Source organism: Seriola aureovittata, chromosome 22 (genome assembly GCF_021018895.1).
Source record: "Seriola aureovittata isolate HTS-2021-v1 ecotype China chromosome 22, ASM2101889v1, whole genome shotgun sequence".
Taxonomy (NCBI): domain Eukaryota; kingdom Metazoa; phylum Chordata; class Actinopteri; order Carangiformes; family Carangidae; genus Seriola; species Seriola aureovittata.
In genome coordinates, this window is record NC_079385.1 from 3,330,132 (window position 1) to 3,401,390 (window position 71,259).

General features: G+C 41.6%; 5 protein-coding genes across 5 annotated transcripts in view; 2 read left to right on the plus strand and 3 right to left on the minus strand.

The window, feature by feature from the left end:
* Window positions 1-3,391: 3,391 nt before the first annotated feature.
* ccdc107 (coiled-coil domain containing 107) lies at window positions 3,392-16,976 on the minus strand. The gene is made up of 6 exons (XM_056367172.1): window positions 16,459-16,976; window positions 12,736-12,950; window positions 10,865-10,934; window positions 10,655-10,745; window positions 9,145-9,254; window positions 3,392-7,736 (listed from the first exon to the last, which is right to left on the minus strand). Exons 1-6 carry the CDS (start codon window positions 16,598-16,600, stop codon window positions 7,351-7,353), a joined length of 1,014 nt encoding a protein of 337 aa, XP_056223147.1. The 5' UTR covers window positions 16,601-16,976; the 3' UTR covers window positions 3,392-7,350.
* A 2,093-nt stretch (window positions 16,977-19,069) lies between these two features.
* glipr1a (GLI pathogenesis-related 1a) lies at window positions 19,070-22,448 on the plus strand. Its single transcript, XM_056368025.1, has 6 exons — window positions 19,070-19,341; window positions 20,261-20,509; window positions 20,660-20,772; window positions 21,524-21,609; window positions 21,915-21,941; window positions 22,053-22,448. The coding sequence occupies exons 1-6, from the start codon at window positions 19,171-19,173 to the stop codon at window positions 22,229-22,231; spliced, it is 825 nt and encodes a 274-aa protein (XP_056224000.1). The 5' UTR covers window positions 19,070-19,170; the 3' UTR covers window positions 22,232-22,448.
* Window positions 22,449-23,149: 701 nt separating this feature from the next.
* On the minus strand, window positions 23,150-31,381 carry krr1 (KRR1 small subunit processome component homolog). The gene is made up of 10 exons (XM_056368024.1): window positions 31,306-31,381; window positions 30,623-30,798; window positions 29,950-30,084; window positions 29,590-29,715; window positions 29,059-29,142; window positions 27,822-27,878; window positions 25,904-26,074; window positions 25,538-25,615; window positions 23,740-23,836; window positions 23,150-23,645 (listed from the first exon to the last, which is right to left on the minus strand). Exons 1-10 carry the CDS (start codon window positions 31,379-31,381, stop codon window positions 23,497-23,499), a joined length of 1,149 nt encoding a protein of 382 aa, XP_056223999.1. The 3' UTR covers window positions 23,150-23,496.
* An 843-nt stretch (window positions 31,382-32,224) lies between these two features.
* On the minus strand, window positions 32,225-44,342 carry LOC130163618 (uromodulin-like 1). Its single transcript, XM_056367934.1, has 19 exons — window positions 44,080-44,342; window positions 43,927-43,985; window positions 43,775-43,835; window positions 42,767-42,921; window positions 42,618-42,682; window positions 42,405-42,498; window positions 41,438-41,701; window positions 40,380-40,673; window positions 39,518-39,769; window positions 38,184-38,495; window positions 37,933-38,054; window positions 36,722-36,941; window positions 36,442-36,597; window positions 35,333-35,523; window positions 34,361-34,512; window positions 33,972-34,229; window positions 33,624-33,777; window positions 32,757-32,889; window positions 32,225-32,359 (listed from the first exon to the last, which is right to left on the minus strand). Exons 1-19 carry the CDS (start codon window positions 44,109-44,111, stop codon window positions 32,241-32,243), a joined length of 3,093 nt encoding a protein of 1,030 aa, XP_056223909.1. The 5' UTR covers window positions 44,112-44,342; the 3' UTR covers window positions 32,225-32,240.
* An 18,567-nt stretch (window positions 44,343-62,909) lies between these two features.
* Window positions 62,910-71,259, plus strand: part of LOC130163597 (cAMP-regulated D2 protein) — an 18,016-nt gene continuing 9,666 nt past the window's right edge. The window contains exons 1-7 of the mRNA XM_056367888.1: window positions 62,910-63,664; window positions 65,490-65,691; window positions 66,122-66,255; window positions 67,406-67,533; window positions 67,768-67,886; window positions 68,368-68,508; window positions 71,132-71,259. The exon at window positions 71,132-71,259 is cut by the window's right edge and continues 45 nt beyond it. Coding sequence (XP_056223863.1) covers window positions 63,179-63,664; window positions 65,490-65,691; window positions 66,122-66,255; window positions 67,406-67,533; window positions 67,768-67,886; window positions 68,368-68,508; window positions 71,132-71,259 — 1,338 coding nt within the window. The 5' untranslated portion in view covers window positions 62,910-63,178. The remainder of the gene's footprint in view (window positions 63,665-65,489; window positions 65,692-66,121; window positions 66,256-67,405; window positions 67,534-67,767; window positions 67,887-68,367; window positions 68,509-71,131) is intronic.

The window sequence follows — 71,259 nt, forward strand, 5'->3', positions numbered from 1 at the left end:
GGACATCTGCCTTTATACTATATGGGAGCTTCAAGAAAAATGGACAATAAAGTTCATTTCCTGTAAGAGCGAGCTATCATAGATTTTACATTTTGAGAACACAAAGCACAGCAGGGTGCAGACCAGTTTCAATACAAGTCTGTTCTAATTGAGCACAACATTTCTCATTTTGTTCTCCACATATTTAGATTTATGTTGCTCAGGTGAAGACAGCTGACAATATTTGGGGACTAAAGTATGATAGTAGCCCATCACTGAAGCACTTACTGCAGCCAACAATTACTGCCATCTCGTCAGACTGATCAAAAAGCATGTAAACTGCCTCAAAAAATACATTACGCTCTGCTAAATGTGCTTTTAAACATTTGAGTCGTTACACATAAAACATTTTAAATACCCTTGAGGATGTTTTTGGTGAGATTGGAAGTCCACTGTAGCCCTGAAGGGAGTAGTGGAAGGAATTAAGTTTTTTTTTGTAGCGCAGGCAGGCTATGCTACCAACACTTTCAACTCCATTCATAACCATGCAGTACAATAAAAAACAAATTATCCTGCTAACCACAGGCCCATGGATGGAATTAGGCAGAAATCCCAGTGGAAGAAAATTGAGCTGATTAAATGTTGAGAGAGCCGAGCTAATTTGTGATGAATCCCAGATCTTTTTCCTGCGCTGCATGAGAGGAAGTCATTTATAAAGTCTGTATGTCTAATTATAAGTTTTGATTAGAGGAGGGTGGTTTATTTCACCAGGACACATTTTGAAAATACTTAAGGTTTGTTGGAATTAATGCAGAAGGGAGCATGTATTACAGTTTGATATTTATTGCTCACTCACGTTCAGTGCTCAATGATTTTCTGAGTTTGCCTGCCTTTAAATGAATCTATTTTCAATCTATTTTCCACATGAAATAAATTAAGTGTGAGTATTTCTCATGCTGACGTATGCTACAGAAACAGTAAGCCTTAGCCACCCAGCAAACAGAGATACCCAGAGATAAGATTTGATCTTACTGTGTTCCTGTGGCGCCATCTGCAGGTAACAGGGGGGAGCTTCAGCTCTGCCTGTAGCTTGAATCCACATCAGGGACCACATGCTGACTCTGGCTCTGTTGATGCAAACAAGAGGACTGAGAGCTTCCAGATGGAGTAGGATGACTGAACTGATGACTGAGTTATCTGAGCCTTAATAATAGACCCATTTATTGACTTTTATTAAATCTTCTGATGCTTGCCTTTGTGGATGGCCCTTGCTTATCACAGCTACAGAAAGCAGCATGAGTGTAAACTGTACTCAAGAGCTGTGATCAAATTCAAAAGCTCTCATTTCCTGACCACTTTTCCTCGATGTCAGGGAAAATTCATAATGACTTTGGAATGGACGACTGCGCTGCAGAGAGAATCCAACTACACTTTCAGGAATTTTTTTTAAAGCAACTTTATTCATAACACAAGGATCATATACAGCCTACCTACTCCTTTCTTTACAACAATCATAAAACAAACAGGATTGAAATGTTGAAGCAAGATAATATGAAAGAACTATACAATTAGAAAGAGTTGAGCCCAGTAGAGGCCAGAATTAATTAATCTAGACAAACAGGCTTTAGAGAGTTTTGACTTTTTTATACATTTGTTAAGTAAAGAAAATTTATTTTTAGTGCAGTGAGCGGTTTTGAAATGGCATTATGTGTCGATTGTTATGACTATGATAAAGATGATATACCTGCTTTTCATGATGACTCCTAACTGGATCATACAAGGATTTCCATTAGGTTCATGTCAAACATAAAACTGTTTCTCGGTTGTTTCTACATTTACATAACTCTGCCGTGATGAAAACTACAATTGTTCAAACAATGGTTTTAAATGCTGGCACAGCAAGGCATTGAGGGGCAGCATTTTCTCCAATCCTTTCGTAAAGGAAGCTCCATTGTTTCCTATGCTAAAAGGAGATAAGGAAGGGAGCGCTCACTTAGAGAACTGGACCAGCTCTTATCATGGCTGCCGCTGAGATACTTTTGGATCATTTGAAAAAGGAGCTTCGATACTTCCCATCTTCCTACGAAAGGAAAGGAGATAATGCTGTCCCTCTTTGCTGCAGCAACATTAAGACGATGCACCATTGTACTTCCACCACAGCAGACCCATGTTTCATGTATGTGACACTTTTGGATATCCTTGCATGATTGTCTGAGCTCCAAATCCATAAATATAGATTTCTTCTCCTTCAAATACAGGAGTCATTTTGAAGAACAAGCATATTGAATTTATAAATGACAATATCATCATCACAACAATATACTATATAAATAAACGTTTATTTTAATGGTTCAACTCTTTCTACTTAGACAGTCATATTATTTCAACATTTCAATTCTGTTTGTTTTGCGTTTGTGGTTAGGAATGGAGTATTTATCATATGTTATAAATAAATTGGTCAAAAAAAATAGTCCAGTGCAAGTGCAGTCAGATTATCTAAGCAGCGCGGTTGTCTTGTCTGTTTCCTAAGTACTTATGAAGTCTCCTCCACATCTTTCCTTGACCTCATGGCGTTGCCCATCTAAGTCAAGGAGAAGTGGTTAGGATAGGAGGTTATATTGACTTTTCGACCACAGCCCAGCACTGCACCGACTAGCTAGTCAACATATTAAAATATTTACTACGTCAGAGTTAGTAGAGAGCGAAGCAGAGCTAATTGCTAACAGAATATTTAACTTACATTCATCAGGTGGCTGGAAACACGACCTCACATTGAATGCTAATGTTGCTCTCTGTCTGCAGGACGTGTACGTCTAAGCTAAGTGTGTGCTAACACGCCGTACCTATTAAGAAGGCGGTCAGGTGCAGCTAATTTAACGTTTATTGGTATGAGTTTACTGACCTCACGCGATTTCCATTGTCTCTCTGCTTAATGCTGCTTAATGTTAGCGATTAGAAAAGATTACATTTAGGTTTACGGGCCTTAAAAAGCGTATGAGCTTCTGTATTATTAGGCACCAACTTGGATATATGTCAGAAAATCACCCAACTAGGCTTCTTGGACACTGACATGTTGGAAATACTTAATTATGAAGACTCCTTAATGTCTTGAACGCAGCATTAATTTATAGTAATCAGAATAACTAAAAACACCTGTGTGGATTTCCTCAACCTTGAAATTTCTAAATTGCATTAAGTCTCCAACATATTTATGAAATTTAAATCTTAATTTTAATTAATATGACCTTTCTGACCACTCAATACAAATTATTAGGAAACACTGGAGGAAGGTGGTCATATTTAAAACTAGTGGCAAACAACATCTCTAGTATTAGTAAACTCAGTTTTATAAATCTATTGTGGTTAAAGCTTAATAACCTCCTGCTTTTAAATGTCATCCAGACCAACAGCATCACTTTTTTTTTAAACTTTATTTTCTACTAAGGCAAGCTGAGTTTTTTTTCCCACTCAACTCGCACATGAAACATACAACATTGAACACAGAAAGCTAACTACGCTTAAAGGGAAAGAAATCTAACAAAAACATTTCCAAAATAATTTAAGGCAAAGGTTTGTGGTGTGGATACATTGGCTATAATTTCAATGTGTAAAACTTAGTGTGAGGTGAAGACAGTGAAAATATGAGGCAGAGGGAAACATCCTCTGCAGTGTACCAGATCAAATATTTCATCCCAAATAAGGCAATGATTTGTGGGCTGCACAATGATAAGACTGGGTAGTATATTATCATACGATAAAGTCTACAATACAGGGAAATCTAATTTTGTCAAAAATGATAACTACAACTATTTAATTGTGATTTTTACCACATTTTACTACATAAGCATTTGGGCTACTATCATATACTGCAAAGTTAAATGAAATTATGAATTCGCAATTGTGCTTTGCTAATCTGTAACAGACAGGGACGTATGATTAATGAATAATGTTACTCTGGTGCTACTGTATTAACAGTCATGAATGTACTGTTAGGTGTTAACTGATCTTAGCACATATTAAAATGACCTAAATTTGTTAATTACATTTGGAAATTTTGAGACGTACCCTGATAGTAGTGAACAACCTTAAAGCCTCACCACAGTAACTTCCCACATGGATTTTAAATCACATTTTCAAAAGAAAGATAGAAATATAAGGCAAAAGTGACGACTGATTCGGTTCTATGGTAGTGGTATCCAATAAATATCTAACAAACAAAACAAACACATCCAAAAGAATTCTTATCAACAAAACTAATGTAACATTGAAGCTGTAGTAATGCTGACTGTGAATTCACGTTTCTGGCTGATCAGATGATTGTCATTCTCCGTGTGAATGAATAAATGAAAACATCATGCAGTCACACATTGTGCAGGCAAAACAGTTACAGAAAATAAAACGCACAAATATGATTTGATGTATCAACAACATGCCACACTTCTAAAATGTATGTTATGATATCCTACAGTCTGAGTAGGTTCATCACATCCAGCAGCATTAATGTCAATCCCTTTATGATAAAAAAAAAGAAAAAAAAGAATTTAGTATATATTAAAAATAAAAAAGATAATTAACATTTTTATGGTAAAAACCTTTATGCATTTTGTCATGAATTTGATTGACACTAGTTGGATTGCTGTCATTCCCATAGCAACCTGAGGGTGAGAGCACAGGACGGTGCAGCGTGAAGATGCAACACTGACAGCAACTTTCCTGTAGACTAACAGACAGGGAAGTGTATGTGGTATTTATCATGGTGAAATCATGATGTCAACAGACCTTTCTCATAGCAGACATTTCACTTGTTATAGCAGGAAACAAACATTAATAATGTTTTGTTTCAGTAAGACATGTCAGTGAGCATGCATTCACATCAACATCTGGACCTGAATGGAATGCAGCCATGTTAGGAATTGCATCTGTGTCTGACCATGAGAAAGGAACCGTAAAGGCAAACTAGTAGTAACAGATTCCATTGGATTATATATGCATTAAATGTTTGGCATTTTCTAACAAGGTGCAAACCTAAACTCATGACAGTGACAGTGTTTGTAACCAAAACTGTACATAAAGTAGTTTCATTCCAAAATCAGGGAAGTTTAAAAAGGTGATAACTAGTGTTACAAAATGACTGACAACATGAAAGTACAGGACATCAGGGCTCTATTCTCCTGTCAGCACAAAGACTGAAGATACCCTGTGGTTTGCACGTCTCATCTGTATTTTGGTGCCCAGTGCTAAAGTGAGAGGAGCAGCAGGAGTCCCATGCAGATAAGGCAAAAAGAAAAGATCATATGTCTGAGGACCTGGGGACAGATGTGTAAACCGCGTTTGCACAAAAATAGTTTCCCTCAAATGAACTGGGATTTCGAAAAATCAGCCTGTGTGGTAAGAATGCGTGCACATCAAACATGCGCACGTTTCAAAGAGTGATCTTTTACAGAAGTCTCTGTAGGCAACTGGGACAGACTGAGACAGCTGCACCCCCAAAAAAACACACCACCCCATCTGACCAACATGAGAAACATTCATTCTAACAAATTTTATTTCTCCTATTATTATTCTCCATCTTACTTCAATATGGGGGATAATCATGCTCTCGTGTAGTTTTGGAACTACAGTTCCCATATTTCGGGGGAATGTCAACAGGAAGTATGTTGCAGTGGAGTCAGTTTTCAGTCTGTATTTTCTGTTTACAGTGTACTCATGGATGTACAGATAATTATCACTGGATTAATCTGACACTGAGGAAACTTTAACATGATCATACTCGGGCCAGTGCTGTAGTTCCAAGGAGAGTGTTCACTCTGATTTCTCTCTATTTATGGATGTTTATTAGTGATGAATGATGGACATTGCAAACGATATTCTCAGGAAGCTTACCTCACACTATATCTAAAAATGTGCATCGTCTGTGTGTTTAGATTTCCAGTTTCAAATTGCAGTAAACAGCTGCTCAGGCACTGTTTTTTAATCCCCTCCATGAGTGTGTAGCAGCCATTGCTGACTGTGATGATAAGCAGGCCCAATCAGAAGTCAGCTAACAACTAACTTCCTGTTGTTTTCAGAAGTCCAGAATGCACCAGTCCCTTTCATTTCACACAGTATCTTTGCCTCTGTGTCTGTCACCTCCCCTTCCACTCCTCTGCTCACCCCTGTGGACCCGAGCTGCACAGTTTGTAAACCTGAGATACAGCATTTAAAAATACAACCTTAATGCAACTGCAGCAGGAATGTGATGGACACAGTGTGTACTGAGCATGGCTAGATTATTGACATCAATGGTTGTAGATTAATGGGTGATTTTTACTAATATCCGTCATCCATCAGTGCTACAAATCAAGTTACTTTGTGGACTGCACCACATTATTTTCCTGTAAGTCACTACAAATGAAAATTCAACTTTAAACTGTGATTAGCAAAACTGTTAAATAGGAACGAGTAAGATGACCAACCACCCAATCTATTTCAACCAGCCCTTCTGCTCTCTGCTCATAGATGACCTTGTGTACATGATCTACAGTTTGTGCTGATCTTTGTGACTGGAACAGGAAAATACAGCCCTGTGTGTTTAATCAGACGCATTTCCTTATGAAATTATTGTTGCTTATTAATGCATCAGGGCGAGTGTCCATATAGTGTTTTTTTTCTTTTCTTTTCAGTTGTTCCCAGTGAGGAGCGAGTGCATCCTTTGCATGCTGCCGGCTTCTCAGAGTGCTCGTCCTTCTTCGTGCGGCTACTCCGAGCGCTTCAAGTTGAAGATCTCCGAACTGGTGTCATCACTGTAGCTCCTTTTCAGGCAACCAACGAGATGGGGCGGGACTCATCGCCATGGTGACCAAGAAAATGTTGGAGAAGCTTGTTCTGACTGTATCATATGTCAGACAGAAACTATCAGAACAAAATGTTTTGCCTAAAACAGGCGTGGGCGAGGCAATGATAATCACCGTGTTGTTGTCTCCACCGGGTCGTGTCATGCACCAACATCCTCCTCGCACTGAGCGGCGACGAGCTCATCCATACAAGCTGCGAGCGCAACGATCCTCCGGTTGGTGCTCATGGTGAAAAAAACAATGTCAAACTAATAGTACCGAAAAGCAAAGTGGCGATGCTCGTCTGTCATACAACAGCAGTGGTGATATGTTGTCAAGATATTGTTGTCATAGAAACAAAACACACATACAGTGTTTCTGCGATGAGGTGCTCCCCAGCTCGCTGCCAGCACGTCTCTGCCAGAGGAAAACACTATATGGACACACACTCTTATTCTCTGGTGAATAAGTACACAGCATGGAGGGAAAGCCTTTCAGATAATAAATATTCAGAATAATCTATCACTTTTCTATACAGTGCAGAAGTCCTGCAGTACGGTCATTCAGGCCTGTTGCGTCGCCTGAGGCCGGACACAGGCAACACCTCCTCACTGTTTGGCTCATGAGAGTCCTCTAGTGAAGGCATGAGCTCACAGTCCTCCACTTGTTCTTCCTCCTCTTCTGCTCTATCCTCCTCCTCTTCCTCCTCCAGCACATCTCCTTCTTTCTCCACCTCCCCGTCAGACTCCTCTGGTATGAGTTCCTTCATCTCTTCACCTTCTGTCGCAGCCTCATCTTTAGCTTCTGAATGCTTCTCATAGACTTTATCAGAGGCCTCTGCTGCTCCGCGGCTCTGCCCTTCCACCGGAGAAGCTTCAGCTGCCGAAGAGTCGCTGACCCCGAGGGACTCGATGAGGTGGTCCAGATTACGTTCGCAGGACGCCTCTGAAAGAGTCCAACAAGTAAGTAAATGATTATATTCTACTGATAATCAATACGTCATAAATTCTCTACTACAAGCCATTAATGTCCCATAAGGCCAGTTGCTAAAAAGTCACCTTTTTTCTCACAGCTCACACAATAAATTCTGTTTAATGCACATTTCCACATCACTAATCAGTGAAACAACAGTGAAACATACAGGTCATACTCTGCTGCTCTGAGTCTCTGTTTAATCAGAAACACTGTTTTCATTCACTGATTCAATCCAGTCGCTCCTTCGCTGCCATTTTTCAAGCTCCTTTAAGTGACGATCAATGAAACTGATCTGCAGAGTAATACAGTGTGCGCTGTATGTGTGTATGTGTGTAGGAATACCGTCGCTCCAAAGGAAAGGGCTGGTTGACAGCAAGATAAAGAGGTGAAAATATTCAAAATAAATCATACACAAACTGTTTCTGTGGGTATTTTTTTAAGTGGCTCAAACACATGTTTTTGCTGAGCCCGTCCACAGCACCACGTCACTCGGCTTCTGTGCCCGTGCTCCTGCTGCGTCTCCAAACCGGGAGAGTGCTGATCCGACTCTACTGTCGCTTTAACATGAAACACTGCAGGAAGTGTTGAGTTTAAAAAAAAAAAAAAAAAAGCAGCAGGAAACAATCCCTCAGTAAACTGTAAAGCACCAGAGTGGCGAGTGTGACATGACTACAGCGGAATATTGTGTGCATAAACGGAAATGATCAAAACAGTTAAATGGACTTTACATTAAACAGCATCAACAGCCAATTAAAACAGACGGAGATCAGGCTTCTTACTAAACTATGGTAACACAAACTTCAACAAACTAAAGCTTGTTTGCAATAAAAAGGAAGGTTAATGGGAAAGTGCATGCACTACACAGTGTGCAAATGTTTATACACTTAGTGACAGAGGTCTGGTTTCCTCCCTCTGCACACACATCAGGTGAGACTCGTCCTGCTGGTTTCTCTGATCAACCAACATGATTTTAATACACAACCTCAGGTCACCAAACCACAGGCTTCATGCAAAACACGTCAGTCCAGCTGCTCTGAAGACAAGTGAGACTTCACAGACTCATGATCGGCCCGTTTTTTTTTGCAGATTTGACTTAAACCACATTCATGAGTGTAAACTTGGATGCAAAACACTTTTCTAGAGATGCGAATCAGTGTGGCAGCTCAAAGTTGAATTTCAAATTGTGGTTCATCATAACAAGACATGCAACAGTGATGACACACTGACAGCAAGCTGTGACTGCAGCATGAAGCACGGCTGCGTTATCAATATCTTTTTATACAGGCTGCAGTGAAGTTAGCATATTGCATGTGCCTGATCACTGAGCACCGGATGAGTCTGCAGTGTGAACACAGTCAGAAACAGTAGATCAGCCCACCGTTGATGTTCAGGGGGGGGCAGTCCATCCCTCTCTTCTTCATCAGGTACCGGATGGTTTGTAGCTGAGACATAATCTCATTCTTCTGGTCCTGGGCCACTGACTTCACACTGCAGAGGGATGACAAGTGAAAAGAGGAGCCACTCTGAGCATGTACGAAGAACTGTGCCCTTTAAGTGGTGCAGACAGATAATGTTACAGGAATCAATCAAGTATAACATTATTAACAACAGGGTGAATGTGGGAAAATATAATGACATGTTATAAACAGTGGAAAACAGTGATATTAGTGGAATGTAAATAACAAGTCACATATGTAATCAAACCAGGTTCACACGCACATCCTAAAAGATAAAACACACTGTTGGTCTCGCCGCCCGACAACCAACGTCATATAGGTACAGTGCTAGAAATGTTTTCAATAAGAAATTGTAGGTTCATTCTTCAAACAACAGTGACTTGGAGCGAACCCAACCATCTAATGAGCAGGTCTCTCACACTCACACACTCACACTCTCACACACAATATGGTTTATCCTTGTAGGAAGGGTTGGTTGTTTGCTCTTTGAGCCCAGCACCTGTGTGTGTACACCTGCAGTGCGTTCATGCAGTTAGCCTGAATTAGAAATCACATGTGTACTCACTTCCTTGTTGCATTGCGGTTGTACTTTAGGGTGCTAATGTTCAATGTAGTCTATCTAACCTCTTTGTTTTTCATTATACGTATGCACAGTTGTGAACTGGGTTCTGTTGTATATACTGTAAGAGGTGCGTGGTGGGAGGTTAAGGGCAACTTTTTGACAGACAATACATTTATTTGCTGGTGCCCCCTTTGGCCAGGTTTTGTTTTGTTGTTACTAAATAAGCCGTGTATTCCTCTGTTCACCACTTCCTGGTCTCAGTTTCTATTTGTCATGTTACTGACTCCACCGTCACTAGCCCACCTCAGGGACATGAGAGAAAATAATCTGCAGATTCATTGAAAATCAAGACGAGGTGCAGCCGTGGTTTAGTGCAGAATTACTGACTAGTGTTCAGGAGACAAATCACACTTCTGCTCTGCGTACCTAAGTGGCTGCCACCTCCATAAATACACACCAAACCCACCTGCCTCTCTGTCATTTACCTGCTCCTCACTCTCTCCCTTTTCTTTATTTCTGCTCTCTTTTTCCCCCTCAAGGAATTAGACTGAACCATTTCTTGCTGATAGTTAGATGAGAAGCATGTTTTGCGTATTGCCACTTGAACTATTCCTTTAAGGTTAATGAACTGCTTTAACTAACTACTCCTCATGAAATCCAAACTTTTATAGAACTGGAAATAATTCATTTTTTCCTACACTCTCTGCTCCATTTCCAGTTAAAATGACAATATTTATATTACATGTGTAAATTAGAAACGATGCAGACAGTAAAGTGGGGGCATCATGTTTCAGATATGTACACAAAGTATGACGACGAGGCGTTGCGTGCACACCTGGAGACCGAAGCATGTGAAAGCTGACACTCACCAGTTAGTGAGCGGGTCCAGCTGGGTGAGGATGGAGTTGAGCATCCTTTCTGTCTGTGCGAGTCTTTGTTCCAGCTCATTCAACTGGTTTTCTGCACAAAAACAAACAACTCTATATTTAAATTTCTCATGGTAACCAAATATGTGTGACCACAAAACACACACACACACATAGATATGCAGATATGCAAACAGTAATCGCAGTACACACCTGCCTCCACTGATTTTTTGGCCCCTTTTGCAAATTTGTCCCTTTGTGCCTGGTCATCTGCAGACTTGATCTGCGAGTTGAAAACAATGTGATTATACAATTACTGATGATTGTCATTCAAAAGGTGTAAATTCTCTTCATGTAATCAGATACTACAGGTACCATATACTGTTTGGCGGGTTGTAATTGTATTTAATATTTTACATTTAATTTTTAAGTTTGTTACATCTCTGCTGTCTGTGAGTTCACATTGAAGTGTTTCTCTATCTTACCTTCAGAAACTTGTAGGCCGCGAACACTCCCACCCCGATGGCGTAGAGTGGCATCAGTGTGAACACGTAGCCCTTGTTGCTGTTGGATTTGTACTTGTCATTCTTCAGTTCTTGCTCCATCAGCTTCTTCATCTGTTGCATGTTCTCAGGGGTCTGAGAGGAGCCGGGGGCGTTCACGCTGATGGGCTGGCCTCTGACTGCGCCCGGGCCTGGACCTGCTGCCACAGTTAAAACGACAGAGTTTCTCATTCATTTTTCAGCCTGAGTGCGAGTGTCTAAGGAAAGTCAGAATTAGCCTCTGTAACTTCTACAGAAGTTGAACCAGGACTTGTTTGTCAGCGTTCAAAAGACACAAAGCTCCCGTGGCATTTTAGCAGTGTGACAGTGTGACATGGTGAAACCCATCAACCAGTTTCACATGATCAACTTACCAGCCGTCTATAAAACGCATACGATGTTCGAGCGATGTCACTCTCATATCTTACCACTCCACTGACCTCAGTCCGTCAAGTTGGTGACATTTAACCAACTTGGGCTTATGGGACATGGTGTTCATTAAAAAGAACTTAAAACTGTCAAATAAATAACAATATGGTTGCAGACTACAATTTTTTATTTTTGAGGGAGCAAGTCATCACTCGCTTGCAGAGTGATTACATCATACATCAGTAGATATACCACAAAGAATGTATTTCTTGTTATGTCTTATTTTTCACTTTTCTGATGAAATTGGATCATTTTTTATTCTGCAGACTAGGGATCGACCGATTATCGGCCGGGCCGATTATCGCCGCCGATATTCAGCATTTTGACGCATATCGGCATCGGCCTTTTTTAAAATTCGACAGCCGATAAGAGATCAATTTAAAACTGGGTTATTTTGGCTCTGATGCAGCCGCGCCTCTCTGTCTGCTGTCACTACTCTGTCGCCAGCATTGTCCCACCCACAGCACCATCTGATTGGTTACAAGCAGAGCCACGGTAACAGCCAATCAGCAGTGTAAGCGGTGCATGAACAGTCCTTACACACACGGTGGAGAAGGTCCGGAGAGCAAATACTTGTTTTGAAGGTAAGTTAAGGCAGCAGAGTTTCCCGAAATTGTAATAAAAATCCCAGTCCTCTACAACTGACAACTACTAGTAAGATTACTGTGAGCCCATTAACGTTATATAAACATAAGCGGCAGCTCTGCTGCTCGCAGTCCCTCCAGACGTGCCTGTTAATCACTTGAAACAAGGTTGCTGATAATATCGATATGTCCGGTTTTATTGCAGGGAAGCCCGTCGAGGTGAAGGCTGGTTAGCTTTTAGCGTAACGTTAACCCATCGGTCCGCGGCTCTAGATGCTCAGCAGACTGTAGCAATGGGGAGAAAGTCTGTTATGGTAGAGAATAGTGTGTGTTTGTGTGGAAGTCACATGAGAAACTCTACAACTCACGACTACTAACGTTACTGTGAGGCCCAAGACGTTGGCGGCAGCTGTCTGTTCCTACGATAAACACTGATTATTAAAGTGAAGATGCTTTAGGCTATTTAGTGTTTAAGTTTGTTACATCTCTGCTGTCTGTGAGTTCACATTGAAGTGTTTCTCTATCTTACCTTCAGAAACTTGTAGGCCGCGAACACTCCCACCCCGATGGCGTAGAGTGGCATCAGTGTGAACACGTAGCCCTTGTTGCTGTTGGATTTGTACTTGTCATTCTTCAGTTCTTGCTCCATCAGCTTCTTCATCTGTTGCATGTTCTCAGGGGTCTGAGAGGAGCCGGGGGCGTTCACGCTGATGGGCTGGCCTCTGACTGCGCCCGGGCCTGGACCTGCTGCCACAGTTAAAACGACAGAGTTTCTCATTCATTTTTCAGCCTGAGTGCGAGTGTCTAAGGAAAGTCAGAATTAGCCTCTGTAACTTCTACAGAAGTTGAACCAGGACTTGTTTGTCAGCGTTCAAAAGACACAAAGCTCCCGTGGCATTTTAGCAGTGTGACAGTGTGACATGGTGAAACCCATCAACCAGTTTCACATGATCAACTTACCAGCCGTCTATAAAACGCATACGATGTTCGAGCGATGTCACTCTCATATCTTACCACTCCACTGACCTCAGTCCGTCAAGTTGGTGACATTTAACCAACTTGGGCTTATGGGACATGGTGTTCATTAAAAAGAACTTAAAACTGTCAAATAAATAACAATATGGTTGCAGACTACAATTTTTTATTTTTGAGGGAGCAAGTCATCACTCGCTTGCAGAGTGATTACATCATACATCAGTAGATATACCACAAAGAATGTATTTCTTGTTATGTCTTATTTTTCACTTTTCTGATGAAATTGGATCATTTTTTATTCTGCAGACTAGGGATCGACCGATTATCGGCCGGGCCGATTATCGCCGCCGATATTCAGCATTTTGACGCATATCGGCATCGGCCTTTTTTAAAATTCGACAGCCGATAAGAGATCAATTTAAAACTGGGTTATTTTGGCTCTGATGCAGCCGCGCCTCTCTGTCTGCTGTCACTACTCTGTCGCCAGCATTGTCCCACCCACAGCACCATCTGATTGGTTACAAGCAGAGCCACGGTAACAGCCAATCAGCAGTGTAAGCGGTGCATGAACAGTCCTTACACACACGGTGGAGAAGGTCCGGAGAGCAAATACTTGTTTTGAAGGTAAGTTAAGGCAGCAGAGTTTCCCGAAATTGTAATAAAAATCCCAGTCCTCTACAACTGACAACTACTAGTAAGATTACTGTGAGCCCATTAACGTTATATAAACATAAGCGGCAGCTCTGCTGCTCGCAGTCCCTCCAGACGTGCCTGTTAATCACTTGAAACAAGGTTGCTGATAATATCGATATGTCCGGTTTTATTGCAGGGAAGCCCGTCGAGGTGAAGGCTGGTTAGCTTTTAGCGTAACGTTAACCCATCGGTCCGCGGCTCTAGATGCTCAGCAGACTGTAGCAATGGGGAGAAAGTCTGTTATGGTAGAGAATAGTGTGTGTTTGTGTGGAAGTCACATGAGAAACTCTACAACTCACGACTACTAACGTTACTGTGAGGCCCAAGACGTTGGCGGCAGCTGTCTGTTCCTACGATAAACACTGATTATTAAAGTGAAGATGCTTTAGGCTATTTAGTGTTTAATCCCTTGAAACAAGGTTACTGATAACATTGATACTGAAATAGTTATAAAAGTAAGAAGTGTGTGTGAGAAAGAGAGACACAGAGAGAGAGAGAGATTGCAGGGAAGCACGTTGAGGGGATGGCTAGTGAATAGTGTGTGTGTGTTTGTGTGTGTGTGTGTGTGTGTGTGTGTGTGTTTGTGTAAGCCACATGAGAAGCTGCAGAAACTGACAGCAAGTACCGTCTGTCTGAGAGAAAACTGTAGGGCAATAATGGCTGTTTAACTACCAAGTACTTTACCTTTTTCTGTGTTGATTGAGAGATCCCAAGCAGCAGAAAATGACATATTGTTAGATGAAGTGTGTCCTGAAGCTGTCTTTGATAGTTTCTTGTAGAGAGGAGCAGGATATTGCTGTTCAAGACTTAAGACATAATGTAACTGCATCATAAAGCCTACATGAACTGCATTCTTCAAACTGCAAACTTCAGGGAACTATTTATTTATTTATTTAAATTTTCAGTTAACTTTATAAGAGATACTGCTGACCCTGGGAACTCCTTGCACTTTTTGTTTTTGTTTGAACTTAAAACAAAGATAAGTGAAAGATTAACATTTCAGTTATATTGAAATTTTGGAAAACTTTATTTACTGTAGAAAACTTTAGTGAGCTATTTATTTGTTTAAGTTTTCATTTAACTTTATAAGACATGCTGCTGAGCCTGGGAGTTCCCTGCATTTTTTGTTAGAATTTTAAAACAAAGATATCTATTGTCTAAGAAAAAAAAAACTTTAACATGTTGCAAATCTGAAAAGCTGTTAAATAAACATATGATTAAAGGCATTTGAACAAAGTTAAGTGGAATTTTTCCATTATTCAAAATTTTCACGCCAATATTTTCCCTTTTATTGCAAATAAATATCGGCTCCAAATATCGGTTATCGGCCTCCTTGACTACTAATAATCGGTATCGGTATCGGCCCTGAAAAAACCATATCGGTCGATCTCTACTGCAGACTATTCTCTATAACCTGCATTCATGTGATGTTGGAGTAATCAGAAAAATAGAGTTTCCGACTGGGAAACTTCACATAAACTTAACATTAAATTTTGGTACTTGACTTGCCAAATGTTGACGTCCATACGCAGAAACAAGGCGGACAAAAGTAAATGTTTGACTGATGGGAAGAAACTTTTGATTAATAGTGCAAATTCACATATTGCAAATCCATTTTTTTTTAATCAACATTTAATTTTTAATATGGTTTTGGGTTTTAATTGTTAGCTGCTGTCTACACAGTGACCAAGAGTAGGTACAAAACTTATGTATTAGCAGCAACCCTAATAAGTAACACACATACTGGAAAAAGCTATCAATGTGTTTTACTGCACGTCTTCTTTGTAGCGCCCATGTTGTTTCCACATTCTGACTTAAAAGCACATGAACACACTGAAGTCAGAAGAATGACTTCCCAACTCTGAGGAGGGGGGGAAACTGGGAACAATCTAAGGAGCACATGAATGCACCATTACTTCTGGAACAGAACCAGGGAGTTCAAGTTTCACTTCTATAGGGCAGCTGGTATGTCCACTTCCATGCCAGGAGGTCCCTGATAGTCTGACATCAGGCAACAGATGCCCCACAGCTGTTGGAGCGCACCTGGCAAAGGCCACCAAAGCCACGCCAGAGAAGATCACTCCTCTACCCTGAGAATGGCTCCTCTGTGCCTGCACTCCGGCTGTGAGACTGAAATGTACAAATCCTGAAGAAACTAACTCTACATATGCATGCTTCCTTTCTGAAAAGAGGAAGTTAGATTACATCACAGTGAAAGGTCAAAATAAGGATAATGCCACCATCTAATGTTGATGCTGTTGTACACTTTAAGGAGACAGATGTGAGTGTTGGTGGATTCTGACTTTACTGTCCTACATCACTTGAACTGTGCGATTTAGCTCGTGTTTTACAATAAATTGTGTCTTTAACAGACTTCAGTGTTGGTGCACCATCGCACACTGAAATCCTTCTTCCGTGACAATAAAGTGAACATACAGTCTTTTGTCATGACTTTTATTTTGGGAAAACTTGTTGGTGCACACGGTGGCTAATGCAAACTGAAGAGACGAGTGCGCTCGAGGCAAAACGACACATATGAGAGGAGGCTCGTAGGAACCATGTTGTCTGTGGGAACATTTCCTACCTTTTCTGGTGTACCGAGGGTCAAATCTGGTTTCCTTCGCTCCGGTCCCGCCGCCTACGCCAAACAACCTCGGCAGGACGACAAACGTGAAGAGCACGGCCGTGAAAGCCAGGGCGACTTGTTGTGATGTTGACAAAACCATCCTACCGCGAAACACACTAACGGTACGAGACACCGGCCGGAAAACGCTGAAAGACGAGGCTGGAGGGGCTGGAGACGAGGAGGAAGCGTCAAGCTGTTAGCTGCCAATATACAATGAAAAATAACGTGACATTTGAGGTCTGACACCAGGCTGTTCGGCCCAAAACAGCTGTGCTCCACTCTGCTGCCACACAAGAACAACACTTCCGGGACAGGCGTTTCACAATAAAAGCGTTGACTGAAAAGGCTTTATTGACGTAAAAATAAAACTGGTCTGTGACAGAAAATGTTGTATTAACAGGGTTATTAATTAATATCGTATTTTATATTTATTGTGTATTATACATTTCATATTTGCAAACATTTCATACAATAAGAAACAAGCTGTGGTAGAAGTATTTTGAAATAACAATAAATAAATAAATAAATAAATAAATAAATAAATAAATAAATAACAATTTGGAGGAAAGCATTGGGAAAAGAATCATATAGACAGTGGTAGAAAACGTATCTCTTAAGTCATTGGTTCTTCATATGGTCTCCCCCTGAACACCCAGGGGTCGTTGAGGAGGTTCCTGGAGGTTCCCAGCAAAAAGATGAATAATTTAGTTTAACTATAATTCCATTCATAAGTAACACAATGACAGAATGTATTACTCTTTGTCATGGGTTTCAAACAGTTTCTGTAAAACATCTATAAGTAAAAATATTGTCCGATGGGAGACCCTGGGACAAAATCTTATCAAACTTGGGTCCGTGGTCTAAATTGAATCAGTTTAGGAGTTCTTGATATAAAAGGTTTGAGAACCACTGTCTTAACCAATACATTAATGTAAAAACAGTCAAGTAAATTACTTACAGGTAAAAATTCTCCATGCAATCCTACTTATGTACATAAATTTTATCAGTAAAATGTATTTGTCAAGAGTAAAAATATTAATTCTGCATAAAAGTGGCTCCTGTGACTGATTTATTATTATATATGACATTATTAGGTTGTTAACATTGATGCATCAATGTATAAGCAGCATTTTGCTATTGTAGATGCTTTAGGTGGAGCTAGCTTTATACACAGTTAGGTATCTTAGCCTGGTAGTTGCCCACTTAGTGATCAAAACGAAGTGTGTATCCTGCATTGCTTTGGGGCAGAGGAACAATCATTGCATTTGCTGAAGTGAGTTGGACCCTCGAGGGTTTTCCGGAAGCAGTGGGTTCTGTTAATGGCCTCTTATGCTGGAAGTTGTGGTTGTTGGTTGAGTGATCACAACCTTCACTCAATACTCCCATTCCATGTGAGCTGTAGTCTTTCCTGTGGTCACAAAGTAAACGTTGTTTGTTATGAAGGTCATGAAGGTTTCAGTTTTATATAGCAACTGCTATAATGGATGTCAGTTTTGTCTTAAAATATGGAAAGAAAAACCCAGGAACACGCTTCAGTGTTTTCAATGAGCGATTGCACTGAGTTACAGGAGCTAGTGGAACAGAGGCTAACCTGGAAGTGGACATGATGTCAGCTCTGCGTTGCTCGGCCTCGTCTCCAACACGACGAGTCCAGACAACCAGTGGAGACTCCAGAAGATCGCTGCACTAGGCCAAGAAATTAATGAACAAAAGAATTGTTTTTATGTAAATACAAAACTGTGCAAAGGTTTTAGGCTCAAAAAGTATCGTGGAGATGCTTTCAAAAATAATGGCATGAATATTTCTTACATTTTAAATATGGGCACAATTTGGCCAATAAGTTGTTCCAAACATGTTGGAGAACGTCTTATTGCTCCTCTGTGGATTTACACTGCCTCCGTTCTTTCACTTCAGGAATTCCCAGACTCTCTCACTGATGTTGACATCTGGGCTCTGTGGGAGACAGACCATCTGCTCCAGGACTCCTTGTTCGAGCTCGTTGCTGAAGATAGTGCTTTGTGACTCTGTTCTGCTGCAGAATGAATTTAGAATCCATCAGATGGAACTGAGTGATGGATAAGAATCTAAACATCTGAAGAGCCTAAAGTTTCATGGCAATACAAGGAATAACTGGCGTTGCCATCCCTCGAGCCATGTGGTTAGAACAGAAAAACAAACAAGTAAAATGATGTACACTGAAAACAAAACAAAAAAAACAAAAAAAAAATTTTTAATTAATTAATAATAATTAATCTGAGCACAAAAAGTTAGGTCTGCATGCTTTTCTGGCATGCTAAATTAAAAAAAAAAAAAATCAATCAATCAACTGGTAAACAGCCTAACAGAATCATTTTGCATGCAATGGATATTTGACCCTGTTCATCACATTATTTTCCATTTCCTCTTCACCACATCACACTGCTCTCAATTTAAGAACTTCATTTTGCACAGATGCCACTGCCCACATTGTTATCAACGGGTTACACTGGGTTAATTATAAGAAATAGCATGTGTTTCTTTATCAGAATATCTCTTTAAATTGCCAAATACAGCTCATACATCCTGTTCCTCTTGGGTGTGTTATTTCCTGTGTCAGTTTGGCAGATGTAAGTGTATTTCACGGAGTCATAAACTCTGCGTCTTCGCTTGTGGAGTTTTATCCTTTGAAGCATGGGGAGCAGGGTGGACCTGTTACTGTGGGCCTGGATCGTCCTGGACTCGGGGGTGTGCTCAGTCGTACTGCCAGAAATCACAGATGGGAAGTTCATTGATGAATGTGTGAGGGAACACAACAGGGCGCGGTCATCTGTCAATCCACCTGCAAGTGACATGCTGTACATGGTAGGCAGAACAACCCCTTTGATTTTTCAATACTTATTCTTCTTACTATCTTAAACGAGAATTACCACCTACGTGTATCCTTCTGCCAACAACCCTACTTCATAATAACATCACAATCTCCCCTTCTTCAGCTACAGCATTGAATAATGGACAGAAGTGTTTTTGCAGAACATATTTGACATCGTCACAGTAAAGTTGACCTTTGACCTTTTGGATAAAAAAATCAAAGTCATCACTTCATTGTATCCTCATAGACATTTGAGTTTAATTGTGTCATAATTAGTGAATGAATTTGTAAGTTATTGTTTTGTGAGGTCACAGTGTGACAGAATGAAATGTCCTCTTAGGGTTCCTGCTATATTGCATTCACAAGAACATGAGGTCACAGTGACCTTGCCCTTTGACCTTTGACCACCAATATCTAATTAGTTCGTCCTTGAGTCCAAGTGAGTGTTTGTGCCAAATTTAAAGAAGTTCTGTCAAGGACTACTGAAATATCGCATCCATGAGAATAGGACAGACAACCTGAAAACAATACACCTTTGGTCCTGGCTGTCACCGGCACAGAGGCACAAAAATCAACACTAACCTGTTCACAGAGAGGAAATACACTCTGCTGTTCAACTTTCCTTTGTTATTTACACTTTTGTGAGCATCCCAAAGTAAATCCCATTCGCTTCCATCATATTGGAATGGCAGAGAGTGGACGAAATTTCAAAACCTGGACAAACAAAACCAAAACTCTTTGCACGGCTGGATGCCAAAAGGAGTAAGTGAGATAATATATTTGTCCTGTGAATGAAAACCAGTTCTTTTTTTAATGTGGGTGAAGCAATCATTTTAAAAACCTCTATTAAAAAAAAAGATGGGCTCGTTATAAAGGGCTGTTGCTTCATATTTTCTGTCTCTGCTGCTCCAGACGTGGGACGAGGCTTTGGCCATTACTGCAAGAGCGTGGGCAAAGCACTGTGTGTTTGACCACAACCCTCGCCTCAAAGATGTCAGCAGTGTGCACCCCACTTTCTCGTCGGTAGGAGAGAACATATGGACAGGCTACCCACCGTCATCATTTGACGCGACAAAAGCCATAAAAAAATGGGTGGATGAAAAAGCAGACTACAACTATGAAAGGAACACTTGCAGTAAAGTCTGTGGCCACTACACGCAGGTATGTGCACTTTTTTTACTGTTAATGAAAATGTACTTATTCTCCGCTTTTCCCTCTTTGTTTTGAAATCACAAAAGCTTTAAGAGCGGAGGGTCAGTAAAAAAGAGGAACCTTTTAACTTGCACAATTGAACCCTTTTGTTGTTTCCAGGTTGTTTGGGGAAGCAGCTACAAGGTTGGTTGTGCCGCTGAGCTGTGCCCCAATGGTGTCAAATACTTCAATAACAGAGAGGGTGTCGTTTTTGTCTGCAACTATGCTACAGCGTAAGTTGAACACATCAACAAATAAGACCTACGGCTCTGAGTTTATGACTTGAGTTTATGAACTGATGATAAAACTGATGTTACACAAAGGTGTCACAAGGGGGGGGGGCAAAGATATCCAGCAGTGATGCTTCAATATTTCAGGTCACTTTAAGTCAAGATTCATGTGAAAAACAGGAAGTGGTATAAAACCATATGTATCTACCACATCCCCCAACAAGGCACAGTCAACCACTCAGTGAGTCTGGCTCAACCAATCACATACACATACTAACCCCAACAATGACTGTGTCCTACTCACAATTACTTACCTAATTAAAAATCTGATATATCTTAATCAGCAGTATCACAGAGCTCCACTGCTGTCCTTTATTGTGACTCAGTCCCACACACACCATCCTGCTGCTGTAAATAGTACAGCACTAAATGTGTAATAATCCACTGTTGAAAATAGTCCTCAACAAACATAGGATTTACACCCTTGGGTGCCCCAAACATTGTTAGTTTTGGTCTTTTCACGGACTTTATTGACACTAAGAAACATAGAATGATGCAAATCTTTTCCTTTAAGCTACATTTTTTAGATCACTACATCTCAAAGCAAACACACCACAGGTACCTGAATTTTTTCTATATTTGAAAAATAATGTAACACCAGCAGTAAGGAGATAAGAAGCTGAAAGGTTCAGGGCAAAGATGAGCTGCTACCTGCCACATGGGAGAGTGATTCAGCTGGTGGTTTCTTGTGCAGGGGCAACACCAACAGAAGGAGACCATATGAAACTAAAGGGGCAGCCTGCTCTGGATGTGAAGGCACCTGTAGTGACAGTCTCTGCCGTGAGTATTCAGTCCCATTTTTGCTGATGCGAACAATCCTTCCTTTCCTTTAGATTCAGTCTTTAAAAAAAGAAAACACTAAAACTACTTTTGTCATTTTTCACCTATAAAAAAAAAAGGTTGTGGTTGCATTGCATTCGCATTGTTACCTACACTGGTTTTTAACAAGTCACTTTACAAAAGCCGGAGAAAAGACTGAGACATTTTTCCCTAAAGATCATGAGTTATCTGCTCAAGCCGAGGGCAAAACAAGAAAAGCACAACTTGTGGCATTTCATTCATTTCTCCTGTTAATGTTCTTGCAGGTGACCAAAAACGAGATTCACAGCAAAGTAAGTGTGACGCATTTAAAGCAGAAAACACAGTTTGAAGCAGAGATATAATCCAGCACAGTTTGAAAATAAATGGAAATAAAATTGTTCCAACTTCTATTGTGTTTCCAGGATACAGCTGGACCCCAGACTGGGACCCGACCCCAGACCGGGACCCATCCCTGGATGCCACACATACTGGTTCCAGCTATGTGACCATTCTGGTTGTGCGGCCCGTCGGCCTCATCTTCACCTTCATCACGGCATATGCAGTCCACCACTATTACCCTGATGTCTTCTGCTATGAGTAGATCCTCTGTTTGGACCTGAACAACATGGACCTGTTCAGCCAGCGTTAAGATGAAGATGAGATCAGATCATCTTCGATTATTCAACTCCATCAACATTTTTTTAAAAACAAATGACTGAATGATTTTTTTATTTTACTGCATGGCAGTAAGATTTAGGCTTCATTAAAAACAATAACTAACCCAAACTAAAATAAACTAAATTTATATAGAAAATGTCTTTAGTTTTTGTCTTTGTCACTTTATTTCACACATCAGCCTGATATTTTGGGTAGATATGAAATCTATCTTCCAGTTTTATAGCTGCGTCACTCCTCTCACTGCACGACCAGTACATGTGCACTTTAAAGGTCCAAAACCTTCACTGTATTAATGATGTCTAGTAAATTATTGTTAATTAACTGCAACGTTGTGCCAGAGCTGCAGCTGTTTTTTCACGTTTTTCCTCACAGTCTCGCCCTGGATCTCACACAGACGCAGAGTTACACACATTTTGCATTTAAAGCTGCACCTTGTGTTGACTTTTTGCATGTTTGTGCCCATATTTACACTCATTTTATGTTCTGTTGTAGTTGCATTCTTCTGGTTAATGACACTAACACACTGACTGACACAAATCTTTTATCACCGTCTTTTGTGTATGGTTTGTCCTCAGTGAATACTTTTTTCTGACCTTTCTGAATCTCGCCATATTACAAAAAAAACTAACTGAAGCTAATAAAGCTAAACTAAAACTGAGCATTTTCAAACAATAAAAACTAAACAAACCTGCTTTAAAACAAATTAAAACGAATGAAAATCCAAAACTATCGTAACCGTGGTACCAACACAAAGGTACAGCACTGCAATGAAATTACTGTGTACCTCTGCAATGAAGGTGCTGGGCAAAATGTTGCAACTACATGTAATGTGGGCCAACGGTACAAGTATAAGGTTGTATTCTGAATCTGATTCAGTCACACATCAGTGTTTATGAGGGAGAAAAATATATTTTTCAATATATAAATACTGATCATACAAAATCCGGACGATCTGAATCCATAAAAAGCGACAGACGAGAGGGAAATCTACTGCTGCTCAACACGCTTGGTCTCCAGATAGAGCAGAATATACAGCAGAAAACAAACAGGAACAAAAGTAGTTCAATAAAAACATCCGGGGCAGCTTGTATTGGAATTGGTTTTGTTCCACAGTCTGACGTCCCATCTTCCCACGTGCTTACAGAGTCTTTACTGTCACATTACAACAGCGGAGGCGTCAGTCTGTGGTTAGCCTTTGGTTTTGTTCTTCTTCTTCTTCTTGTCTGTGGTGCTGGTGGGAGGAGCTGGGATGACTGGTGGAGCCCCCAGTTTCTTGGTTTTGGCTTTTCTCACTTTGTCCTTGATGGCGTCGATGTCCAGCTTTCCATCTGCAGGAGCTGTGACAAAGGCAACACGGGTGGGATGTGGGTTAGTTGTATTATTACAGAGCACAGTTTCAGACGCATTTACTTTGTTTTGTCACTTCATTACCTTTAGCGGTCTTCTTCATCAAAGGCTTCTCTTTAGGAGGAATGAAAGCTTTGTTCCGCTCTTCCTGCTTCTTGGTCAGAGCCTCTCCTTGTTTGACCTGAGAAAGAGGAAGAGTCACATTCATCACTGCTCAGAAAATGACGCAACTCTTTTAGTATTTATTCTGCAGATTTTGGAAATGTCAGACTTTTATAATGCTCCCTGGAATTAGATCATCAACTATCTGCTAGCTTCAAAGAGAAAAGAAGGCAAAGATGTGCTCCGCTGGGGTCAAAACAAGAAAGTGCATTTAGTGAAAATTTGAAGTTTGTTAACTTTGAGTTGAGGGAAATTGAGTTTCTTGCTCCAGAAACAGAGATCACTTTAAAGTGATAGTTTGGTTCAGTTTTTTTAGTAGATTCAGATCAGTGCGGATTAGAAGCTGAGTGATGAGCTGCTGTGCACGGGGCCAACCTCAAAAACGTATTTTAGCCACTTTAAAAAATGGCCACAGAAAAAAAAAAAACTAATATAAAGTTGAAGTTTATCCTTTATTTTGAATATCTTCACCAGCCCTTTCCTTTGGAACTATCTTCTCTCAACCATTAAACTACTGTATTCCTACACACATGTGCACCTCCAGTACACACCGTATTACTCCGCAGATCAGCTGTTTGAGCCGGACAGAGCTAAGCGTAGTTGTGCTTGTACGTAGGAATATGGTAGTTCAGCAGTCCAGAAAATGTAGTTCCAAAGGAAAGGGCTGTTTGACGGCAGATAAAGTGGTGAAAACATTCAAGATATATCATAGACTTCAACTGACATTAGCTTTTCTCTGTGTACATCTTACTGAAGTGTCTAAAACACGGTTTTGCAGATGTTCCTGTCCACAGCAGCTCATCACTCAGCTTCAGGACCGCTGCTCCTGCTGCTTCTCTAAACTGAGAGCGAGCTGATCTGAATCTACTGCAGGTAACACACTGACCAGAGATAACTACATCACACACCCCCACATCAAATAACTCCAACTATCAGAAGTGTTTGTAGAAGTTTATGTCAGGAGAAGATCAGAGAGTAAAATCTCTACACTGTGTTTTTATAACAGACTCCGTGTCTGTCAGTTCGTCTGCACTGAAAATTAATCACTGCAAAGTAAAAAGCTTTAGAAACATTTCTCATGTTGTGATTGGTCGCACTGATGATATGTTCCTGTCATAGTTAAAACAGACTAACATTTACAAACTGGACTAAATGTAGTTTAAAAGCGAGTTTGTGAATGAAGGCTGCATATAGTCCTGATGTTGGTGGTGCTTTTCAACCACCAAGATCATGAGGCTGTTACTGAGTCAGACAATGATCTATCATAGATCTACAGACTTGTGTCTCATCTGTAGTGTCATCTTCTGCTGCAGAACTTTGTTCTCGTCAGGTCACAGCTGAATAACTGGATTTTAGCATTTAATGGATCAAACAGTTGGATTCCAGCAGTCAATCATCCATTAACAATAATCAAGTCAGCTGAATAATGAATAAAATGTAATCATGTTCACTTATTGACTCTTTCCTCCAACTGTCACCGTTTCTGTTTTTTACTAATAAATGAGAATCTCCCACACTGATGTTTCTGGCTCCACTGGAGGCTCTGCTCTTTATTTACTCACTGCCATGGGGAACTGTAGCATAATAACTCTGATCACCTGATTAGGATCAAAGTCTGTCTAAGCCATTTTCTGGACCAGGCCCCTGGTCTGAAGACAGCTGGACTTGGCTGCTGTAGTATCGGTCATGTGACCAGTCGCTGTGACTGAATCAGACTCACCTTAATCTCCTCCATCTTCTTCCTCTTTTTCACACTTTCACGCAGGAAGAATTCTCCTGTGGCCAGCTCTTTGTCAACCTACAAACATCAGTTACAATCAGTGTTAAAATAAGTTTGTTTTAAATGTCTCGATATACAGATTCGTCCTCAGCCTCAATAACAAGGAACTTTCCTTTAGGTTGTGTTATTAGTTAGTTACATTAAATTCCATCTTTTAATCATAATAACCTTTAAAATACCTGATGTGTTTTTTTTTTTATAATACAACACAAAGTTTCTCTGACCAAGTGTGCATGACTAAAACTGTCCATAGACAATGTTGAGGCAGTTACACAGACATTTAGTTTGAAACAAACTTCTGCTGACCTTGCTCTCTGGCTGTGCTGGCGGGAACGGCGTGTACTCCTTCTTCACGCTCTTCTTCTTGGGCTCTTTGCGCTTGGCCAGGTTCTTGTGGCGGAACTTGGGCAGGAAGCGTTCCCAGCTCTGCACCCGCAGGTCGGGGTCTTTGGACAGCTCCCGTTTGATCATCAGCGTCTGAACAGTCAGAGGACGGAGAAACAGGTGGGGGTGGAGCGGGAGAAATAAAAGCCGTAAAAATATGACACGTTGATGGTGATGCACTGTCGCACTAAAGACCCCGTCTGCACTAACAAGTAGTTTCTTTACTGCTGGCTCTCACTACTGAAGTGCTTTCATTTAGTGTGAATAGTAAGATTATTATTGGGAGCTTTGACACTTTAAGTATAACCAACTCTGCATTCATTTATCAACTTATCATCTTAAACTGTTTCTCAACCTCTTAAACTGTCAACTGATAAAACTGGTGCCGGGAGACATTTACAACCATTTCCTCTGACAGAGTTAAAGCAGCAGGGAAACAGCTGCTACCAGGCTCTCCAGAGGTCTGGACTACGAAGCGGGATTTGAGGTTATCGAGGTCACTTCAGGTTTAACTCTGGGTTTTCAGTCGTACGACGGTGGTTCACTTGTTACCAGGGTAAATTACCATGGTAACTTATGCTGAACTCCTAACCCGCTCCGGTGCAGGTTAACTATGAGGATCAGATCAAAACCTGTCAAGAGTCAAACTACTGGCCAATCAGATCACTGGAAGAACAGAGTCATCTTTCCTACAGGATCCTGACAGGGACAAAAGAGTTTACAATAAAGTGATCAATAATAACGAGCACCAGATATAGAATTATAAAAAGCAGTGGAATAGTTTTGCTGTTTGAGTCTTTCCATGTGTCCATCATCATCATGCACTTATAATACACACACACACACGTGTACATATATATATATATGTGTGTGTGTGTATTGTAAGTGCATGATTATATATATATATATATATATATATATATATATATATATAGGTACAGGTAAACCCAGGGTTAACTGCGCCAGTTGATGACCTGCTTTGTTAAAAGTTATCCTGGGTGTGTTGAACTTGCTTTGTAGTACAGGCCTCAGGTCACATGTGGGAGCATGTTGTGGTCGACAAAACACAGTTGACAATTATTGTTCCAATTAAACGTGACGACCTGTTTCCAGCAGTCTGGGAACTGGCTCCCAGGGGCCCGATACAGCAGGAGCCACGACTCCAAAATATTGTTTTGTTGAAGTCTGAAAAACCCGAAACGCAAGTGTTTACGTTGTTTTTTATGACTTTTGACACATTGCATGGATGCAATAGATTGTCTCGAACAAATCATGGTGAAGGAAAACAGGCCTGAAAACATCAATTCATTTGTTTCTGAAGTTTAAAAAAAAAAAACTCAGTTGATGCTTTATAATTCAGTAGTTTGTTTGTGAGCATAGAGGTTAGACTTAATGTAAAATACTGAAGACGAGCAGTGTCTCTGGACATCATGCAGTCTACCTGCAGCAAGACTCTGTTCTCTAGCAGCTCAGTGCTGTTTGTAGAGACTGATCACTAACTGTACCTCAGACTGATGATCCTAACCTGTGTCATTTATCAAACATGTCAGACACTATGGCTGCTCCACAGTGTTGCTGAAACAGATTTAAAACGATTGTGTCTGGTTCAGATTGTTAGTCATTAAACTAGGACCTGAAACAGAACAAGTGCCTCTGTCATGCCCTCAGCTCCAGGTTGAGCCAACCTTGGCGTCCAAACCCAGAGAGATTCAGTTCAGTCAGGAGATCGAGAACAAGGATGGAAAACATCTTCATTGGGCAAGAAGCAGTCTGTCCAGTACTACAGCTGTGGACTGACACAAACCTCCAACCAGCCGGGTTTCTGTCATTTCGAACGTACCTTGATGTTGTAGATGGGGTGGATGTTCTTCATGGTGTCCATCACCACTTTGCGTACCTGCACAACAGAGGAGACATAAAAAAAAATAAATAAATAAAATGCTTACGGTGGCCCTGAGAGCTCAACACACGAAAACGAGAAGAAAAACAAGCAAATACAGAAACGTGCTGCAAGTAGCACGGACGACAACAGAAGTGCTTCCAGTGTTTCTTTGAGAATGTGCATAAAAACATGTGGATGGACTCCGACCTGCAGGCTGTGCACTTTGATGCTGAGTAATACAACAAGCTCACAACCTCGCCTGGTGAGATAGCCAGTTAGCCAGATAGCATGTGTAGCATTGTTAGCTAAATAAAGATAGAATAAGATAAGACTTAAAATGTCTCTGACAACACAATAAAAACATAATCTGTGTCTAATATTTAAAGTAGCGGCTCGATAGTCGATTAATACATTGATTTTAACGTTGTTCTAGCTGAGTGGTTCTCAAAGTGAGGTCCGGGGACACCGAGGGGCCCTTGAGGGCGTTCCTGGGTGTCCCCAGAAAAAAGGGGAATCATTTATTTTCTCTACAGTTCCATCCATAAATAACACAGTGACAGACTGTGTGACTATTTCGGTCAAACACCTTCTGTAATAAAACATCTCAAAGCAAAAATCTTATCAGATGGGGTCTGTGGTCTAATTTGTGTCAGTTTAGGGTCCTTGATGTGAAAAAGTTGGAGAACCACTGTTGTAGCTAACAGGAGATAACCAGTTGTATAATAATAATGAACTGAGTTTTAATCGTTTCTTATTATTGTTTGATTCATACATTTTACATAATTTATTAATTTGATTATTTAGTTCATAATCATTTATTTATTTCGTTCTGAGCTTTTTGGGCCTCTGTACCCATGAGCTCTTCTCTCTTTGCTGCCGGCTCCTGTTGCTATTTGCTGCTGCAAACACCCACATTTCCCAACAGGGCTCATTAGAGTTTGGCCTCACCTCTATCTGAGCTCAACAGAGCCTAATTAAACCTGAGGGGAGTTTGTAACACACACACACACACACACACACACACACACACACACACACACACACACACACACACACACACACACACACACACACACACACACACACGATGTGTTCTGAGATGTTAATGAAATATTTTCATAAGTTCATTTTTCAACTTGTGGTCACTCTTGGTTCATGATCACCTGCTGCAGGTCTGTGTCTCTGAAGTTCTTACCTCCTTCAGGCCGTTGTAGGGCCCCAGGGCCGACACCGTGTTGCCCTGCACCATCACATAGCAGTTGGTTAACAGCTCTAACGCCTGGAGGGAAGAGATAAGATGGTCCATTAACAGTGTTACATTGTTCCACAAGCACTCGGATACTGTGGCTGATCAGAGGCGATGCTGCCACCCGGAGGCATTTACAACAAAATGCAGCATCATGACGACAGACACCGACACGGTCCAGTGAACAAACCCAGTAAACACAACACTGAGGCTTTGTTCCCTCCACCAAGGACATTATGTTTTTACTGGATCTGTTTGTTTGTCAGCGGGATCACACAAAGAGTGCTGAAGGAATTCGCACTGACCCTGGTGGAGGGACGGGCTGCAGCAGATCTGCATCATTTACTATCAATCTTCTTTCTTTCTATGAATTTTCTGGTGTATGTTGTTCGACATTACTGGATGTCTGCACAGTTCAGTTCAGATTCATTTCTCTCATATTATTTAGGTTTAAAATTTATGATGATTCAGAAAGCTCACCTTTAGGGTGGAGCCCTTGGGGCCGATCAGCCGCTGTCTTCTCTTCACAAATCGCTCTCTGTTCCTAACCAGGGTCCCGATTTTGATGATGTCACACGCCATGTCATCCTGTAATATCCGCACAGCCTGGAAGAAAAAAAACACATATGAACAGGCAGTTAAACAACCTGATAATCAGAAACCAGCACTGATGCTACTGCTGTCGTCAAGCACCAAGAATCTGTCAAAGAAAAGCAGCACAAAACAAAATCTATACATGCCATGCGCTGCGTAATATCCAGGGGAAGTATGAACAAGAGAGTCAATCGCAAACCTACACGACAGCAGTGTCCTCCTGTATGTGAGCACACATATCAGTACCTGTTCAAATGGGACACTCCTGGCCAGCAGCTTGATGAGATCTCTGGCTCTGACGATGGCGTACGGGTCAAAGGTTTTCTTAGTGGTGCAGACCGTAATGCTGCCCTCTATCAGGTCCAGAGAGGCTTTTATGTTCTGAGAGAAACATAAATCAACATCACACAGGACTGAAACAACATGAAACAAACACACAACCAGTACCTGAACTACGCACAGTACAGGCCTGCAACGGACTCTGATGAGGACAGAGGGTACTGACATAATCCTCCCAGGTTCAGGTCTATTTTTATTTCCACACTCAAATGTGGTGAGGTCAGGATTAAAATATAAACATTATTAAAAGGTTAAATGTTACTTTTCAGACTTAATTTCAATTTCTCAACTAAATTGATTTCAAAGACTTCTAAACATTTGCCTGAGTCCTCTTTCATCCCGCATGGCACAAAAACTAGAATTTAAATATCTTTAACTTTTGTTGAGTAAAACTTAAGTCAACAATAATCACATGACTAAGCTCAGACTAAAATATTATATATCGATCGTTATAAGCGACCAATGAAAATCAAATTCTTAGTGCATGTAAAGGCATTTTGTCCAATACAACTGATTTCGTTTCTGAAGGTTTGTGGTGTGTCTTCATCTAATAGTGGTTCAGGGAAAACAGTGAACTTACTGCCTCTCCACAAGCCTTCTCCACTAGCGGCCAGCACTCTTTCAGGTAGGCTTCTCTGTACTTGGGGAAGAGGGTGGCGAAGCTGCTCTCCTCCAGGAGACCACGGGGGTTGTCGTCTCTGGTGAACCCCGGCTCCTTCCATCCATCGGGAACAGTCAGGAGATCAGATTCATCCACTGTAAGACACAGACATCAGAACCATCCTCCCTGTGACTCAGACACTGTGTCCTCCATAATAATGTCAGCAGCATTAATCAATACACTATTGTATAGGTCCTGAGAATCCAGCACCCTGTTATACTGCACTGCGGTCATTCAGTACAGAGCGCTGCAGCTTTCCGACAAACACTTGAGAAGATTTGGAGGAGATTGATTTAAAGCAGTTATTGTGCACATGGTCCATGTTTACTTTTTGAAATGCTAAAACCAACAATAACCACGAAGCCGAACAACCTGGAGAGTCTAAACTGTTTATTTCCTGTCGTTTACCTTCGGGAGTGATTGATAAAAACATGCAGCAGATGTTTAGACAGCTCGTTTGTTAGCTTAACGTGCACTCCTGCGTGCTTTCCAACCCACATGACAACAAACGAATTAGCCGACAATATTCAGCCACGTCTCACAGAGAATATATGTCTCGGTGTCAGGTAAGTGCCTCCACCTCAGGAGAATCAATAACTCACCTTGGTTTTTAGTCTTTTTCGATTTTTTCCCTGTTTGTGCTTCACTCACGCCGTCTCCCGTCGTGGAGGACGCCATTATTGCCCGGAAGTGACGCGCATACCTTCTTCTTCGTGTGACTTTGCGCTGCATGGTTGGTACTGAACTACTGCACCGCATTGCTGCCACCTATTGATGTGGCAGCAATGCGGTGGCAGCTAATGAAGGCTGAAAGTAGGATTTTAAAGGTCGTGAGTTTTCCGCAATTTACTCAACACAAAAAAATTAATCTGATACTTCAGATACAATAATTATAAGTATTTGTCCCTTTATTGATATTTATTCAATAAAATGTTATATTTTATTCCCGTTATGATGGGCAGCACAGCCCACCACCAATGATAATATGCATTTCAGTCTTTGATAGCACTGCAGTTTGCTATATGGACCTACATTTTTATCATTTATTTGTTCTCTGCTTTAATTTCAGAAACAATATGTACATTTCAGTAACTACTGGAAAAACAGAGGTGCTCTTTTTGACCTTTAGTGTATATTCCATGATTTCAGTCTTGCTAGTCTATGCCTATGAAATAGTCCTTTACCACTACTTGTGCATTCCCCCTAATGATCGATAAATATATTTTTTTTAAAAAGTAAATAAATAAATAAAAAATCTTAACAAAAAGAATCGTCTCCATCAAAATAATAATTGTGGTGCCATCTGCATGATCCTGTTGTGTAATTTTCAAATTGCTGCGAGCTTACTGCTCTTCTCACGTTGAGCTTTATTGTTTAATGTGGAGTGCTACGACTGCATCCACCTACTGGAGGTGATTCATGAGAGAAAAGAAAAATTAAAATAATTTTCATAAGAATTCTGTCATTTCTGCCATGTGTAGTAGTGAACTGTCTGAAGTACTGACATAAAACATTTATAAATGATGTTTGAAGCATTTTATTGCAGCCGTTCATAGTAAGTCATGATTGCTTTGGTTGCACTCACTGAGAGTACAGTCACTCCCAAGAAGCCTATTGATCCGGCCACAATGCAGATCATTGTCATGTGCTCTGCCCCTGCGAAAGACATGGAGACAAGTGATTTAACCAAGTCTGTATTCAGAGTGCACATAGATACCTGACAGTGAGACGTTTGTTAGGAATTATAATAATAACCAAACTATATGGGAGAGATTTGGGTTTTTATCAGGATACAATACACTAATTTAAACCAAATAATAATGATCATCTAAAGATACAAAAATCAGTGACAGATTGCATCAAGAAATATTATTCTTAACTTGAAATTACTTTTTTTTTTTTTTTTTTAAAGCATTATTTGAATCAAACTAAAACATACAATGATCGAAATATATAATAACTTTTGCTGAGTGAAAAAAATTCTCACAAACCACAATAAATTGTGTGGACATTCATAACCCAAAAACAAAGTGTTCTGGACACACAGACTCACAGTAAGACGGTTGGACTCCTGACTTCCCTCTCGTGTTGACCACCAGGGGTCCAGCAGACACTACAGCAGCACGTTTCCCCTCTCTGTCCACAGGGTTCACTGACCTCTTGGAGCGCTGCTGGCTGCTGCAATTCTGCAACACATCCAACAAGCAAAAAGGAGGAACTTAAGATATTTAAAAGCAGGGAACGGGTTGGCAGGAGGATATTAAAACACAAAATGGACTAAACCACACAGTATCACATAATCCTATCATATGACCAGGAACTCTGACAAGAATTGAGGCAATATAATGTTTCTCCCCTTCTGAGCAAAGATTGCTCAGCCTGTCAGAACATGCAAAACACCAACAAATTTCATCTATATTATGTGACAATAACATGATTTTTGTCTTTGGATAACAGAAGAAGATAACAGCTACAGATCTTTGAGAGATTTGCTGCAGTTAATCCGAAAAGTCACGGTCACAAGAAGTCACGTTGGAACTGTTCAGCTTGACCTCACTTACACCTGGCATTCACATGTGATCTGTACCAGCACATCCTGTCTTGATAAAGACGTGCGTTAATGTAGGTGTAAATGCACCCAGAATGCATTGTGACTGAAAAGTAATAAGATAGTTCACACCACATCTAGAGGTGGTGGCATTTTCTTCTAGACTGTAAGTAAACAGCTGTTAATGCTAACGTTAGCTATATAGAGATAGCAGATCTTAAAAATAGCTCCTTTAATACAAGGTGTAAATGCAAAGACTTGTGGATTGGATACTCAAATACAGATGTTACATGTCACATATTAATACCAGGTGCCAATATGTTAATGAGACAATTGCACATCATTACTGGATGTAATGACCCTTCAGTTTACCTTGGTACAGTCTTGATCATGCCCACATATGTTGGCCAGGCAGTGAATATAGAGAGGCATCCCTTTGGGCATGGTGAACATCTGAATGGAAAACCTGCTCCTCTGTGCCCAGCCGTTAACAGACAGCCAGTGGAACGTATTGTCAACAGGACAGCTTGGGCAAAGAGAGGGTCACATTCATTATCACTGTCAACCATCGCAGCTAAAGCTGTTAAAATATAATACTCACTATAAAGCAACTTAAAGGTTTAACTTGAGCTTTGGGTCACCACCTTACAGTTTACAAAAGCAAACACTCTTCACACTGAACTGACTAGTCAGTCCGTCAGAGTCACATTTTAAGAATACCCATCCTGCAGAAGAACACCCTGGACAGTGTCCTGTGGGTCGGTGCTCTCAGTGGCCCAGCATGACTCCACCTGCAGCAGCACGTCTGAAGCAAAAGAGTTGTCAGTCTGCAGGTCCACCTGGAGGAACAGCGTGTCCTCAAGACTTAGGGTTATGGCATCCCTGTGGCTGTAGGTGTACGACGGGTCACTGTACAGGCCCATGCTCAGGACCAGCTGCAGGGATGAGTTGAACTCCACCAGGGAGAGGGAGGAGAGCCTGCAACACATGACGGGAAGAATTTGTGTTGTGAAAGAATCACAGTGAATCCTCATTTCTCACATGCTGGTCCTCAAACAAATCTCTGGTTCTGATGTATGTCCTGGAATATGTAACATGATTTGTCTCACCACTCCATGTCCATGCTAACTTGAGCGTTGCGAACATAGTGCCGAGGGTAGACGCACTTCCAGATGACCTTTAGATCCCGCCGGCTGATGGTATGCTCTTTGGTCAAGGTCACAATCAAAGTGTTTTGGAATTCGATGTGGGTTTTGTTTACCTAGAGGACAACACACACACACACACACACACACACACACACACACACATCAGATGCTGCACTGGACCTTGTCAGCTCCTGGTGGCAGCAGACTCCACAGTTTGAACTGTTCAGAGAGGATGAAGAACTTGATTATGCACAAGTCTTGTTAATGTAATTGCACCAAAACACACAATACTCTGATACTCTGACCCTGGAAGGGAAAATGAGTAAGTAGCCTGTTGATATGGCTTGAGTTCATCATATGGCATTTGAGAAAACAAATGATCTCAGTCTGTTCTGCAATATAAACACAAACAGTAACATTTCAGATTTCTGACATCAGCAATATAATAATAGTTTTAGCCATGCATAGTGGTGTGGCTGTAGAAATGGAAAGGCCAGTCTGATGGGTGAGTTTAGTGCAGGTATTAATGGTGCCCTAAGCATGACCCCTACTGACTCTGAGGATTTGTAAACATTTCATCCTGCAGCCTCAGCTGTACTTCCTGTTTAGTGCCAATAAGCAGATGTTAGCATGCTAACATTGTAAACTGAGATAGTAAACATGGTAAACATTAGACCTGCTTAACATAGGCTTTGACAATTCTTCTCCAGTAAGTTACTGATTGATGTATTTTTATTTCCTACTTGTAGGATTGTGAAGAATAAAAAAAAATTAAAAATTGGTTTAAAAATTGATTCAATATCCAACTTTCTCTGAATGACTCACTCATTGGCAGCTGTTTATATATTAACTTTCATTTCCATTGCGCTTCCCAGAATCTGTCCATCACATAAACTGACCTTTTATAACCTTTAGCAAAGCGCAGTCACTCACCCGCCTCTCTGTTCCACATTCAGATGATTTTCGTGTCGTGCGAAAGGAATAGAACATCTCACTCTCATCCACAGAGCACCGCCCATCATTCAGCTTCACGTCAACCTTCCCACCGATGTAAGAGCTCAGGTAGGGTTTAGCTATTCCACCAGTCATCTGTCTGTCCAGACACTGGCTGTAAAGGCCTTTCTCTGTTTGAAAACAAGGCTCAGGGTTAGCGAGGCCAGGATCACACTCAGTGCAGAGGATGTATTATCACCTGTTTTCACTCATGTCTGTTCATTTGTTGGTTTGTTTGTTGGTGTCAACAGGATTACGCAAAAAGTAGTGAACTGATTCACACCAAACTTGGTGGAGGGGGGGGGTCAGGGGTCAGGGACAAACTCATTAAATTTTGGTGCCAATCTAGCTAAAAGGGACAGATCCAGGAACATTCCTGAACATTGCGAGACAGGGCATTTTTCAACACTTTTGTTAATTTCTCAGGAAATAATGTTTGGACAATCTGGTGCAGAACCAGATAATCATCTGCATCTGACAGACGTGTAGGGTTGTTTGGCCTTGGCATTTCTAATTTGAAGCTCATAATACAGAAACCCAATCTGTATTGTGTGAAATGGAAAAATTACCAACCATCTTTCTCTCAACAGAAAACAAAATATTTCAAGATTTCAGAAGAGCTGTTTCCCAAGATACCAAATTTCCAATTACAGCTCCATTAATTCAGGCTTTAAAGTTCTCTTATAGTATACAGGTAGGTGTCCATGTGTTATTTGATTATAAAGCAGGTCTAGGTTCTATATTAATACTGTGAAAGTATCAAAGCCTCAGTCCACAGAGAAATGCACACAGCATGTAAAACCAGCCGTCAGGACCTGTGATGTCACAACAAAGCAGTCACACTCGTATCAAATAATGTGAAGTAATGGACAAAATTTGCACATCTGCAAATCAGAATGTGAATTCATGCAATGAAAGTTGCAGATAGATAGACAGATAGACAGACAGACAGACAGATAGACAGATAGATAGATAGATAGATAGACAGATAGACAGATTGATAGATAGATGTGTTGTGAAATGGAGCTTATAAAAAGGTGTCACTGTACCGTTGCAGACTGGATGTGAAGCCCCTGCAGGCTGGATGACAGGACTCACGTCATAGTAGCCGTGTCGGCACACACACATAAAGGAGCCCAGTGTGTTGATGCACAGAGAATTGCGGGGACACAGAGTGAGCTTGGAGGAAGCACACAGGTCGTGACCTAACATAACAAACAGCCGAAGCAAATACAACCCCACAAAACAGAAGATTATGAATGGACTGAATGTATTATTGGTTAGACTGACAAGGACATAACTGCTGAGCTGCTTTTCACCATCACCTACCGTCCCAGAGAATGACCCCATCTGTAACTGTGACGTTGGTTGCATTCAGGGAGCCGATGTAATCCAGCAGATCTTCAGCAGTCAGGGGCACGTCCTCTTCAGTTTTGGAAGCATCAAAAGACATAAAGAGAATCTCTGTTTTGTCCGGCTCGTCTGCAGGCTCAAAGGCCGCCAGCTCGACGCGGGCCGGCTTATCAAAATCTTTCAGCAGCTCCTGCAGCTGAAAGACACAAACACACAAAGATATGAGGATTCAAGAACAACTAAAATAAACTCATTTTGGGGAAGAATTGCTGGGCTGAAATGTACAAATCTTTATCTTACTGAAGAAGAAAAATCGGAAATTAAACGGTTCTGAACAAACAGAATAAATCAAGAACTTCAATGAAAGTACCCACATACAGTTCTGCATTTGTAGAATGAAGTAAAGGGAGTGAACCTCACATACTGTCACATTATGTTTTACTAATTTCAATTTCTCCTACACCCTAACAAAACAGAGTCTACAGCTGTGCTCGCAGCTCTGTGAGGCTGTAGCCTACTGGCTAAATGCTAATGTTAGCATGCTAATATGCTAAAAACGACAATATTGACATGCTGATGTTTAACAGGAATAATGTTTGCAATGTTCAAAATTTTAGTTTAGCGTGTTAGCAGCTTATTAGCACTAAATACAAAGTAGAGCTGAGGCTGATGGGAATGTAATTTGATTTGCAGATATTCCGTCACAAACCAAAGTACTGGACATGATTTTGACCTGATCTTAGGGCCAAATGAAAAATCAAGAGATCACTGATGTTACTATGATCCTATGGGGCCTGTGAATGTTTTGACAAATTGTTATGGCAATCCATCCAATAGCTGTTGAGATGTTTCAGTCCAGGTTTAAGCAGTACTGACTCCACAGAGACACACTTAGTTTAATTGTAATTACCTTATGAGGATTGTAGAGAGTTTAATTGTAATTTTGTCATATGATGATGCCAACAGAATTTCCTCTCATTCTTTGTGACTTCCACTCAACGTATCAACAAAATCAAAACTTGACATTGACTAGATTTCAGTCAAAAACAAATTAAAATATTTTAATTTTGAGATAATTTTGTCGCTAAACAAATCCCATAAAAAGTCAGGACTACTCTGTATGAACTGCACAGGAATGTATACAGGTTGAAAACTGGATCTGAGTCTCAGTCTGAACGTTCTCCCACCTTATCTTTGAAAATCTTCCCCATTCTGGCTCTTGGTTCAGACACGTCATCCAGCAGATCCTCAGGCAGTGACCAGGGCACGACCATAGTGAGACCCATGCTGGAAAGATCTAACTGCAGCTCTACAGCAGCCACAAAATGCAAACGAAGGTTCGGTTTATCATGAAAGACTTCCGTTTACAACTTTCATGAAGTATTCATTGGATTGTTTTGACGTCTAATCAAATGAAACTAGAGACCCTGAGACTGACCTAAGTCCTGAGCTCCTGCAGCCCTCACATGGAGCCCTGAAGACGAATTAGCTCCCTCAAACCACAGATGAGAATGTTCAGACTCCCACGGTCCGTCACATTCCGCCCACACGTCCAGGATGTAGGTCTTCCCTTCCTCCAGCCCCAGGAGACGCAGCGCGGGGTCTGTGACATGGCTGCTCTGGACGGTGGTGCCGTTCTCCAGGGACAGCTCGTACAGGAAGGCCACGGCTGACTGCTGCATGCTGCGGGGGGTCCACAGGGCGGTGGAGTCGTTCGAGCGGTAGCTGAGCTCGGACACACCGTGAGGTCCTGGATACGTACAGATTACAGATTTATATAAACTGTACACACAGACGAATACAAATGCTGACAAACAAAAACCTATAACTCACAAAGCAACAGATAATTTAATCTATCTATATTATGCAGACGTAAACCAGCTAGTGTAGAGTTGAGGTGGACATTAAAAAGGCTCAGGACTGATGCCGATACTTGTCACTCTCCTCTACCTCTGACAGGAAGGTGCTGGATACTGCAGAAAACACATCACAACTTCCTTCTTAGTACCTTTGATGCTGAACAGAATGTAACTCAGCAGAACAAAGGAGGAGTATGCAGTATTAGTATCCATGGTGATGGATGTTTCTTGGTTCTGGTGGACAGTTGCAAGTGTGACCTTTGCGTTACCTGTGATTTCAGACCCTCAGAATGAGCAGGAATTAGTTTAGAAAAGGATTTGGAGCATCAGTTTGGACTTAAGCGACTTAAAGGCTCTGACCTGCACAGAGGCAGGTGGGCTTTCTGACTATCACACCGGTGCTTTCATTTATCAGCCCTCTCCTCATTTCCTACATCTATCTCTATGAGGTGGATCCTTTTGCTCCGTTTAAGTACATTTTCAGCTGCATCTTTCTTAAATCCATGTTTCTATTTGACATCTTTTAGGACAGATTTACCCAGTGAGGTTGACACTTGAGTTCTGAGAAAATATCTCCATAACTACAGGATGGATTGACATGTCGTCGTCTTAATGACTTGTAATAGCTTTTCACATGGCACCGTGAAATTCTGATTTCAAGACCTACAATTGTCGACCGTTAGCAAGCTAACATGCTAAACTAAGACAGTGGACATGCTCTAGCAGCAATGTAGAGTACTGTCATTGCTAGCGTGTTGCCATGACAGCAACACCATTCAACTCAAGGCAGCATCGTGCTGAACTAAAGCCTCACAGAGCTGCTGAGATGGAGATGCTGCAGAGTCTCAGTCTGGTTTAGTTTTCATATTTACTCGATCAGTCTTCCCTGTGTTGTCGTGAGTTTCTACATCACCTGTGTTTGCTGCGACTGTCTCGGCACTCATGACCACGCCGTCTCCACAAAGTGCCTCCACCTTGGCCTGGTACTGTTGGCAGGACTGCAGCCCCCCGACAGTGTAGTCGGTCACGAGCGTGGTGCCCTGCAGCGCCCCATCATGGTAAACTCTGAACATGGAAATGGACGAGGTGTTCCTCACCTCCCACCTCAGGGTGTAGTTGTCGGGGCCAAACGATGTCTGACGCAAGGCCGAGATCCTGGAGTGGACTGAGGAGTAGAGACAGCACCTGTGAACTTCCAGTCTTCTCTGAACGACTCATGATTACAAATGTGGAAATCTTCAAATTCAGGACACTGATAATTTCAATCTCTTTTTTGCCTTTATTTGACAGGACAGTAGAGATTGAAACAAGACCAGGGGAATGACATGCAGCAAAGAGTCCATCCAGCTGGGAGTCCAGGCAGGAACTCACTGGGCGGCAGTTGCTAGGTAATAAGTTAAATTGGGCGCTGTTGTACCTGTTTTCATATGTTTACAGACACAGGATTGGACATAACCAGGAAGAAAACAGAAAAGCAGTGGAAGGAAACAAATAAGGTTTTATTTGAAACTATGAAATTCTTAATTAGAAGTGCATTCTCACAAAAACCAGGACAATCTGTGTCCTGGGAAAGAATATTAAGTTTGTGGGACAGTCGCACAAAAAAGAGAACAACTGTAGGTGAGATCTGAAAAATAAAACGTGTAAAGAAGATGGAATGGTATCAGATTTCACTGTACAGTAGCTGTGGTCATGAAGGAAACATGAGCACTGTCAATCAGTGACTACAAAGAGATGGTTCATTTAATCAGTTCATCAACCTGTGCAGGACTTACCTGAGTTTCCATCATTCAGGACCATCTTGCTGTAGCGAGGCTCTGTCCCGGCCTGGCAGACAGTCTGCAGGCCAAACTTCACCCTGCTGCAGGGCTGCAGGTCAGACAGGGTGAACTCAAAGCCGTCCTCCTTGTACCAGAGGGGCACCTCCTCCGTGATGTGGTCTGTGCCGTTGAGGTAGAAGGTGGTCAGGAGGAAGAGAGAGAACTTGCGGTTCTCAGGGCAATCCCAGACCAACGAGACGCTGCTGCTGTTCCATGACGTCACCTCAAAGTCCTTGGGAACGTCTGGGTCTGGTCAAAAAAACGATAAAGAATTTGCCTGTGCTGAAAACTCTCACTTATGACAACAATACGCAAGAGGACAACAGCGGCTGAATATCAATCCCTCAATCCCGGTTAACTACATTCTAAACACACGCAGCCACGCAGCCAGTTCCCTTTTACTATGATATGAAAAATAAATTGTAGAAACATTTAACTTAAGCTTCAGTTCACCCAAATTACAAAACAAGAAAACTGATCTTTAAAAAGATTATTTTCCAAGCTCTTAGCACCACAAACTATTCAATTTAACCCGACTACTGTGGCTTGGAAGCTGGTCGAATTCTCTAAATGAAAGGAGGAGTTAATGCCGTCCCACAATTCCTTGCTGCAACAGCATTTAAAACGATGCAACATTGTAGTTTTGCCACAGCAGACCCACGTAAATGCGGATACAACAGAACAGATGTTTTTATGTTTGAGACGCAATCAAAAACAAATCCTTGGAAATCCTCCTCTGATCAACTGAAGCTCAAATCCATAAATACAGATTCCCTTCTCTGTAAAATCAGAGTCATCCTGAACACGCATGTTGAATTTATAGTTATCAATATCATCATCACAACAAAATACTATATACATAAATGGTATTTCACTAAATCCTATTCAGTTCTGTTTGTCTTGTTTTTGTGATGAGGTTTACCACACAGTACATATGTGAGATATACATTTGTTGTCATCTGTGTGAACTGGCCCTTTAAGCATGTCTAATTCATCCACCCATCAGTCCATACCAGTGAGAGCAGAGAGGCAGGTGAAGGAGTGAGTGCCTGCAATCTCCACACAGGCGACATAGGGGCTGCAGGAGTCCAGAGCTGTGAAGCGGTAGTGGTTAAGGACGGTGGAGTCCATGCTGAGTGTGTTATAGGAGTGCAGTTCAGTGTGGTACAGGGTGACTGTGTGGCTGTCGCTGATAGCTGGACTCTTCTCCACCCAGGAGACCAGCAGCATAGAGGGACTCCTGGACTCGAGCTTGATACGGGGACGCATGGTGTGGCCTAGGATGAGAGAAAACGGCGTTTCAGTCTTATAGAGTGTTCAGGGATGCAGAGCTGCGCTGAGTCAGGGACATTAATTAAAACAACAATTAACACATTTAGTGGGGTGGCTGTGCTTATGACAAGGATAATGACACGAGTAAATAAACCTAATGTGCGTTAAGATTGAGATTTCTTGGCATTTAGGGCTGATGATGGTGCTAAGACATAAGGTCAAAGGTCACCAGACACATCAGGATTCACCCTTTGGGAACCATGAATATCCACTGCAATTTAATATCAGTCTGCTCAACAGCTGGGGAAATATCTTAGGGATAAGTTGTGTGAACTAACAGAGTTATCTCTGTCTGCGTTTAACATCTTTTCACCATCACTGGATGAATCTGGACCAGTTTGGCTGCTGACTTCACTAAGTTCAGGTTTCATTAACAAATCATCTCAGAATTACTTTAGTCTGAATTTTAATGGGACTGAATGGCATTCCACAGTTAAGATGTTCAACATATTAAGCTTAAGAAGTGATTCAAACATCACCCCTAACCTTATCTCAGATCCACGTCTACAGTGAAAGCAGGCAGCGTTAACCTCTAACTAAAACCCAAACCAAATTATGCCTTTAAAAAAAAAAAACTGCTGGCAGGCAAGCACAAAGGTTTTTAGTTTTTAGTGTGTACACTAAATACACACAACCAAATGATCTCACCAAAAGCAAGAAAGAAGTTCTGATCCTGGTGGAAGAATAACGTGCCGTTTTCACATGCAAACACCTCAGTGTTACTCAGCGAGTCCAGGAGGCCCTGAAGAGAGGACGAGGGACAGCAGTCAAAACACACAGCAAGATGGATGAATACAAATGTGTAGCATCACCATCCATCTGTATAAAACTGCAGTTTGATGCATGTTATGTCAGACGTACCTTAGTGGCATTTGTCGGATGCCCCAGAGGTTTCTTCTGGCCTCGGATTTTAGTGAACTTTGTACCTTAGAGTGAGATGAACACGGTTCATTAAATATTTTATGACTATCAAGTGAAAGATGAAAAAAGGATAAAGCTAGCATGCTTACGTGGAGTGATTGTTAAAGTCCACGCCTGAACGGAGCCCCCATACTGAAGTGTTAGCTTGTTTTCTACAACTGGGTACACAGTCAGCGAGGTCACTTTACCCACCTTCCTGATGGATTTTAGTGCCGTGTCATTGAGCCATATGTTTCCATTTTTCCTGAAAGAATGGAAAGTAATAGTGAAAGTAAAATCATGTCTAAGAATCTTGTCTGTGAACCTGGACATGAACACACGCAGCAAAACTACACTTCTATTCAGTAACCATCTGATACATTAAGTCAGCCAGTACAAGGTGCAGTATATGCACAAAAGTAGGGACACATACTATTAAGTACTTTTGATTTTTCACAGTTCAACAGTTTGGTGCGGCAGATGCTGACTGTGCTGCACACAGCCCTGATCTCAACCCCATCAAACACGCTTGGGATGAGCTGAAACGCTGAGTGAGAGCCAGGCCTCATCATCCAATATCAGTGCTGGACTTCGCTAATATTCCTGTGCTCCTGAATGGGAGCAAATCCCTGCAGCCAGGTAACTACATTTGGTGGAAAGCCTTCCCAGAAGAGTGGAGGATTAATGCCCATGGTTTTACAGAGAGATGTTCAACAATCACACACAGGTTTTATGTTAATATCCGTTTACTTTAGGCCACAGGGGAACTCTAAACAAATGAAAATATTTCATTTCATAGAAGGTCAGGGAGTCAGCTTTGGTCTGGTCCTACATTTGAATTACTCAATTTTTAGAGTTAAGAAGAGATAGAAAACATGACATGAAATTGAAATTATATATGCCGAATATAAGAGGACAATATAATGATTAAACAGTAATGTTTAATCGTTGGTACAGCTTTGCCAATTAGCAGAGAAACATTAAACTGTGTTTTTGTAAATTAAGTTTGGCATGAATTTCTCTTCATAAAGCACAAAACTCACTTTGTCAGGCATTACTTCAGTATGAACTAAAACACTTAAAAGTTACACGATCAAACGTGTTTCTCGTGTGTTTACCTTTCCAGAGCTTTGTCCTTGCTCATCCAACATATAGAGAAGGAAATATCGTCGCAGCGTCCTGGAAGAAAAATCAATGGGAATCTCTCCAAATATAAAACATGTTGGTTTATCTTTCCTCAGTAACATGCCGGATACAATGTGCTACTCACCAAATGATATGGTGTGAGGCACCAGGATGAAAAAGATGAACGAAAACTGTAAAGAGTTCCTGAAAATATTAGAAACTGATTAATCCGCTGAATTTCACTGAGATAAATGATTTTTTTTTAAAAAAGGTTGGAAGTGAATATTTCTTTTCTTACATTTTCTTCTTCCTCCCAGCAAAGGAAAGCATGCTGTGTTTACTACAGTCAAGGCTTGGCTGGAAGTGACACTCCTAATAAGTGACAGGTGTGCGATGCCGTCACTCACCTGGGTGAACTGAACTGAATCCGGAATCAGGGGCCGGAATCAAGCCCAGCAAGTTCAAGTAATGCCGATTTGAAACGGATTTGTAGATCAATTGAAAAGACTTGAAAGCCATTAAAAACTAGGATTCAGCGCCGATATTCAGCGAGGAATTTGTGGTGTGTGTGAGTAAGAAAAAGTATTGTTATTATTATTATTATTATTGTTATTGTATTCGTTATTATTATTATTTTATTTATTAATTTGCTGTGATTATTGCATGTTACAGTTACAATTTATCAAAAAGAAGAAACCAGAGGTCACTAATAGATCAAATTGAATTCTGCATTTTGTCTTTTTTTCTTTTTTACAATAGTAATTAGTATTACTGAAGGAATGTTGGAGGGAATAATTGCTGAATACTTTATTTTCGATTATACCATATGTTCAAATGAAATAATACGTCCTTAAATAAATTCTTTTAGGAAGTAAACATTAATCAAACACTTAAATACTCAAATTGGCAGTGCCATTAGGATTAGCAGCTGGTTGCTATGGAGAGTTATATTCAAGAAAATCCGTCCAAAGTCACCATTTCACTCTGAGACTCTTTCACTCGACGATTTCTGGAAAACCTTTTTCAACCTCTTTTATTCGACGCCTCGACGGTTATGAGGTTTCGAATAATCAAGATATCGCGAGACTGACTTTCATGCAGCTCCATGTTTGTTGAGTAACATGATGTAAAAATATGAAATATTAAAGTCTTTGGTTTAAGCAACTGAAATGTGACAACAGAAGTAACAATTTTCTAACCAGTGATTATGTGTTTATTTGCTCTTTTCAAAGATACATTCATTATTTTATTTACCACTGGTCCCTTTTTTTGTTATTGTTGCTTCTACTGTCGAGTTTAATGTGAAATTACAGCAATGAATACATAAATAACTATCTTAATGAGTTTACATACAGAGTAGATACAGACTTGGGTTAGGGTTAATAGCAGAAATATAGCAGAGTCTCACCCTAAACTATGTGTTAAAGGTTACAGGTGTTACAGATGTGTGTTGTGCTACTTCGCCTCCATGACCACAACTACTGGAGAGAGCCCAGCAGGAGCCAGAGCAGCACCCACACCAACAGGGTAAAACACCTTTACTTTGCTGGCCTGGGGTGCAGACAGTAAAAAGTTTGTGTCCTCGTACATTTATAATGAGTTTGCAGTGATCTGAAATATTATTTGAAACATTATCTTCAGTTTTATTTATACAGCAGCTGCATATTATAAAATGTTCACGTAGAATTGAAAGAAAATCAACATACATAACTTACAACTCATAACCACATGTGGTAGAAAACTGTGGTGTCATGTTTGTGACGCAGGGAAAAAGAGATCTTAAGTGTGAATTCCTTGAATCACAGAGTGTAATGTAAATAATTATAAAAAGTAATAAACTGAAATAACATAGATGGGCAGATGTAGGACCAGCATGCACCTGGGAGGATCTATTACAGAGGTGTTTTACCAGCAGCTGGAGCCATGACTTCTTTCTACTAAATAACCCTCAAGAACAGATCAAGACAATGTTTGGACAGTGGATTTGTTTAACTATGGTGCATCAGTGGCCTTTTGATTTCAAGTTTGTTGCAAGTTTGATTTTAATCATGAACAAATGGTCACTACAGAGGTGGAACTGTGAACTCTTTACTTTGTTACACAAAACAACAGTTTATGTACATTTAGCCTGAAGGGCATGAGCAGTAGTTTTACTGTGAAGGGCAGCGGAGATATTAGATATCTGGCAAAGCCTCCGACCTCCATCCCACTGGAGGAGGCTCCGCTGGTCTGTCACGCTTCATCATGTGAGGATTAGATGAAGCGCCCTTTGCTGGAGACATGGTGGGAGGCAGATCGTCTCTGTCCAATCCCACAGCTCCTCCCAGGAAGTCTACACCCCTGAAGACTGAAGTCTCTGTGTAAGTGTATCCTAGCAGAGAGATGATATAAGGTAAGAGTTTCATTATCAGTGACCAGCGGACCAAGATAAAGGATCATCCTGTATGTCGTCCCGCAGTCCAAGCATTACACGAGACAAGACAACATCTGCCCAAAGGGGATCCAGCTCCCCCCCCCCTCACATCCTGTTGGAAGCAGCTGTAACATCTGTCTTCCGTCTCTCTGGTTTCCATGTGCTGATCCACTGACTGTTTGTCTTCTCGCATTTGACGTGAACCTGCCGTTCAAAAACCGGTGGGTGTGGTTAAAGTGAGGAGTGGAGGTGTGTGCTGGAGTGTTACATGTATGATTTCCTTTATCAGTGTGGGGGCTCTGTGGAGTGGGCTGTAGCAGGTCATTGTTAGTAGGTTAGAGCCAGTATCTGACATCCTGAACTGTATCCAATCATTAAACACTGTATGTGGCGTCTCTGCTTTTTTTTTTCCCTCAAAGCTTCATATTTTATAAGTTAATGTTGTAATTTTTATGTTGTAACAGAGACAGTCTCGATAATGTGGACCACCACTTCTATGAAACACTGTGGGAAACCCTGCAGCTCTTGAACGTCCACCAGGTGGCACCAAGTCATTTATTAGGTTATTATGGGATGTACTGCAGTGGCTCCTACTTTTGCTAACTACAACTCATTAAAAGTTTATTCCTTCTATACTAAATGTAATATATATTATAGAGTTATAGTGTTCCTGTAATAATGTTGTGTATAGTAAACACTGAGTAACTACTGTAACCGGTGTTCACACTTCGATGGCTCTGTTAAAGAAGCAACAAAAGCCATTTTGGATGAAATAGACAGGAAAGACAGGAAATGGACTGATGTTACAGCAGCAGGAGTAGAGGTCTGTTCTGACCTGGTCCTTCACCTCCTCCCTCTGTCCATCTCTCTAACAGGCTGCAGAGAGCAGGAAGAGGAAGAGGGAGCAGGAGAGCAGCTCCAGAGCCCTGGAGGAGCCTCCAGAGAGAAGACTCCCTCTCCCTCAGGCTGCTGACCCGTCACCCCGGAGCCTCAGCCCTCCACCTCAACCCCACAGGCCAGACCTGCAGGTGAGTACTACAGCTGCTGGTTTTCACCTTCCTCCTGTTTTTGCTATTGGTCAGAACCTTCGGTCTCTGCTGCGTCAGTCTGAAGGCTGTAGCTGAACCAGTCTGACCTCCCTCCTCCTCCACTGTCTGTCTCTGTCTAATGTTCAGGAAAGAGCAGCAGGAGATCCAGCACAGACCAAAAAGCACAGCAAGAGACCTTTTCTCCTGTGCTGACACTCACTCTTTTTAGAAAATGAGAAGAAGATGGATATTTGTTGGTTTATATGGTTGATACCAGTTCACACCTGAATGAACTGAATTTAAAGCTACAGGCAAAGACAATTGAGTTCTTGACCTGATGACAGATGTCCGCTCCCTCCAGAGGAAACCTGAGGTGCTCGAGCAGGAGCTGCAGAAAGACTGTGCACATTTCCCAACAGAGCGGCAGCAGGTACAGGGTGAGAGAGATGTGTGCCTTCTTGTCGACAAGCTGATTATAAACTTAAGCAAACGTGTCGACAGCCTCGGCCTTCGACAGCGGCTCGCCATGTTCATTCATTCTGACACCACTGCAGCCCCAAAACTTAAAATCCTGACAGGACGAGTCAGAGCTCGTCTCTCACTGAACGAGAGAAAGTGTGGGAGCGGGATATAAGAGGGAGGTGCTGATGTTCAATCGTTAAAATGTGTTGAGATTGTTAAATGCAATAGGTGCACACTTGTAACCTTTTGGCGAAATTCAGCCAAAAAAAGCTTAACAGGTGTTGGTTTTACTGGTGATGGCCTAACATTACTGCCGTGTGTGAGGCTGCTGTTGGCGATGAAGATTGTAGATAAGTTAACTGCGTCCGTGTTAAATGCTCTTGGTATTGCTTCTCACATAACATTACTTACTCTGTCGATTTGAGAACTGTCCGACCAGTAAAGCAGGCCGTTTACTGCGCAGTATATAATGAAGACTCAGCTCGAGTGGAGATGGCGGTAAATCGTAGCAAAGTGTAGGTCTAATGTTAACATACACCAGTAATCTGAAACACCAGTACGGCAACAAGTAGAGAAATTGTGCCAATATAGCTGTGACATCATTTCATAACGCCTCATGAGTCATTTCTCTTTGAATGACTTTTAATACCCTTAAAGCTTTATAGGCTTAATATTACAGTAAATTGTGTATGAAATGTGCTCGTTTAATCTTGCTTCACCTTTAGATACGTTAGCATTTGACCGAATCCAGGTAACTTTACCACTCACCTGCTTCTATTTGTTTTCAGAATGAGAGCATGAGGGAATTTGAGGAGGAGGATGCCCTTACTGTGGCTGAACTAGAGGCTGGAGTCAGGTGCAGATGGAACTGGTCCTGGTTGGCCCTGTGTCGGCCCTGTGTCGGCCTTGTGTCAGGCCCTCCTGAAAAAGAAAGGGAGGCTGGAGGAGTCTGGGTGCTAGCTAACCCAAGGGAGGGGGATCATGACAATTGCTGCAACTTCTGCAGGCGATAGTTGTTCAGGAGGTTTTTACCAGGAGCTGAATTATCCAGAGATCTCCTCCTATCCAAAAAAAAAAAAAAGGCCAGGTGATTATAACCAGTAAAAACACAGAATAAAGCAGTTCCACTTTAAAACTCAGTGATTCACCGACACAGTTCGGTGGACACAGGACGTCTCAGAGCAGCTGGGAGCTGAGCTGTCTCACATTTTCTCAACTCTTATCTCTGATAACTTCAGATCCAGACGTCCGATGACCACGATCCTTCATATGGTTCAAATATATCGTTGAAAAAGACCAAAGTGTAAAAAGTGTATCTTAAAAATGTGACTTAAAACTGGATGAAAGTCGATTTTGACGCTTCAGTCAGACAAACAACACTGACGCACACATAGAGGATATGATGTCATTGATATGGGTAAACTGAAGCTACACTTATTTTAAGATGTTTTTATGATTATTTTTTAAATGCAGCCCTCATTACTTTAAATGAGAAAAGAACCTTTATTTCTTTTTAAAGTACTAATTATTTATAATCCCTCCAGTTCAATGTTGAAAACTGAAAAAATGATATTGTTTGTCAACATTATTGAAGTCAGTTGTTGACTACATACAGATGTTGATACAGCTACAAGGCTACTTGTAGTATACATATGGCCCTGAATCATAACACAAGTTAGGCGTTATGATGATGTCATAGACCTTTTCTCTCACTGGACCTGTTTGAATTCTACTTGAATCCCTGAGCACTGAACCGTTTGTCGGTGGCGCTCTGCTGTGAACAGGTGAGCTCCTGGTTATATGCAGGTGAGTGCGGTTTGAGCCTCCTGTCCTCTGCTCCTGTCACTGACAGCGAGGCCTCTGTCCACGTCACGCTGACGACAACGGCCGCTGACATGTTGGCACATTCACTGACGTCCGCTGACGATTCACACGTCATTCAATCTTCATGATTTATAGCTTGGCGTGTGAATTTATTTTCTTCCTTTACCTTCTGTGTATCTGTGATCGACTGGCTGACGGTCACCGGCTGACACGTCTATGACTCTTTGTAACACTGCACGCTGCATCTCTGCATGTCACTGTGATGCTTCCTGTCCGTTAATGTGGCTGATCAGTCATCAGACTCAAGAGGTCCAGGGGCCACAGGCTTAAACTCTAACACAACAGGCTCTCCCTCTCATTCAGCTTTAATATTATTATCTCCTACCTCGGCCTTTTCTGTGTACGTCCGATGCCTACAGGTGCATTTTTCAGCATAAACCAGCTGACAGTGTTTCCAGCATAAATAAAACAGCAGGAATTAAACCTACACTGTTGTGGTGTTAACTGAAATAATCCTGTTATTATTGTATATTGCATTACAGTGTGCAAGGCTCAATATATTATCTTATTTATTCTAGATGGAAAACACTTAGCCAAAATGCCTTTAAAATGTATCCTGCTTTAAATAATTTAGCATACAATGAAAAACATGAGCAATAACAGACCAACCAGGCTTATCGCTCAGATTCAAGTCTCCTCTTTGGATCAAATCAAAGTGGAGAAAGGATAAAATGAATAAGTCATTGACTGCTTTTTACTATGTTTACATTTACCTTAGGCTAAGATTATGAAAATATATAGTTTAAGAGACACGTTTGGGGTAAATGCCCCGTAAAAACATGGAAGCATGTGCAGATACAAAGACTGCTTTAAGCGTAATAAAAGATAAACAATGCCCACAACTTTTATTATCACCAGACACAAATAAACTGTATTTTAAAACATATAAACTGTTAAATACCACACAGCCGATGTTGTTTCTCACCTCTGGTACATTAAAAGTCCAGCAGTCCTGGTGACTTAAAGAACGAACAAAGGCAGGAGTACGTATGAGAGTTTCATCTTTTAACAGCTCTGTTTATTTTTCTCTGCTTTTAAAATGAGGAAGTTTAGAGGAAAAACCTAAAAATCTAATTCTGAGGTCCATCACTGTTTCCAGCGAATCTCAAGAAGCCCCATGAGAGCAAAGACTTCACAAAGAGTGAGTTGAATGCCACTGCATGCCATCTGAAAAATGTTATCCGTGAAGCACAGCACATCGTTTACAGGTAAACACTCAAACACGATGTAACACATTCAGTCTCAGCAACATATCAGTGTCTCTCACTTCTTTCACTCATTCAGTCGCCTGCCACAGCAGAACCTCTGACCACACTGTGCTTCATGTTGTATTGTCACCGCAGGATCACACTAATATGTTATGCATGTGCCTGAATGAATATGTTGTAATTTAATGACAGTTGTAGGCCTTCACTGTGAGAGGGAAATTGTTGAAATGTCACTGGGTTCCTCATGTTAGCAGAACTATGCTGATTGCTCTGTGGACACACAGGAGAGCCGAGTCAATTCAAGTTATTCTGATTCCCAGCATAACTGATGAACTGTATACACTAGAGGAATATTCACATTTATTTTCAAGGAGCTACAGATGAAAACTTTATTTTGTGTGTTTGTCAACTTTTTAATCATCATTTTCTCCATGTACAGTGCACAGTATAGAGGGGAATAAAACTGTGTTCACGCTGTGGTATGATGTTCATAACAAAGACAGGAAAAAAAGAAAAATAAAATTGCCTGTTTTCTATGCCCCAAGTTAGTAACTATGACAACATCATCACGGTTATTTTACCAAACAGAAAACATATAACTGTTACCTCGAGTAAAATAAGTGGAATCGTCCTTTAAAAAAGACTGTTGGAGTCGATAGTGGCAGGTGTGTGATGTCAGTATGACATCACGTACTGAGCTTCAATATATGGACGGGGCTAAAATGTTTGATCTCACCTCCCGTCCTTCCAAGAACAGAACACGATGTCGCAGGTGACACATTTCAGTTTATATAAATATACAGTTCATTTCTGTTCTACACTCGTTTTAGTTTGAGAGCACGATTCACTGAACAGTGTATTATCTCGTTACACACTTTACAGACGTAAACAAAAACCAAATACAAAATGTTTCGGCGTAAACAAACGATTCCGCAGGAGTTTGAGGGAGACGACGCCCTCCTCCAGAAGAGGGAGGAAGGACACACAGGTCTTCTGTACAAGATTTGCGAGGTGAGTGGAGAAACAGAAGCCATTAAACAACAACATGGCATCTTAAATGTCCAGATAGATGAGCTCAAAAATAAACTTGCAAATAGCCAAGACTTGCAAGTTCAATACAAAGAGCTAAAAGCTGAAAGAAAAGCAGCCAGTGAGTTTAACAAATACCTCCAAAAGGAAGTGAGCAAGTATCGTAATCAACTCCAGATTCAAATAGCTTTGGAGGAAAAGTGGAGGGCTGCACAAGAAGAGCAAGAAAACCTAATCAAAAACAATTGGATTCTCCAACAGGAAATTGTGGAGATAAATAAGAAACTTAAGGATCAGAAGACACTGGAGGATGAATATAACACAGTGAAAGCTGATAACAAAACCCTGAGCCAGCAAAATAATGTGCTGCAACAGAAGGTTCAGGACCTCCTGCAGAAAATCTCCAGGCAAGATCACCTGGAAGAGAAAATGAGAACAAAGCAGGAGCAGAACCACGCCTTAGCTAGGAGCACCGTTAGTCTCCAACGGCAGGTTCAGGAACTGACCCAAAAAGTAAAAGAGGAAGACAGGATGAGGGCCCAATATAAAACACTGAAGGCTGAGAAAAGGGCAAAGATGGAATTAAATTACAATCTGCAGTGCGAAGTCCGAGACCTGAAAGAACAATATGAAAACGTGAAACCTTGGCTCAACAAATACTATGACATGAGAGCTCAGATGGAGGCCAATAACTACGAGAAGGCCACCCTCACGCAGGAAATCCAGCAGCTTCAGAATAAGCTTAGACAAAAGGATTTAAGAAGTCAATATGATGAAATTAAATTAGCTAAAGACACCGTTAGCCATGAGATCTCTGTTCTCCGCAACCAAATTCTGCAGCTCCGGAAAGAGCTGAAGAATTTGGAAGGTGTGGAGGGCAGACACAGAGCCATCAAAACAGAGAAAGACGTGGCCTGTGAAGAAAGGTCTGCCCTGAGAAGAACAATTAGGAAACTCGAAACAAGGAAGTTAGAGCCGATGAAAATCAAGCCAATGACGAGAACAAACAACGTGTGAGCATAGATAACCTCCTGGATACTTATTTAATATTATTTATTAATTTAACTGCCCATTCATTAATGTGTGTTGTTTATATGTATATGTTTTATATTTTTACAGGACCCCCCCCCCTCCCGTGAGGCTATGTAAGCTGTGGGCGAGCTGCAATCTTCAGTTGGCAGTTAATGTTGTTAAGTAAAGCAACTGAAGACCAGCTCACCCACAGTGCCTTTGTTTGTCCTCACAGGTGGGTAAATTAGGTGAAAAAGGGTCGTACATGTTGTAAATATTGTGTGCTTTCTGTTTTGTGTATTGTTATGTGCTTTTGATAATTTTGCTTATATGATAAATGTGTAACTGTGGGTGTTAGCTTAGTGTTAAGCTAACGGAAGCAAGTGAGAGGTGAAGTTTGCCCTCCTCCGCTGGTAGATGTGTGTGTGTTAAAGTTAATGTTACAGTGTTTTGTGGTTTATATTTTGTATATTTTGTAATTAGGTCCCAATAGTTTTGTTAATTTGTTATTTTCTGACTGGGCAGTTAGTAAACGGTATATAATGTTATATAACAGCTACAGCTCGAGCCGCAGCTGATTAACAGCACAGCGCACTTTACCGTTGCTATGCAACCAGATAGCGCTCCGGCTGCGGTGCTGCAAAAATAGGAAGAGGGAGATTTTCTCATAGATGCATTGTAAATATCATTGTTTTGTGATTTAATATATAAAGAGGAATAAGATAATTGTTTGTATAGGGAAAGATTATAATTATAAATAGTAAAATTATATAGAATTAACATTGTAAATATGTGGTGAATAGTTTTATTGCATTTTTGAAATATTTGATATTGTGATTATTGTGATGATTGTATTGATTTAGTTGGCAGTTCATGTTTTAAGTAAAGCAACTGAAGCTCACCCACAGTGCCTTTGTTATTTGTCTCATTTTTTCAAAAATTGGAGTAAGCAACTTCATGGGCGTAACATGCGTTTGCGTATACACACAAACACATACATCATATCTATCTATCTACATATCTATCTATATACTGTATATCTATCTACATAATAATATATAATAAATCCATACATACACCCACACACACACACAAATACATAAACCAGGGTTCTTGCACCATTTTAAGAGTCAAATTTAGATTAGATTAGATTTAGATTAGATTAACTTTATTTATCCCACAACTGGGAAATTAATTTACCACAGCAGAAAAATAAACATCTATAGAATAAACATCTATGGAAATATACATCAAAAATACACCAAATATACACTAATAAATACAATATACACAATACACACGATATGTAAATGAAAAAGTGCAAGTTTGCAAATGGTCAGGAAGAGCAGGAGTTGTGGAGTCTGACAGCTGCTGGAATGAAGGACCTGTGGAACCTCTCCTTCTTACAGCGAGGATGTAAAAGTCTGCTGCTGAAGAAGCTACTCAGAGACCCTACAGTGTCATGCAGAGGGTGAGAGGTATTGTTCATGATGGATGTCAGCTTAGCTAACATCCTCCTGTCACCTACTTCCTCAATGGAGTCTAGGGGGCAGCCCAGGACAGAGCTCGCTTTCCGGATCAGTTTGTTGAGCCTCTGCCTATCCCTGTCAGTGCTGCCCCCTCTCCAGCAGACCACAGCCAAGTAGATGGCTGAGGCCACCACAGAGTCATAGAAGGTCCTGAGGAGAGCCCCACACAGGAGGACTTCAGTCTCCTCAGCAGGTGAAGGCGACTCTGACCCTTCTTGTAGAGAGCGTGGGTGTTGGTGGACCAGTCCAGTTTGTTGTTTAGGTGAACCCCCAGGAACTTGTAGTTCTCCACCACCTCGATGTCCAGTCCCTGGATGTTCACTGGTGTGAAGTGGGATGTCTTCCGCCTGGGGTTCACAATCATCTCCTTTGTTTTGCTGGCGTTAAGCTGAAGCTGGTTGATCTTGCTCCAGCTGACAAAGTCCCTGATGACTGTCCTGTATTCCAGTTCATTTCCCTCCGAAACACACCCAACAATGGCCGTGTCGTCAGAGAACTTCTGGACGTGGCAGTGTGTGGTGTTGTGTGTGAAGTCCGAGGTGTACAGGGTGAAGAGAAAAGGGGAGAGCACCGTACCCTGGGGGGCACCTGTACTGCAGAACACCACACCAGACACACTGTGACGAAGCCTCACGTACTGTGGTCTGTTGGTGAAGTAGTCTATCATCCATGCAGCCAGGTAATGGTCCACTCCCACACTTTCCAACTTCACTCTGAGCAGTGGCGGCAGGATCGTGTTGAAAGCACTCGAAAAGTCAAAAAACATGACCCTCACAGTGCTCCCACTGTCCTCCAGGTGTAGCGGTGATCTATGCAGTAGGTAGATCACTGCATCGTCCACCCCAACACTAGGCCGGTAAGCTAACTGCAGGGGGTCCAGCTGTGTGCTCACCAGTGGTCTCACGTGACTCAGGATGATCCGGGTTTTAGGTACCGGGACCACACAGGAGGTCTTCCACAGGGCCGGTACTTTCTCCAGGCTCAGGCTCAGATTAAACAAGTGCATGAGCACACCACAGAGCTGATCTGCACAGTCCTTCAGTAATCTGAGGCTGATGACATCCGGGCCTGGGGCCTTCCTTGTCTTGATCTTCTTAAGTTGACACTTCACCTGATCAACTGTTATGGAGAAGGGGGTGGAAGATGACAGAGGGGAGGATATGGGGGTGGTGGGGGGTGAGAGGGGGCAGTTGTACTGGTGGTGGTTGGGGGGGGGGGGGGGGGGGGGGGGGCTGGAGGTGAATGGGAGTTGAAAGTAGCGGGTTGAGGAGAGGAGGGGGAGCTGGCCCAGGGAGGTGTGAAGAGAGTGCAGGGCAGGTAAGGAGGGGAGGGGGCAGAATCAAATCTGTTGAAGAACAGATTCAGTTCATTGGCCCAGTTCTTGTCGCCGCAGCTCAGGTCTCTCCTCACTCCTTTTCCGTGGCCAGAGATGTAAGACTTTTTAAGGACCCGCGGGAACCCTGTATACAGACACACACACATGTCAATTCATGAGATAACTGCTCATGCAAAGTGATTCATTACAAAATACTGTCCACATTTATTTCTTTTTAATTTTATGATTTGCTGACAGTTGCAACTGTTGAATTCAATTTGACATAGTTAAGTTTACTCATGTTCAAGTGTTTATGTATAGAATACAATAGATTAGTTGAATAAATATTTACTAAATAAAAACTTACATAAGAATATGATTTTTAAGAACCATTGATACTTTTTAATCTTTAACGACTGGCGTGGTTCGGGTGATGGCTGTGTAACTCAATGCATCAGTCTGTAGGTCGGTCCACCACCTTCATCAACAGTAAAATATCTGTTGGATGGATTGCAATGAAATATGGTACAGAAATTCATAATCCCCTGCGGATAAACCATAACCTTGGTGTAAAAAAAATATAATAATTTTTTTTTTTGGTGCCGTCTTTTTGTTCGTTATGTCCTCAAAGTGCTGTGAATAATGAAATTTCATTAAAACCAAACCAGTTGTAGCTTACAAGTGGATTAAAGAAGTTTATCAATTAGCAAAAGACTGACAAGATCTGTGTGCTGTGAAAAAATGCAGAAGACAGCAGTGCCGCGCTCTGGTGGTTTACCTGGTAGAGCGCATGTCATTAAGGCTTAATCCAAACCGCAGCGGTGTGAGTTCGTGTCCAACCCCTGGCCCTTTGCTGCATGTCATTTTCTCTTCCTGCCTCTCTTCTCTAATACTAATTGTAAATCAGCATTTGGCAAAAGTTTTTGTTATCCTTGATATTTCTGTAATTTTGGGTTATAAGCACATAAAAGAATGTGTGTTGGCATTTTAAATGTGTCACTTATTTTTTTTTACATAAAAAGGTGGCAACCCTAGTGAGTCACAATGTTGTGCATGAATGCTGTTCAATGAACACGTTCATATTTATTGTGAACACTGAACTGAACGAATCAGTTTACAAATGATGAATATGAACGTGAGCAGCGTTCACTCTAGCGAGACTGAGACGCCGCATGACGCCTCCATAAACAGCCCAGCATGGCTGATGTTAGCGGTACAGATGGTACAGACGCATCTACTACTGCTGAAGACACTTTGTTTTAGTATTTGAAGCAGTTTTATGAACAAACAAGTGAAGACTCAGATGGATTATATTCATTAACGGATTTTAAATGTGACTCCTGCCTGTTCTTCAGTGGTATACAATAATTCATTTAGCTTGGAAGTGAAAAAAAAAAACTGAACAAATGAACGTGAACTAGTTCAAAATTTAAAAAAACTATGAACGTCTTGTTCATTTCCATCTGTATGAACTCAACTTTGAACTAGTTCTTTTTAAGTGTGAACTGGTGCAACACTGTGCCTCGCAGTGGGAGGTGCTGCTTTGTTTAAAGTAAATTTTGCTATTGCTACATGGCTAACGTTAGCATAAACAGCTGTTTATTTACCACTCTTGCCAATAGCTTCAGCCATTGTTATGTTTACAGTAGAAGAGGTTACAATAGGTCCTCTGAGCAGCACTGCTTCTTCATGGCCACCTGATCCTCAATTACTCATTATCAGAAGGTGAAGAGATGGTCCGACTGGACCGTGGCTAGCTAGTTAACATGCTAACTTCAGTAGAAGAAAGAAAAGTAATAAAAATAGAAGCAAAACACAAGGGTTGCTTGCCACCTCTGGAATAGCTTTTGGAAAGTTAATGCAATGTTTCTTCTAGACTAGTAACTAAACAGCTGTTAATGTTGAAGTTTTTTTTTGTTTTTTTGTAATGGGTGCAGTGAGAGAGAGACAGAGAGAGAGGGAGGCAGTACAGGGCTGCAAGTCAGACTTGTGGTCCCATGGCCGCTGAGGTTAGGACTAAACCCATGTGGTACACGCTCTACCAGGTGAGCCACCGAGGTGCCCACGTTAATGCTAACATTGGCTATGTAGCAATAGTAAAACTTACAAATAGCTAATGGAGATATAACAGTAAAGAAGTGCGGCAGGTATACAAGGCCAGATTAACCATCAGGGCAACGGGGAAGTTGCCCGGGGCAGTGAGGGCACATGCAAAATATCTAGTTTAACTCTTTACATTAACCTGTACGCTGGTGCCGCTGTAGCTTTTCACACACAGTCCGACTGGCTCAAAGGTGATGCCAATCAACGCGCTGACATTAACATAGTGACGTTTTCAACTGGTAGCTGAAGCATTCGAAAAAAATGTAGAAGCACGGAAGACAGCTGGAATGCAGGCTTTGCAGAAATATATTTGACCTCATTCATTTCAGTTCCTAACCTGTCTGGTGTAAAATGTGCCATTTAGATTGTACATGAAAATGGAGGCAAACTGTGTGTCAGTTCTTTTCAAGTCTGTGGTCTATGTAAGCGTGGCCTTCACAGTCCTCATGGACTGCGAAGGCCAAACTGCAATGAAACAGTCTGGTCTATGGAGGATTTGTTATTTATCCAAGGATGCTGTTCTATTTGTGGAGCCTGCCATCTCCTCTTTTGAATAGTGATTTATCACCAGCACAATCAACCTTAGGATAGTTGCTGCGAAGGATCCACTTTGCCTGGGAAACATTTAAAAGGTGCCTTTGGTGCATGCCAGCTTGTGGCAACTAATGTTAAACCAATTGTCACTCAAAGTGGCACCCCCTCAATTCTGCAGAACGTTAAGCCTTAATAAAATTTAAAAGAGTGAGTTATGTAAAGATTCAACACCTGTACAGTTGTCATGATGGAGGAATTTAGAGAGACCAAACACTGTTTTTTTTTTTGTACCAGGCTGTAAACATTTTTATTTCTGCTGTAAAGTTTGACATTTTAACATGAATCTATGGGGACTGACTCACTTTTGGAGCCAGCCTAAAACGGCGATTCGAAGAAGTGCAGTTTTTTTGGTACTAAGGTGTTGGCTTCATTTTTCAGCCTCGCAGGTTGCCGCTTGGTCAAAATGCCTTTCCACGCTGCCGTGACACAACCTTCGAAGGATGCAACTTCGTTTGTACGTGGCAGCCAAGATGAACTTGGTTCGCATGCACATCGTTCTGACTCGGTTGTGTTAAATTACTGTTATTTATCTGCTAGTTAGTTGGTTTGAATCAGTTCGGTTTTTAAAGATTAGTCCTGTGTTACAGACCCTCTATCCTGATATCTTGTTTTTGTTTGTTTATTAAGCCTCCGCGCTGGTGACAGTTGTGGCTGGAGACATCATGTTTTCAGGGTTTCTGTCCGTGTGTACAGATTGTAGGTCGAGATACGTCCCCTTCGCATGAATGCGATATCTCAGGAACACTCCCAAGAGAATCCCAGAAAATTTGAAATTTGATCTCTTACAAGTAAATGTAGCTGAAAAATGTGTATCTAAAGCATTCCAATTACATAGTATGTGGATTTTGTGTATGCAAGAAATATGTGTGTGCACAATGAGCTTACTAGACACACAGATTGGGCAATGGCAGACTATGAGGCGGACGCACTGCTGTAAACTGGAAGTGGTTTGATGCCATGGATGATGTGACGGGGCAGAGACCGTCCATAACCCACGAAATATCCAACTCCTCCTTCATGGTATCAACCCCTGCAGCAGTGGACTCTCATCCAGAGCAAGTAGTTAAGTCTGCAGCTAAGAGTAAGTGTGAGTGCGAGTGGCTCACATTCCTCAGGGAGTTCCAGGAGAGAGAGGAGAGGGAGAAAAGAGCAGAAGAAAGGGAGGAGAAGAGAGAGAGAGAGGCCCTAGAGAGAGGAGAGAGGAAGAGAGATGGCTCAGCGACAGAAGGGACATAGAGTGGAGAGAGTTGGTTTTCCCCTTCTCTGTAATGGAGAGTTAGTGCCACAGACAAACCTGTAACCAGCACAGTGAATGTTGAGTGTGTGAGGCTGCACACACATCCCTCCTGCTGGTGCTGCCCCAACCTTACACCAAGCTCTACCTGACAAGTGAAATGAAGGGGGGAAAAGTCCCTGGCTCCTTGAGCAGGGTTTAATTGATGTCTGTGTGTTGAATTATTAAAAAGCAAATATGTCTCCAGTTGCTCTCCATTGTCTGCCTTTAGGACCCTAAAATAGTTTTTAATGATAATAAATATTAATGGTAAAAAAAAACTAAAAAGTACTGTTGAAAACATCCTTATAGATAATGTTGAAAGAGTTCAGTACTCATCAGCTCAGTTCATCTGTGTCTTCAGAGCTATGTGTGGTGTAAGAAGCCAAAAACAAACAATTAGTTCAAATCTACAGAGCCCCTAAGGGGACATGGGGGGTGGGGGGGTCTTTGAGTTTCTGTTGTGCACCAGAAACTTTTGCGTGCTCACAAGAAAGTAGGGTTATTTATGGGAGGCCAATTAGGGTGAATCACCATGAAACTATGCACATACACATCAAATTGACCACATACACAATGAACATGCATATACACACTTCGCATTTACACACCACCATCTTAACACAGCTTGATACTGGCATGGAGCGCTGTGTTTTGTGCGGGCACGTAACCATGGATGTATTATAAGACTGGTCATGAGGTCTTGTGAACCAAGGAGCCTCGTTAAACTACCGATAGCCTCCTCCGAATGGCTGCCTGCCATCGCTACTCTCCATGAAGTTTTTACTTTCTCTGAGGAGCTGATGGTCCTCTGTGCCGCCGCCCATCGGAGTCTACAGGTGGATGTGGCGCATGTGCAGTTATGCTAAGCTCCTGAAAACCGTAGAGACAAAAGAGCATCAAGTTCATGGAAATAGAAACTACTAAGATGAGCACATGAAACCTTCGCATGCGCACGCAAAACTTTCTGGTGCGCACCAGACACTCAAAGACACTTATTATGCATAAAAATTTTACCCTAAAAAATGTGTTTTAGTCACACATATGACAACTATCATTAAGATGTAAGTGTTCTTTCTGTCTGCAAACTGGATCAGTAGTATCTAAAGCATGATCAGGCAGAGCAAAAGTGACCACGCCATCAGAAGATCAATAAATTAAGCACAGTTCCCTGAGAGATAGAAAAGCAACTTCATCACAGACGTAGAATTCACTAAATAAAGAACGCAAGACTCCAATTAGCAAAAGAAGGCTGCGTTGTCATGGTGTCAGAGGACGGGGAGCCGTCTGTAAACCACTTCTCAGGGGAGGAAACAAGGTCAGATGTTTGTGGTGGGCTAACAAATACCAACATTTACTGACGAATCCCAAGTTTGAGATTCATGGTAGTAACAGATGGGTGTATGTAAGGAGAGGAACAGGAGAGTGAAAGAAACTGTAGTGTATCTAACCAACAGTGAAACATGGTGGTGGGAATATTCAAGTCTGGGGTGGAGTTGGACACCTGCATGATACTGACTACACCCCGATCAAGGAGAAGTACCACTACACTCTCCAGAGACATGCTACACCCTCTGGTTTGCATCTTTGTGGAGAAGGATTCACACTGCAGCAGGACAATGACCCAAACACACCTCAAAGCTTTTCAAGAACTACTTGAAGACCAAAGACGACCGAGGACTCCCCCACAGTCACCTGACCTCAGCCCCAATGAACATTTATGGGGGCTCTTAAAGACTGAGAGAGTCCAGCAGTCTGTGACATCACAAGAAGCTTTCTCTGCAGCATTGTCAGATCATCCTGAGTTAATATAGGTCATCAGGTTTTATACTGGTGGAGTCAGTGCCAGCTGTATTGCTGACATTAAAGTAACAGGCCGAAATTCATGCACACTTTTTAACTTTTCACTGAAGTTGTTAAACTGATGTTATAATTTATAATAAAACAATTTATATTACATTTAACAATAAAAACAAATGCAATATTAAAGTATCTTGACCAGTATACACACGCACCAAAACCAGACACTGGACCAAACTTGTTTTACTGGTAAATCCGATGCTGAACAGGTTTGGGTTACCTCAGGTTTGTGACCGGAGGATAACATTTGTGACAAACAGGGTGAGGATGGAGTTTGGGGCATACTTGTTGTTGGGCAGATATAGATAAGGATCTGTATAACTACCCTTTTAGCTTGTGACCTCTTAAAGGGGCCATTTTTAAGTTTTCTTGCCGTGAGCAGTTGGTGGCGATTGTCACTTGGCAAGAGCTTTGGCCATCATCTTTGTAAGACAAGGTTATAATACGTCCTCTGAGCAGCTACGTCTTCAGGGCAGATTGGAGGCCGCAGTTAGATCCTATCAGAAAGTGACGAGTAGGTTTGCCGCCTGTCCTGTATAATACGGAATCATCCCACATTTGAAAATAAAATTTGTCCCATATTTCCATATACATCATCTCATTTATAAACTACGTTCTCAAAGTGCTGCGAATAATGTAATGTCAAGTAAAACGAAACCAGTTATCAACTACAAGTGGATTGGAGAAGGCTTAGTCCCAACCACAGTGGCCTGGGTTCAGATCTGACCCGTGGCCCTTTGCTGCATCTCTCTATCCCAGACTTACTTTCCTCTCTGATACTAATTGAAAATCAACACTAGGCTCCATTTTTTGTTACCCTTGATATTGTAGTTATTTTGGATTATTAGCACATGAAAGAGTGTCTGTCTACGAGGGGTCCCTTCACATAGAAGGTGGCAACCTTAGAGATGGGCTGAGGCTAGCTCTGTAGCATGCTAACTTGAGTAGAAGAAAAGACGTGGTAGAGACAAGAGTGAACATTGGCGTTGCTTTCCACCTCTGGAGACAGCTGTTGCTGAGTAAAGTTTGATGCTGAACTCACATTTCCTCACTGGTGAGGAAACAGCTGTTAATGTTAACATCGGCTATGAAGCAATAGCAAAACTTACAAATAGCTTGCGTCCCCTCATCACAGGTAATAGTTTTGGTGTTGACTACAGTTGTGAGCAGTCTTAGATTGTTTGATATTGAGGTTTTCCACAGCCTCAACAGGTAAATGGAATCAGTGTTTTATAAGAAAGAAGCCAAACCTAGAGAGGATTAATAAAATGTAGGATTTCTTCATCCGACGCCTCAGAATTAACTTGGGACCCCATGGGGCTCTCACTCTTGTTCCTTCATGAGGCCTGCTTGCATGACTTACTCTCATTTACCTTCTGTGTGTGACTGTGTGATTACATTAAGCAAAGGAAAGACGACTTGTCCTCTATTAGTGGTCCTGCACCAGTGTCCAGCTGTTCAGGGTCTACTGGACGACACTCAGCCATCAGACAGAGCAGCTTTTGTCTGATAAATCCTAACAAGCAACCAGCCAAATTGGAGTCACAAGTCTGCACTGTCTGCGGAGAGTTCCAGGCTGCGGGGTTGTGGGGGCTGCAACTTTTTCTACCTCAGCTGGGTCATAATTCAAGTCAAATCATGATCTGAGCAGCAGGGTCTGGGGAAGTATAAGAGTGTTCTAAGGCAATATGGAGAGCTGGCACTGTTTGCTGCTGCTGTGCACACTAAGTTTAGTGCTGGCCTCTGGAGAGGAGACGAAAAATGATGATGACATCGACCTTGTCAGCTTTCTGAGAAGAATCTACCCCGGGCTGCTGGTGAGAGACGAGCCGTTAGTCATCAACCGACACGTTGAGATAAACTCCCCGAAGGAGCCGGGACGCCCGGAGGTCCACTCAATCACAGAGCAGACCAAGGACAAGCCGGTCAGTCAGGATACAAACAGGGCACCTGGACCTCTGGTGTTAACCAAAGATGGACAGATCAAGGGGATTACAGTGGATAAGGCCCATATATTCTATGGGATACCGTACGCAGACCCTCCTGTCGGGGCTTACCGCTGGAAGCCCCCCAGACCTGTGAGTCCTTGGTCGGGGGTCTATAATGCCTCCTTCCCCCGGCCAGCATGCATGCAGGCCTGCAGCGGACCTAGCACTGAGGAGTGTCCTCGATTAGTAAGTAACTTCTCACTTATTTGCATGATGTCTTCGTATTTACTTTAGGCAGTAATAGCATGTTGGCATTTTTGGTATGGCACAGCATGACTCACAGCGACAGTAAAATCACTTTCACCAACAGTAAAGACGACAGTTGCACTGACAGGAAAAGGTCAAGATTAGAGTTTTGGTTATATATTCATTAAAGTCAAACATACTGTGGGCACACAAATCTAGTTGTTAGTGGACAGAACTGCAGAATCACAATATTTTGAAAGTGTTTAGTGCCTTATACAGGAACTGGAATGTGGCATCCATTCATTCCAGTGAAAGTTCATCACCCGGTTTATGCCAAAAACATGTCTCTCGCTCTGGTTTGCTGTCACATGCACATTATTGTGTCCTTCCAGGGGAAATACAGAGGCCATGAGTTCAAGTTAAAATCTGTATTACTTGTATTACGTTTCAATGGTCTAAATGCTGCTTCTTGGCACTTGTACGGACAGCAGTGCTGTGGAGAAATTCAGAATCTTTTATTGTGTCTTTGTTAAACTAAAAGAAGCTTATTTCAAATATGAGCCTAAAGATGCATCAGCCTGTAAAACATCTTGTATGTCTTTTTTAAAATTGTAAAATGTAATTTCTGTCAGCTTGCTAAAATTGTCCAAAACTTCAGAGGACGTCAGCTGGGACTTGACCACTGGTATGTGTGGCCCTGTTGTATAACTATACACATAAAGACAACAAAAAACAAAGGTGCAGTTGTTACTAACTTCATTTGAGTGCTACAGTGCTCTTTTGACTAAGACCTGGTTTATTAAAGAAATGTGATTTTAAAACCCTCGTAACAGTACTCAGAGCATACTGAACAGAAACTTAAATGTGGTCTATCACATCTGTTTATTATGAACACAAAACAAATCACCAAAATAAATTCACAAAAAAGGAATTGAGAGTCCACTGGCCTGTGCCAGATTAAACCAACTCAAACAAACCCCTTGACTGTCCCATACAGTCCAAAGCAGCAGTCCACACTTCATTTCCCATTCAAACAACTCCTCCCTTCAAAATGCAGAAACTATTATCCAGGTACAGGAAGAAAAAAGAAAAGGATCCAAAAAGAATCAAACTCACCAACTGCAGCACTGGGGTTTAGTACTGCGGCCTAGAGTTGATCTCTGGTCCTCAGCTTCTTTTGCTAAAGTCCTCCACTCGCAGAATTCCCATGACCTCTGTGTGGATGAGGCTTTACCACAGAGGAAGACAAATGCCTTTTCTCAGCTGTTGTAGACAGCTTATTTTTTCAGAGCTCTCCTCTCTCTCTCTCTCTGTCCTCCTTCACCAAACAAATCACCTGTCTTTGTTCTCCTGGCCACAGCCCCACACCTGTGACCCTGGCTGCCACCACTGCCCTGGAACAGGAAGCTACACTTGGCCTCCACAATAAAAGCATGGGTGACAGGAATGGATTAAAATCAAAATCAAAAATCAATTTACAAATGTATATTACTTCCCCCGCACACTAGTGGCTGTGTCACACAGAAGTACACTTGACCACTGGGAGAAAAGTTGTATTCACAGTAATTATGAGCAGCAGTGTCAGATAATCGTCAGCTCCTTGGTTGTAATTTCAAGGCACAAATAGTTGGAATATCTGACAGCATCAATATCTCATACGTGGTGAAAATCTGAATTTTTTTTATGAAGCCAAAGAAAATGAGTGCTTACACTTAATGTGTAAATTGAGATAATAACTGAAGAACATTTTTACCCTGGCAGGATTATAAATTACAGTTAGACCTGAACAAAAGATTGATATTGATTGGTCTCGTGTCCCTAAAAGGTCAGCGAGGACTGTCTCTACCTCAACATCTTTGTCCCTCTGGATGTGAACTTCAGCTCCCCTCTGCGGAGCCCGCTGCCCGTCATGGTGTGGATCCACGGTGGGGATTTTATCGCTGGTTCTGCCTCCAAGCCGCTGTATGATGGACGCTTCATCAGTAACTTCACCCGCACTGTTTTAGTGAGCATGGAGTACCGACTGGGTAAGAAAGTTTGGCAGAATTTAAAAATGGGCCTCTTCCAGTGCATAGTAATAAAGGGAAACAAGCCTATCTGTATATTTCTATCTATATATAGTATATATATAATTTTTATGTCCTATTATGGATGAACTTTAGCTCGGGAGTTGGTCTGGAAAAGGCAACAAACAAGCATCTCATTGAAGACATTAATCACTTTAGTTAAAATAATGGAGTGTTTATTGTGGAGTGTATGTGTGTGTGTGTGTGTGTGTGTGTGTGTGTGTCTGTGTGCGTGAGACTGGATAATGTGTTGGTAATTACTCTGCTTTCCTGGAGGACTGAAAACAGTAGCCGTGATATTTAAGTGGTTAATGTGGAACTTGGAGGAAATTAATGTCTTGCTGGAGTCAATTATGTGTCGCTGAGCATGTGAACTGATGCATGACTTAAGGTGCGTTCGGGTTCCTCGTGTCGGGCAAAGACCTTCACACCTCAGCTGCAGGGAATTATGGGATTTTGGACCAGCAGGAAGCTCTTCTGTGGGTCCAGAGGAACATCGCTGTGTTCGGAGGTGATCCCAGCAAGGTGAGCCGGCACACTGACAAACACTCCCAGACGCGCACATACTTCTACTTCGATATTTGACGTAATGCATTCCCCACCCTGTTACCCAAACCTTAACCATCACAACTAAATGCTGAACCCCAACCATAACCTAAACCTAAACCTAAACCTAAACCTATGTCAAAGGTTTTAGAGCACCCCCATTTTTCCAGATTTTAGTGAAATTAAAGCAGTTTAAGAAATTAAGAAATTGAATTTACAGCTTTCCTGCAGCAATGGGAGTAAATGAAGCCTTGAAGGTTGAAGCAAATATTATTCCTCCAGGTGCCTTAACTTTTGTTGATGACTTATAAACCGTGTTGAGACAAACTGTAAAATACTGTACTGCAGGAAGCACGGATCTATATTACTGTCAGAATGGTGAGAAAAAGCCAAGTAACACAGGAAGGCAGACTGCCTGGTCTGGGCTTCATCCTACAACAAGATAAGGAGCCAAAACTTCAGAGGAAAAGAACCAGACGGAGGCTCCACATGACGAAGACCAGCACAGTCTCCAGACTTAAACCCCATGGAGCTGGTTTGGGATGAACTGGACTGAACTGGGAACTTCTGCAGCAGTGTTGGGAATAACTTTCTGAGCAATGTTTGATTTCCCACAGAGCATACTGAACAGAAACTTAAATGTAATCCATCACATCAATTTATTATGAACACAAAACAGGACGGACGTCCACATTACTCCAGAGTTTTCATACCCCTAAAACAGAGACTTTTGGAAACGCTGCTGGCTGCGTTTTAGTTTGAAAAAGGGGTCGTGTCCAAGTCTGGACGGGCAGAAACTGAGACACAGACACCCACGGTCACTCCTGATTGGGTCTCATCAGCCTCGACTACCTGTGGTGAATACAAGCTGAATAACAAATTACAAGTCTTACTTACCTTGTTGTCTTTGCAGCTGTTGTTTGGTTAAATTCTGTATTTTAATGCTACAACTTTGCTGGAGTATTTTCTGCAACTAATAAACTGCAGAGTAGACAAAGTGCTTCCTGTTTACAGCGGGTTTGCTCAGATTTCAAAAGAGCTGATTCCTCTCACTGCCAAAACTCTAAGCTTCCTATTGTGGTTTTTAATGGTAAACCTGTGCGTTGTGTTGTGGTGTGTTGTTTGTCAGGTGACAATATTTGGAGAGAGTGCGGGGGCTCAGTCGGTGAGTCTTCACCTGATGATCCAGAGCAGTAAGCCTCTGTTCAAACAAGCCGTCCTGCAGAGTCTGCCCTTCTCAATCCCTCTGAAGACCAGGTGAGGGTCGATACCGCGCACTGATGTTTCTACTCTCACTGCCTCAGGTTCCGAAATATGACGAATTAGTCGTTTGCCTGACTATCCGCAGTTTTCTAAAGTCAAATGAGAATCGTACATGTTTTTCCTCCTTTTCCTTAAGCTCTTTAATGATTCAGTGGTTTCCCAGCATGCCGAGGGGGGAAAACGTCAGCCTGAACTGTAATCGTTTTTTCCTGCGTCTCTCTCTCTCAGACATGACGCCCTGAAGCTGGGAAAAAACTTTGCTAAACAGACCAACTGCTCCGTGAGCGACATCGTCTGCCTGCTGTCTCTCACCCCGCAGGCCGTCCTGACCGCCCAGATGAAAACAAGTAAGACGCCGTGAACACCGGCCTACGCTCCCCCCAAATTTAGAGCGCCTCTCAGGGCTGCCCACACAGTTACATAAGACGACAGGATGTAGTGTGCTTATCTGCAGAAGATGATGAAAGACATTATTTTAACCGGAGCTGTGGCGTATTAGAAAACAAAATCATGAAAACAAAGGAGCACTGAGCCTCTAAAGGGGCAATTAGCTGGATTTTACTGCCTCACCGCACAAAATGACTGTAATATATCTGCAGGGTTGACAGGGTTATTGATCAGTATCACTGACTCACAAGTTGCGTCATCAGCTCCTGTTTTCTCCTTGTCTGAACTCTCTCTCAGGCCCAAAAATCTGCAAGGAAAAGAGACACATCTCAGCTCTGCTGCCAAAACAATCTAATCAGGAGTAGCTTTAATACAACTACTCTCCGTGTTATAAAACGCAGACTGCATCTTTTGATCTAACTGATGTGTTTTTGATGTCAGGTTCCAAGATCGTGAACCCGTTCAGGTTCCTGGAGGTGTTTGAGACGTGGGGTCCGTATATCGACGGGGATTTAATAAAGGAACAGGCTGTCGCTGCCTTCCAGAAGGGCCACTGGCAGAAAGAGAAGCCGGTGCTGTTGGGTAAGACCCAGTAGGAGACAAATGGCAGCGTACCGGTGTGAAGCTGCCTCTGATTCAGTCAAATGTACTCTACTTAAGTGCAATTTTGAGATGCTTAGGGCTATTTTAACAGTCCAAAGCGTGCGGTGCAAGTACATGTAGGGCGTCACTGCCTCAGGTGCATGGTTCAAAAGGGTTGCTCTTAATTATTGATGGGAGTGGGCGTAACATTCAATAAACCAATCACAGTGTCATCTGTAACTTGGCAGATTACTATTATAACAGTGCACTGTTTTACACAGAATTAGATTTTGTTTGTGGTGAATTGATCACGTTGTGACTGACGCAGCAGCTCTGTTGCACCCTGAGGGGCGAGGAAGGCCTGAGCGAATCGATGCGCTGCACTCAGCTCTACAGTGAAACAACGGCACAAATCATGAGACGTGTAAAGACATTTTGGGTTCATTATGAAATTGTGGTGACAAATTTAGTCTGGGTGATGAATGGGAAACACTGGCACACTGCTTAACAGGCGCGTGTTTTGCACCTGCCTATGTAGGTGCGTATAAATTTGCTTGAGAACTGAATAGATAAGAAAAATTTAAAAAAAAAGGAAACAAACCGAAAAGATTTTATATGGCTTTTATCACAGTCCCACTCATTGCAGCTTTGGTTTTCATTTGTTTTTAACAAAATAAGCAGACCACAGTGATGGGCTGGTCATTCAGTGTGATGAATTCAGTGACCCGCTCTGTAATCTTCTTGTCCTTGGTGCTGTCTCAAGGAAATTTCTCTGTCCTTTTAAAAGTATCTTCCAGTGCCGCCTCGGTGCAGCCTTTGCCTGAGTTACCTGAGTGAACTCACTGTATTCCGTGTTACTACCGCCTCGCTTTCCATTTTAAAATGATTTCCACTCTGCAGACAGTTCAGCTGCATTGTGCCCTTCGTTTATGACGCCTGTGTGACAGCTGATGTAAAACAAACAATCAGGTTTAGGTTCACGCTCAATAAAGCCGATACCGATCTTTGAGATTGGATCCGGATGTCCCTACTCTCTTGATGATTCGCCCTTAAAATAACAGTGAAATACTGCGCCTCTGAATTCAGACCAAGTTTTTGTTGGTCAATCACGCAATGCACGAGTGTCTTCATTTTCTGCTGCTTTATTCTTCTACTCAACCAAACTTCAGAGGGAAATATTGCACTTTTTATGCCTTTACATTCAACTTGACAGCTACAGCTTCCCTGCAGATTCAGATTTTATCCACAAAGTCTATAATGAGCTTTTAATATTTATAATTAGCTTATAAGATATGATGCATTTGTTGTGGGTCGAGGTCAGGCAGGCACGCACATTGCTACAACGCAACATTCAGGGCCTGATCAAAGCGCTAATGGGCCCCAGGGTTGAGTTGTGGATCCTGAATCAGAGGCCCTACACTTCCATTGGTTGGTTATAGACTCATTAAATGCTAAATTATTCAAGAATATGCACCATGAACGCATCATTTCAACTGAAATATTGAAGGAATAATTCAGCATCTCGAGACGCTGATTCGCTCTCTTGTCGAGTTAGATGAAAAGATGAATACCACTCTACAGGCTAACAGGCAGCAGCCAGTTAGCTTGTCTTAGCATAAAAACTGGAAACAGTGTGGGTAGCAAAATCTGCCTACTAGCACATCTAAAGCTCACTGATTAGCCCATTGTATCTGTTTTATCTTGTTAAGTAAATAAGGGTTTTTCCCCAAAATGTTGTACTGTTCCTTTAAAGGTATTAAAACTAGATCTGGACACAGGGCTGCTCTTCAAGACAAGGCCTCAGGCACTTTAAGTAGTTAAAATGACGTTAAAACGCTGCTCGCACATTAATGCATGATGATAATCAATTTTTATAATGTATACACTTAGAGCACTCAGGAGTCATTCTGCTGTCAGTATTCTAAGTGCATTTTGACAATAATATTTCTGAGCTTCTACAAAAGTAAGTTCTGAATGCTGAACTTTTACTCATAATTGAGCACATTTATTTATGTGCATTTCTACTTCTACTTCAGTAAAAGATGTTCATGATTCTTCCACCACTGCTCCGATGGTCGGGTCAATTTACCACAAGAGCCAGAATTTACCCAGTTGCACTGCCTGGCTTAAGGTCGGCACACTACAAATTCAATAGAATCATGAGAGCATGAACTAAAATTCATCCCTCTCCCTCCTAAATTACTTGATCTAATCTGTCTGATTTTACACAAATTACCACTAACATCAGTTCATTCTGGCATCACTGAGCCTCGAGAGTCACCTCTGGCCAGTGTAACCACTCTCTCAGCTGTTTGCTTTCAGCTTGACTCCCTTTGGTTCCCATTATAGCAGAATTTGTTGCTGACATTGGCAGGATCACAACAAAGCTGAAAGAAAAAGCAATAATATATGCTGTCTTGGAAACTAAGTAGCCTAGTGAATGAAGCTGAAAAGTGGTGTAAAATTGCCCACAGTCATAAAGAAGTAAAACATAAAGAAGGATTTTTAAACCTAAAGACAATCAGACAACAAAACGGTTGTGTGAAAGAGTAACAGGAAGGCTGCAGACAGCACATGGCTATTCTCGTTTGTTTGCCCTGACACTCTGTTTTCTTTTCTGCAGGTACGACCTCAGAAGAGGGGGTAATCTTTGTGTACGGCGTCTTCAACAAGCCGGTGTCGGCGGTGGAGTGCACCGTGTACATTACGGCCATCTTTAAACAACATGCCCTGCGGATCCTGCACAAGTAC

Coding starts and splice junctions, on each gene's coding strand:
- glipr1a (XM_056368025.1), top strand. CDS start 19,171: ATGGGGAGCAGGGTGGACCTGTTACTGTGGGCCTGGATCGTCCTGGAC. Junction 20,510..20,659: donor TCTGTGGCCACTACACGCAG/GTATGTGCACTT, acceptor TGTTGTTTCCAG/GTTGTTTGGGGAAGCAGCTA. Junction 21,942..22,052: donor AAAACGAGATTCACAGCAAA/GTAAGTGTGACG, acceptor TTGTGTTTCCAG/GATACAGCTGGACCCCAGAC.
- LOC130163618 (XM_056367934.1), bottom strand. CDS start 44,111: ATGCTTTCCTTTGCTGGGAGGAAGAAGAAAAT. Junction 42,683..42,766: donor GACTTTAACAATCACTCCAC/GTAAGCATGCTA, acceptor TCTCACTCTAAG/GTACAAAGTTCACTAAAATC. Junction 34,513..35,332: donor AATGTGGAACAGAGAGGCGG/GTGAGTGACTGC, acceptor GTTGTCCTCTAG/GTAAACAAAACCCACATCGA.
- krr1 (XM_056368024.1), bottom strand. CDS start 31,381: ATGGCGTCCTCCACGACGGGAGACGGCGTGAGTGAAGCACAAACAGGG. Junction 29,143..29,589: donor CCAAGGGCTCCACCCTAAAG/GTGAGCTTTCTG, acceptor TCTTCCCTCCAG/GCGTTAGAGCTGTTAACCAA. Junction 23,837..25,537: donor AGAAGATGGAGGAGATTAAG/GTGAGTCTGATT, acceptor CCTCTTTCTCAG/GTCAAACAAGGAGAGGCTCT.
- ccdc107 (XM_056367172.1), bottom strand. CDS start 16,600: ATGGTTTTGTCAACATCACAACAAGTCGCCCTGGCTTTCACGGCCGTG. Junction 10,746..10,864: donor CAAAAAATCAGTGGAGGCAG/GTGTGTACTGCG, acceptor GTTTTTGTGCAG/AAAACCAGTTGAATGAGCTG. Junction 7,737..9,144: donor CCCCCCCCTGAACATCAACG/GTGGGCTGATCT, acceptor GGACTCTTTCAG/AGGCGTCCTGCGAACGTAAT.